This window comes from Atractosteus spatula, chromosome 4, assembly GCF_055471065.1.
Source record: "Atractosteus spatula isolate fAtrSpa1 chromosome 4, fAtrSpa1.hap1, whole genome shotgun sequence".
Classification (NCBI taxonomy): Eukaryota; Metazoa; Chordata; class Actinopteri; order Semionotiformes; family Lepisosteidae; genus Atractosteus; species Atractosteus spatula.
In genome coordinates this window covers 39,702,793-39,774,881 of record NC_142709.1, presented here as the reverse complement: position 1 = coordinate 39,774,881, position 72,089 = coordinate 39,702,793, and the positions used below count along the sequence as shown (strand labels likewise).

Genomic DNA, 72,089 nt, shown 5'->3' with positions numbered 1-72,089 from the left:
GCGGCCCTCACCAGACTCCCCATGCCGCCGTAACTCCCCGATTCCCTAGGTTTATAATAGAGCGCATTCAACCCCGCGGAAGACATGGTCCCCTTCCAAACCAATACGCGCTTTCACTCACATAAATCGAGGGATGCCACGACTGGGGCTTTTGGACCCTGAGGCTCCGGCCCGACCTGCAGGGGGAAGGCGGGAGTTCCGACCCTTAAAGACACACCATTGGCTCCTGAGGGGGCGGGACATGCACCCATAACAACCCACCATTGGCTGTCAAGGGGGCGTGGTACCTGTCAAAAACGTTTGATGACGTGTCGCTTTATACTAGTAATGCGAGTCCCTTGGTGAAAGAATAAAATTTAAATGTTGGAAAATTTCAAATGAATTTTCACTTTTTTTTTCTCATTTTAGTCCTTTTTATAATTTAATCTGTAAAAATTGTCTTCAATGATTTTGGTGCTTTAAAAAATAAATGTAAGACTTCTATCACTAAAAAGAACCATTGATCGTTGTTTTTATCTAGTTCTACTATTATTATATTCTACAGTATATTAAAATCTCCTATTTTCTGATTTTAATTACAAAGTTTATCCTAAGCATTTAGAATTAGCTCAAAGACCAGTAAACACCAATCGAAACTTACACAGAAAAATGTGGAATAGGAAATATTTTCCTGAGAGAAAGAGTTACACATGTATGTAAAGATCCAAAAGGATGAATTGTTTAATGATGTCTTTTAAGGAACAGCCTGAAGAGGTACTTGGATCAATAATATTTTTAAAACCTAACAAGCTAAATGCATCAAATGTCCTGCTTCCGTTTGTAACCGTTCTCTGGTACAATCTTTTCATTTGACAGATGGAGGAGTGAAAATGTAATTTAATACAGAACTGCATACATCATTTGAGAAGATGATTGCTAATAACAATGCTGCGCAACATCCTTTCCAGTAATTATGGGAAAAAAATAATTACAGTGTCATTTGGACCCAAGCAGAAATATAAACCCCACTATACTCCTGAGATACAGTAGCATGTTTTGGGAATTACAGTTGAAGTAAGAGACAAAATAATGTGCTAGTCTTGTATTTCAGTGAAAAGTTCATAATTGCACATTAAAAACTAAAATTGTCTGTAGGCTTCATTTTGTTAAATGTCAAAAAAACAATTTGAAGAAACATTCATTTAGCATGGAACTGCATTTAGTGTGTATAGGCAGAACTGTTTGTTAAGAAATAATGATTCATTATATTGAGGAAAGAGGCAGGAGGAAAAAGAAAGATTTTGTAGTTAAAGGTCAGGAAATGATGGAGTTAGTACCCATTTCCTTGTGTAATTAAATGCTTTGACCATTGGCAGTGTAACGTGATACCATATGAACTCCAATTCCTGGTCAGCAACCCCATTGCTGCTATCTATGAACAGTGACTAATCCTGTTTGTTTTGATGCTCCCTGGATCACAGGAACTGTGATCCTAGGAGTGGGAGGTCCATGATACCTCTACAGTGAAAATTAACTTACAGTGCCAGTTGGATATAGCTCTCTGTAGTACTATCCAACTCCATGCTTCAATGCTTCAACTCTTTATAAAAGGGTCCATTCTTTGGTATGTGATGTCATTGGTCCCTATTTATGTCATATACTGTATAATGATTTTCAAATTCATGTGTACTGTACATAACTATTTTGCACATAAACGTATAGTACTCTTGGGGCTAGCTAAATTAGGCAAAGCAAAGAATATGCAGTGCAATGACAATTGTAAGTTACATTTGAAACAATTAAAATAATCTGGTGTATAAGTAAAGACACTGTTTGTTGTTTGAACCCATCTGCGATAGTAAATAAAGTGCTGTTAATAAAACATAGCCCAATTTATAGCCCAGAAAAATTTATATCTGCAGTTTAATTTAAGAATATAAATACTAAGTAAGAATACAATAGAAACATTATTGCTCTTTTGATGTTCATTTTGGAACTATACATTAAAAATCACATTTCAACACAAAAACAATTTGAACTATGCTAATGAGTGTTTTCTTTATTTTCAGATGAATTACTATGCAATTGAAAACGTTTTTCTTCTCTTAAACTTTAAAGAACTTGTCGGTGAATCTTTATATACCCAAAACAATAAGTAAGCATATTCAAATTCCTTAGCCAAGGAACCACAGTACCATGTAACATCTTGTTCCTGAGTAATGTACACTAATATGATATTATTACAGAGATTATTTTAAAAATTCACCTATGGGATGAATTTAAAGGCATTTAATCTCAAAAAACACATACTGTATTGCTGAGATTGTCCAAATGCTGTGACAAAGATTGCTCTGTTGTGTGTCTTTAAGAAAAGCAGGCTCGGGAGATGGGTGATGACAGGAAGGTCGCCGATTTGATCTTTGAGCTATGACCTAAAACAACCAGCATCCAGCATTAAAATAAATTAAACTGTTCACCTTCAACATATGATAACAAATGTAAAAGAAGATTATGTCCTTCAAAGTATTAAAAAAATGTGCAGGCTCAGCAGGTACATTATATTAATCTAATAGGCAAATGTAACAAATGGAAAACTAACTAGAAAAGCATGTTGAAGTATGAGAAACTATTATTTACAGACTAAATATGTATCTAGAAGCTGAAAAATGCATTTTTAAACATGTACTATGTAATATACAGTATATATATATCTTTAGGATGGTCATATATTTTAAAGAGTCACTTTATTGATACAACATTGTTAAAATATACAACATTGTCACTTTTTCTTTTTAAAAATGCAAACAAAATCATAAACATTTTTAATGAGATTAAGCAATTATCTGCATAACTTAGAGCCTTTATTGTTCATTGTACAGAAGTAGACAAAGGCAGAAGTATTTTTGTGTACCCAGTAGACATTTATGTACATGATGTACAAGTAGTGTCTACATGATGTAGACATTATTTACAAGTATCAAAGAACTGCAGCCAGAACAAACAAACTCAATTTGGACTGCAAGTAGTTTAACAAGTAACCATTCGTGATGGAAAAAAAGAGAGCTGGCATTGCATCACAGAAGGTGATCTTGTCCTTAAGTGGGTGGAGGAGTGTGTCTTCACCCCCTGCTGTCCAAGTCATCCTGAGAGGCTCCCACACAAAATCTCTGACATCTGAAAGACAGGAAGGAATGGTAACAGGCTGTCAATCAGGATCTGAAAGAGAGGGAATAAAAAAGCGAGGGCTCCCCTTCCCATATGCTTCTCTGTTGTTTGGCTTTTCGAACAGGGGATGGCACCAATGAAGTGACACTACTTGATTTCCCTGTCCTTTACCTGTGGTTTTAATTAACCTCCTGAAGTTTCTTTGTAAGGGTAGATGATGCCAGCACTGATCCTTTAAAGGAAAGCAGTGAGTAACCCCCCCCTCTTTGTAAAGAGACTCCTTCATCAAACAAAGGCCTACAAAGCCTGGGATTCGCTTTCTTCATAATCTCTCCGTTTAACAGCATTACGTGGGAAACAATAGGCTGCTTCCCCAGACTCTCTCATACTGTTTCTGCTTGACACGTCCAGCCTTATTTTTCTTTTTGTCATGTTGAGTCCATCATGTAAGGCACTTTAGTCTGTTTCACATCAGATTATTTTTCCACAAGTGTCCTTCAGGTGTCCCAGAACACAAAAGAATGGAGGACAGAGACAACGAAAGCATGAGTTAGAAAAGAGAGAACAGATGGGCAGCAGAAAGACATTCTAAGGCATTATTTACAAGGTGAAGAAATAAAGTGATTCTGCTAATTAAAAGGTTAATTACCTAGTTCATGCCCATTCAATGTGGGAAAGACTGATAGTAATAATTTAACAAAGAGAAGCAGTACTCAATTCGAAGGATTTTGCTTGATGGAATAAGAAAAGTCTTGATTAGTGCCTGAAGGAAAAGTTCAGTTGTGGACATGTGATGTAGCCTGTTCTAACACTTTATCTTATATAAACCATTATGTTTATTGTCCACCAACTTCTCAACTCCTATATTTTTACTCACACAGAAGAAAGTTGACAGTTATAGATTTTTTTTTCACGAAAAAGCTTCAGGAATATTTATGAAAGAATTCTCAAAAAAGTAGGTCAATCATCTGCATGGATGGATCATAGATAACCCAAATAGCCTAAGTGGAGTTTATTTCTGACGGTAAACTAGGCTTTAGTCCAGTTCTTAGGATCTGACTTATCTTTGTGTTACTCAAACTGAACGGGGGCACTACATTATCTTTTAGAAAGTGCTGTTCACTTTGAAGGGGTGATCATAAAACATTAGCATAAACAAGTAAAAGTCCCTCAGGAAATGTAAATATTTCAAACTGAAATTATAGTTTCATTGCAAATAATGACATATAATTTTTCAGGAATCTAAGATGCAGTTCACATCACCTGCAGTCATGTTATCAGAAATATGGTATGCTCATACAGTACCTGTCATCAGATATTATTTTTACTGAAACTGGTGTAATCTTGGCACAATTCACTTTATAGAGCTTTCTGAAAAAACTATGGGCTTCAACCCCACAGACTAGGATTGCAGAACTCACTGTTTAGTTTCTCTGTATATTTACAGATTTGAACAGATTTTCAATGTCTTCAATGTATTGATTTAAAATTTACATTTACATTTTTAGATATGATTTTAATTAGTAGTATCATTTAATATATGTAAAAGTATTCATGTTTAAATTAAGAAGAAAAATTAAAAGGAAATTAATAATTCTTGGAATTTCTTTTTTTTCTTATGAAATGTATTTGTTCAAATTAACTCAAATCATTAGACTGGAGGTACAGTCAAGTGAGGAGAGTAAAATTGCCCATTCTAGTATTTGCTGTTTGGAACTAATCATTTTCTTCTTTTTGTAACAGAACATTGAGAGATGTAGAACTAGTAACTCACCATCAATCAGAAGCTTTAAAACAATGGACCCAAGTTCCAGACTTACAGATAATACAGCAGGGGTAAAAAACACACATCCTAGAAGTCCACAATTCAGCATGTCTCAAAGGTTGAGTCTGTGTCTCAACAACTAAGGGGAATGTGTCAATTAGTATGGTTATTCCAATAATTAGGTCAATAAGGAAGTTAAGAGGATGTACTGTAATCACAGCCTACACACACTATAGGTAGAGCTGTGGAGTTGTGCACCCCTATACGAAGGGATTTCTGGTCTCACTCTACAAGAACATCTACCTAAGAGAATACTGGTTTCATAACAGTCAGTAATCAGTATAATCCTGTTTAAAGATCTTAAGCAGTTAGCTCATTAAACACAACAATATAACTCAATGTGCTATTCCCCAGAAAACCAAAATGCTGCTTGTCATACTTTACAACCAGAAATGAGGAACACAGATTAAAATAATATTAATTGCATTGGTTGAGGCTGTAATTCGTAATTCTGTACTGAACCTAACCAAAGTTCTTTATTTTTTCATTCAGAATTGAATTTTACACAGAAAAAAAGGTCATTTAGTGCCACCTGCTGGTATTTTTAAGGACAGAAAATATTCAGGTTACTTGCAACATTTTGGATAATCTTTTTCAAATGGTTGATGTTTTCGAAAGGTAATATATACTGCACAACCTATTTTGTTCACAGCTGTAACTGCAACCTCAGATGGTTTTATTCCTTTGCTGTTATTGTGCAAAATGTGTGCTTATGGGAGAAAATACACTCAGATTTAATTTTGCTAGTGTATAAACTGAGAGAGAGTCTAGATGCTTCCTCTCATATTCAAAATGTGTCTAATTAGTTGCTGCCCCCACATTTCTGTAAATTTCCATTATAAGTCACAGGTAATTATTATATAAAACCAATGTTCAGGAACATGGCAGAAGCTCACCAAAGAGCATATACAATGCCTTGCAAAAGTATTCACCCCCCGTGGACTTTTTCACATTTTATTGTGCTACAGCATAGAACCATGATGTATTTAACAAATGAGACTTTTGCCACTTATCAACACAAAGTACTCTATAATGTCAATAGGGGTGTAACCCCGGCGTCCTGGCCAAATTTCCCATTGGTCCTTACCATCATGGCCTCCAATTAATCCCCATCTATAAATTGGCTACATCACTCTGTTCTCATCCCCACTAATAGCTGATGTGTGGTGAGCGCTCTGGCAAACTATGGGTGCCGTTGCACCATCCGGGTGGATGCTGCACATTGGTGGTGTAGTGTGCTCTCACGAGGCACCAGTTCTGTAGGGTTTGGGCATTTACTGGGACAATTATTAATTGTAGCAGTAAATCACGAAATTGATTCTTTTAATGGCCTTAGAATCCAACCATGCGATATAACTCAAACAACGCACACACACAGGTACTAATACACGAGGATACATTTATTAATACGTAGAATATGCATGTAAACCTAACAGATCTTATCGTGAGGGTTATCAGAATACAAAAGATATATATTCATTCAGTTACGAAGAGTTACATATATCAAGAGGACATGCGTTCAGTATATCATTCATTTAGACCGTTTCGTAAATGAACTTGGTTATAACTTCTACATTGGATACTCAAAACAAGTACATAACTCTTAGGAATTAAATTGATATCAACTGGTTGGGATAACAATTGAATTCTTGAGCTGTAATGCATTTAAGTTGAATACTCATCCAATCTCTGGGGATTCAGATCTCCTGCGGGCTCTCTGCGGGTTAGTGTTGGCTTTAACTAGCAAAGTTTGTGCGCAGGAGAAAAGATGACTGTGGGTCCCAGCAAGTCAGGAAGAGGACCGGTTCTTTCCTGATGAAGCACTAGTTCTGAATAGTGATTCAGCTGTCCACAGTTCCGACCTGTTCACGAGGCTTGCTGCTGATGCTAACCTCGGGTGGATCCTCTGGTTACTCTCTGGCAACCTCCGCTTTAGACTCTTAGAACAGAGGAAAGTTCTGGCACTCGGACACACTGGCCGTTCCGTGGTTGTCCGGGCTGAGTCTCAGGATGGTCAGGAGGCGCGCTGTGAGAATGTCCTGCCCTTGGGAGCCTTTCTGCTCCTGGGCCGTCCTGCCCTGGAATTGTCTCGCACCCCTGGAATTCTCCTTAGAATTCTACAGAATAGTCTCGGAGCTCTGTGTTGCCTGTTTTACCTGGACAAACTTCAGCTCGTTCATTGGCTGAAAGTTTCATGGGCATCAGAATTCCACGTGGGTTACTCGGCCCTACCAGTCCCTGATTGGTTGATCAAGGTGAGATATGAGTCACTTACTCCTGACACTTAGGAATGCAGTCCAGATGTCCATCTGGCACTCCCTAGACAGATAGACGCCAATGGATGACCATTGATCATGATAGCCAGGCTTAGCTAAGTGCATCCCCATTTGGGAGCTGTCCCTTATCAAAAGAAAACATCTTTAAATCAGCCTGCATGAATAGTTTCTCTGTGGCTGCACCACAGAGATGAAGAGAGAGATGGGGCCTCATTTAAGAAAGCACAGCAACACTTAATTCTGTCTTATTTTAGAAGCCTCACCGCTACAGTGGTGGTGGAGGGGAGTCCCCACTACCTGTAAAGCGGTTTGAGTGGAGTGTCCAGAAAAGCGCTATATAAGTGTAAGCAATTATTATTATTATAAAGTGAAAAAAATCCAGACATTTTAATAAATCAATTAAAAATAAAAAACAGAAAATAATTGAATGCATAAGTATTTTTGCATTTTGGCAAAATTGCTCAAGTTCCATCAAGATGGATGGGGACCGGTTGTGAAAAGCAATTTTTAAAAGTCAATCCACAGATGCTCAATTGGATTGAGGTCTGGGCTTTGACTGGGCCACTCCAGGACATTAACTTTTTGGGTTTTAAGCCACTCCAGTGTGCTTTTGCTGTATGTTTCAGGTCAGTGTCCTGTTGGAAGATGAATGGTCCTCCAAGTCCCAGTGATCTTGTGGATTGAAGCACATTTCCTCCAGGATTTGTCTGTACTCAGCTCCATCCATATTTCCTTTTATCTTTATGAGTTTTCCAGTCCCTGCCACAGAGAAGTACCCCCAAAGCACGATGTTGCCACCACCATGCTTCATTGTAGGGATAGTGTTCTCTGTGTGATGTGCTGTGTTGTGGTCTCATTAGACCATAGATTCTTCCTCCAAATTGCTGAGTCTCTCACATGCCTTTGGACAAACTGCAGCTGAGATGTGATATGAGTTTTTTTTCAACAAAGGCTTTCTTCTTGCCACACTTCTGTACAAGACAGATTTATGAAGTGTGCATGCCATTGTTGTCTCATGCACAGTTTCTCCCATCTCTGTCATAGAGGACAGTAACTCCTTTAGAGCTGCTGTAGGCCTCTTGGTGGCCTCCCTTGCTGCAGCTCTTCTTGCCCGGACACTCAGTTTTGAAGGATGTCCAGTTCTGGGCAGATTCACAGTTGTTCCATATTTTCTCACCTTTGAATGATGAACTTCATTGTGCTTGAAGGTATATTCAATGCCTTGGAAATTTTCTTATATCCTTGCCCTGGTATTTTTCAAGAACTTCAGATCTGCTTGGAATGTTCTTTGGTCTTCGTGGTGTGTTTCCTTGGAAATGCACTAACTAATTGGGGAAGCTCTCAGGAACAGGTGTATTTATTCTGAAACCACGTGAAACACCTCAGCTGCACACAGGTGGACTCCAGTCTAGTAATTATGTGACTTGGAGAATAGAGTTGGTTACTTCAGAGGTAATTTAGGTGTGTCAAAGCAAGGGGGTGAATACTTATGCATTAAATTATTTTCTGTTTTTTGTTTATAATTAATTTAGTAAAATGTCTGGATTTTTTTTTCAGTTTGACATTATAGAATACTTTGTGTTGATGAGTGGCAAAAAGTCTCAGTTACGTAAATACATCATGGTTCAATGCTGTAGCACAATAAAATGTGAAAAAGTCCTGTATAGTAGAAGATATAATAACTGATTTCACATTCAAAAGCAAAGACATTTAGAATTTGACACTGTAGACACAGCCCAGACACTGAATTCCAATGTGTGTTTTATCAGGATAAAACTATAATTGGCCTATTACTACTTTTATAATTCTTAGGGCAAATGGCATTGTTTTTTGTGTGTATTTCTAACATATATGTAAGTAGAGTATTTCATAATTTCTGTGAATAAAGCTGAAACAGGTAGCTATTAACCATCCATTTTTTAACCATTTTATTCACTTCATCATTCAGGGTCATGGTTGCTGGAGTGCTGGAACCTCAGCAAGCAATGGTTTTTCCTATATTTTCAGCACTGTATTTTCCTGTACTCACTTTTAGACCTTGAGTTTTAAAGAACAGACAATAATTAAGTGAACTAATTTTACTAAAACACAGTTTTACTCAAAATACGGGACACAGTAAATGTGCATAAATGCTCTGGGTATTTAGGATACACAGTTTAAGTAATGAAGTGAGAGAAAAGATAGTACTCAGAATGGCAAAGAGTGAGACCTGAAGAGAAATTAAGTGCTTAGACAATGAGAACATGAATGTGAAAGAAGATTTACAAAAGAGAGGCATTTTTAAAAATTGATCTCTTTCAGAAACCATCACACAAATTTGGGATAACCATATTCACAAAAGAATGCTCAGACTCAACAAAACTACAAAACATGATTTAATTTTATTGTCTTTTACCATAGTTCAACACAATTTTCTTAACTCGTTTCACAGCACAATACAAATGTCAAGCAATTTGATGTTTACCATAAGTCATTGCATGGCAATTTATTACCAGCATATTGTTGGGAGCCATACTGTTTAAATCACATTATCCTATCACCAAATTACATACACTACAACCAGGAATTTGGGTACTCAAGAGAAGTCTTTTGAGAACCTCCTGCCTCAATTTAGAATTGATTTGAATTTTACAGTTTATTCAGATGAGGAAAAAATCAGTGATGACAATGGAACAATATTTACCTAAAAGGATGTGTGACTTGTTCTGGAAAAATAAAAATCAAAACAATTCCGGAATACTGAGTCCCCCCAGACCAAAGGTTTACCAAAAAGTACCAAAAGTTTAGAAATTTGTTCAATACTAAAATAAAATGGTGCTTTTCCAAATATGCCTGTTTAATAATCTGTCTGTCAGCCCACTATGGAACATTTAAAAATATTTTCTAACCACTTTCCTGGATGTAGACCTGAGAATGTGCGCTTCTGTTATTTTTGTTAAGAATATTTTTTTGCTGCTGTACCTATTGTTTCACTACATTAAATGTAAAAAATGCATCAACATAAACACCAGTCTATTTCATGAAAGTCTATTTCATAAGTGCTCTCTTCCAGAAAGGCATTTCCCATTTTGTATTTATAGTTTATGTAATAGAGTTTTAGATGTCTTTGCCACCTGCATGTAATATTCTATACTTGTCTCCATTAATTGTTGTCTTAGTCTTGAATTTTAACTAAATCCTTATGAATTTAATATGTGGCATGTACAGTGTTTGCTAATCCTTCTACTTTCGTATTGTCTGCAAACTTGATGAGTTTCCTAACTGTCCTGTTTCCAAAACAGAAATTAGATAATTGATATAATTTAGAAAGAGCAATAGTTCTAGTACAGAACTCTGAGGTATTCCAATAATTACATCACCCCATTTAGAGAATTCACTCCCTTTTCTTTACTCAATCAATAACATTCAAACTATTGGCCCATTGGGGAAATATGTTTACAGCACACAAACATAACAACACAATGACAGACAAACACTGTATTTCAATGCATACTGCCTGTAATTTGAGAATTATTTTTGTTATTAACTTTATCAGAAGACTTCTGAAAAACTAAATATACAGGACCATAATGTACGCTTATGATTGTTCCATTACTCTTACTGCTTGTGCAAAGAACTCTAACAACATAGCTAACCAAGACTTAATCTCTCTCAATCGATTTGACTATCCCCAAAGATCTTATTTCCATACAGGGGAACCTCTTGTTATTAAGGAACAAGTAATAGGTTTATTCCATGCTGAAAAAAAGAAGAAAGAAAACACAACGTTTCAGCCGTGGAGCCTTCTTCAGGTCCCTCTTGTTATTAGCCTTACATGTAACAGAAGTCAGTCTTACTTATTGATCCAAAACCATTTGGGTAAGTTTTGTCATAGTCTTGAAGAAGCCCACCCCTTTTCTGTATTGGAAGAGTTGTGTCAAAGGTTTATTACAATACATTTCTTGTTTTTTTAACTACAATTGGTACTTACTGAGCCCTATAGATTTAAGGCTGGAGTACTTTTAGTACCATAAATACTGCTTTGTCTATGCTAGTATTATTTAATACAGACGGATATTCTCCATATCTGAGGAATATTTACTTCTTCTAGTGAGCATCTCATTTAATTTGTTTATGTTTTTTCTTCTAACTGAACTATGAATTATAGAATTCAATACCTGTATTGCAATGTGACGCCATATATAGTCCCTGCCTCCTATTAAATACACTGAGCTTAGTATTGTCATTACGTTCTTCTATCACCTTTAAGGGTTAAATAAGATGTTTACAATGTAAGTAGCCTGTATTTATACATCTAATGAAGTGTCTTGGCATCCCACAGACAATACCATATCTAAAGCCAGTCTAAGACAGAGAAAAATAATAATGTGTGTGTCTCAAGTAAAAAGTCTCATTTGCACACAAAAGCAAAAAGTCACCTCCCAAGGAACCACAGACACATAGAAAAAATATGTACAGGAAGTAGTTTTTCAACTGTTCTCTTAAATCTAGTCATGTGAACTTTAACTTAACTAGAGGTCTTAGTTCAAAAGAAACTTCCAGAATTAAACATATCCCCAGTAGGGCTTGAGTTACATGCAAAAGGTGAAGTATTGGTGCATTTTATTACTAATTATTATTCTAACTAGCGTTGAGCATATGGTGGCTATGAAAGAAAGATAATTAAAAGAAGTAATTTTATTACCTGTTGCAAGTTGTACATTTTTCAAAACAATTTGAAGACAGAATATGCAAATAGAATATGTATTGTGTTATGACATTTCACTGCTTTAAATTGTGAAGATGAGGGAAAGAGACCCAGGCTACCAAAACAGAGAACTTACTAAAACACAATTGAATCAGGAAGAGACCAATCTGCAAAGCTTATTTTACAATGTGCTGTAAGACCTGCCTCTCATAGTTCCATCAGGTAGAGGGTCCTCTCAGTGAGACAAAATAATACAGTAAGTTTTATACAAACACACCTTTCTAAAATAAATTGGCTTAGAGCTCATGCCTAATTCATTATTCAAAATAGGAACAATATTTAAACTAGAAACTAGACGAGCAAACCTAATATCATCGACTGATGCAACTTGTTTTCTCATCTCTGAGGAGGAGGTGCAGCTGTCTTCTTAAAGGTTGCTGGCCAGATAAGCTTCATCCTGCCTGGTTGTCTCGTAGCAACGTGAGAAGAGAAGAAAACAGGCACCACCCTTCACCCTAAGCAGGGCTGCATGAAATAATTAACAGAGATATTAGCGTAAGAAGGTGGAACTTTTTTGCCTTTCTAGCATGTGTCGGTAGCACACTGTCAGGTCCCAGGTGGATTAATTTGATATGAGGTCTCACTGGTGATAAGTGCATTTCATATCAAAAGGGACTTTCGCATTTCCGTACAATGTGAATCTGAAGACAATATTCCTGAAGACAAAAAAGAAGGGGGAAAATGCTGGCATCTTGTTCCTGTTAGCTGACACAAATCATATTGTACTGTACCTGACAAATTGAATGGTAACCATGGAAAAACCAGAATGCATAAATCAAAAAATGTAAGTTGAAAAAGTAAAAAAAAACAAGCTCCATACCAAGTTTAAGAGTATTTGCAATAAATTTTAAAAGCATCATTTTAAACTGATTTATTGTCCTGTTCTATTTGTTTTTTTGTTAAATGTAAGAACATGATATGAGCTGTTATGTCACTTAATATGTATTTTTAGTGATTCCATCGATGCCATTGAATTTTAGTCTTTCTTTGTGAATTTGTGTGTGCAAGTCTTTTATTTTTGCAAGTTACATTTTGTTTACTCATAACTCATGTTGTCTGTATATATATTAGCCAGGTTGTCATAGTATCCAGCTCAAATTTGTCTGTGAGATAATGCGAAGATAAGATCTTATGCTAGTTCTGCAAAACAACCTCACAGTTTGTAAATGTCCAAAAACTCACATAGTGGGCACTATTGCTCCACAAGAACTTGCTTGGGGGTGTCGCCATGTTTAGCTCTGGAGTTGGGTGTTCAATACAATACAATACAGTTCAATACAATACAATCTTAATCTGACAGTATTGTCCAAATGGCATTCTAATGATTGCATTTTTTAATTTCAAGCAATGGGAAATTATATACATAACACTTTCTTCAACAGGTATGAATTTCTGTTTTACAGATCCTAATATAATAGTTAATAGAATTATTATATTTATATAACACATTATATATTACAGCCCATGATTGGTAAAGGCCAAGAGGAAATTTGGCCAGGCCACTGGGGTCATCACCTGTACTTTTGTTGAGAAAAACCCTGGGATTTTAAATGAACCACAGAGGGTTAGGACCATGGTTTTCCATCTCATCCGAAGGACAGCGTCTTTTTTATAGTATTATGTCCCCATCACTACACTACGCATTAGAACTCATACAGGCCGCAGGGTGAGTGCTCCCTACTGGTCCCACTAACACCGCTTCAGTCTTAGCACTCTTCTATTTATTATCCATTGAAGTATTCTCCTATTACATTAATTATCAGGTGTTGTTTGTGTCCTGCTGTTAGACTTGCATCAATGGCTCTCATGAGTTGTGCATCACTCAGAAATAGACTGGAAAGACATATTACCACTATCTGCACACTGTATTGTTGTGCATTTGATAAATAAACTTTTATTTGATTTAAAAAAAATGCCAAACAATGTGGGTTTATTGCTACTGTATTTGAATGAATCCATAGTCATTTTAGAAAAATATCTTTTGAAAAAGATACTTTACATTTGTATTAAATACTTAAACAGAGTCCACAACACAACAAGTACAGACGATGGAATGGCAGAACTACAACGGGCCAATGCAAAGGATACATCAAACACAAATACTACTTTACTTTCTTAGAAAAAAATGGAAGAGGATTGAAAACCTCGTGGGACTTACAAAGGATAGGGTGAGTGTCATTTGGGAAACAAAATCAGATAAGATCACTTTATTGGCCATATGCAATTTCTTGTTTTAGGAATTTGTCTTTTCACATACCCAACTTGCTTTGCTTGAGACACAAACACAGGGAGAGAAGCTTGGGGTCAGGGTGCAGGGTCAGGCATTGTATACAAGCCCCTGGAGTAGTTGGGGTTAAGGGCCTTGATCAAGGGCCCAACAGAGTAGAATTCCTTTGCAGGTCAAGGGATACAAACCGGCAGCCTTCCAGCCACAAGAGGGGATCCTTAGCCACAGAGCCACCGCACTGCCGCTAAACGATTTCAAAATGGCACCAATATAGCCATCAGCCAGTGCAGTGTTTGCCACTTATAGCAATCTGGATTCCCCAATTTCTTTTTTAAATTAAAAGACATTTTGTAATATTCATCCAATTTTTGAATGATCTGTTGTGTTTTCATGTCTTAGCTCACAGCTACAAACTTTAACAGGAAATAGAACAGAGGAAAGTTTGATTCTTTTGAAGCATACTTTTATTTAATTTGCAATGGGATAATACTCATTATTCAAACGGCACATAATAATATTATAAAATAGCTATAATAGCCATTATTTTTGACTTTTTTATCCTCTACAGCAAATATAGAAATGACAATGCCAGTGAATACCATATAAAGAAAAATATTTGGTGAAAAATAATATAAAATTGTCACATTACAGTAGCATGGTCATTTTTAAACTTATTTCTGACTAAATCAAATCAGAGTTATCAGCTTAATCTTTAACAGTGGAATGATAATGGAAAAGAAAATCAGCAACAAAACATAACATTGTTATTTACCCACATATTTCCATTCAAAGTGGAAAATAATGTATGTAATGTATCCTTTTGTAGTAGGCTTCTTCAGCGTTAATTAGTGTAAACTACACATGTCTATTTTCTGGCATGATTAAATAAAACTATTAGGCCTATTTTCTAAAATGTCGCTTAGCCTTGAATATTTTGTTTGCAGGATCTTTAAGGAACAGCCACACAACCGTACACCTTAGAAGCTCACTTTTTGTGAGCCTGCAAGCTCACAAAAGCACAAGGAAGTGTAGACTCCTCCGACACCACTTTTGAGCCTCTCATCTTGCCACTAGTCTCAGGCAGCACAAATGTTCTTTAACTTATCTAGGCTAACTAGATAAAAATGCAATTAAATGCGTAGTAAAATATAACCGAAGTGAAAGAAAAAAACTGCTTAAAACAATAGTCCTTTGTCATCAAGAGAAAAATAAAATCAAGAAACTCTTTGTGTGCTGCGTAGTCCAGTATCTCAAGTCAGTTGCAACAGCCATGGTTTACTTTTTTTATTCTCCAGAGTTCACGGCTATCTGTTTTAATGAAGACTACAAGTACAAGGCAGAACTGCTAATGGCAAAATTCCCATCAGCGATGCCACACTCTTTTACCTAATGAGAGATTCCCAGGCTCCTCCCTCTCTGACCAGACAGGACCGGACTCGACCTTCGAAACACAATTATGTGTACCTTCTCTGGCTAACGTCTGGAAAAATCTGACTATCTCTATTCTATACCTCCTTAGTGATCGAGCACCTGTTGTCACGGGTGTCGGAAGGGGCATGCCGTAGAATGACTAGGTGAGCAGTAGAGACCCTATGTGTAGCAGTAAAAGGGGCAACACGGAGGTTAGCCCAGGCTCAGGGGGTCAGACGATGTCGCTGTAGTAACCTATGCCCTCAGGCCTCGGACGTGGGGCAACCTTGTAATAGGTGGGTCTCACGACATCCGTACCCTCAATGCTGAGCAAGGAGCAGAGCAGACACAGGAAGCAAATAGGCTACACAAGAAGACACACCGGAAAGACATGAATAATCACAGGGAACTAGGAACAGGACAGAAATAGAGCGCCCTCTAGGTGTACAGGGCGTGACACCTGTGTTCAATTCCATGTGAGCCACTTAAATTCAGTTCTCACTCGCAGCGACACTTAGTGCTCAGTGTTAGTTCTTAGTGCTTATAATGGTCCTCCTTTTCAGATGATGTTAATCACAGCAATTGGTGTCTCTACTGGGATGTTTTGCTACAATTAAGTACAGTATATGCATTTCACTGTCTCTAATAACTAATATATTGTAGTATTTTCGGGTTCAGAGAGGACGGACACAGTGACTCAGACACTCGTCGACTGAAAAACGGCGCTTTATTTTTCAGCACAGCCAGCACAGCACCCCCGCGCCCGCGTGCCAGCAGAGAGAGAGAGAAAGAGTGAGAGTGACAGAGAGAAACACACTGGGGTCTATTCGGGTAGTTACACAGGATAAGGGTGGCAATTGGGTACAAGTATAACAGGGGTGCGAAACCAGGGAACTAGAATCCGGGCGATTTCTCCAAACTGTACGCCCGTTTGGCAATGGGTCAGCTGCACTGGTCAGCGGCTTTCCTAGTCTTCGCCCTGACCACTACTTTTCCCATCCCGCCCCTTGCTGTGTACCCCAGCCGAATGCGCTACATATTGCAACGCTCCCGGGGTTCACCAATAGAAACAGGGCGGAGGCACAGGTTGGTAAGACATTTATTAAAGACGCTGAGGGGGGTTACACACACAGGGACAGGGGAGATACAGCCCTGCACCACACCTACACAGACACAAGAGGGAAGAGGGCATCTCCAGCCCTTGTTCCACTATATACGGGTGGCCACCCCTCAGCTGCCGTTCACAGCATGCCTTGCGTGTGCATGGCTATAGCGCCCCATGTGGGCGCTACAATATATATCAAATCCAGCTAAAACATGCAATTTCATTTTTGATCATTTTCTATACATTATGGAGTTTTTTGTTTTTGTCCCTCCAGTAACATGTCAAAGAAGGATTTGCAAAATATTTTTTTTTCACAATTAACGCAGTAATCATACTCGCTAACTTCGTTCCTGGGGAGTTATCTGTGTGGTTTGTATTTTCTCCCAAAGTTCACCAAGGTTTCCTTCCGGTGCTCTGGTTTCTGAGAAGTCCTTCAATCTGGTTTGAGTTTCGAGCAAAATTTAACCATGAAGACGAAATAGCTTAAAACATTAGATACATTCAAAGATCCCTGATTTTCCTTTGACCATGTGAAGTTAATCATTAAGAAGTAGAAGGCACTTAGACATTGCTTAGATCAATGCCCAATGTGAGTTACAGAGTTCAGTGCTGATGTGGGAGAAAATGTCCAGGGGTACACAATATACTAGTCACTCCACAAAGGAGACAGAAAATTGAAAATAACATCACAAAGTCTGCTCGCTTATGCTAGGAGCGAGTTTAGGAAATGTGCAGGGTCGCTACTTACAATTTAAAAGCCATGGTTAAATTAGCATAATTTTCACGTGACGCTTTCAGATGTAGCGACGAGGGTCACTTTAGGAGTTCCTGCAAGCTCACAGGAAAACTTTACTGCACTTTGTTTTACAATGGGCATGTTAATCATGAGAGGTATGACCAGGAGAGTGGAGAAAAAGAGAGACAAATTAACAAGAGGGTGTAATATTTGTGTGTGTCAGCAGTGAAACTGCATGTTGATTGGTGGAGGGCTGAGCGGGAATAACGGTTACTCAGGGTCACAGGTTATAGTGATTGTAGGAGCTAACGGGTTCGGAGTTACAGGTGAAATAAAGAGTTTGTTCGAGTGTCACATCGTCGTCCTGGGTTGTTAATTTCTACACTATACGTGTACGAGAAACAAGACAGAGGGTAAAGAAGCTGGGGGGTCTGTCACCCATTTTATAGAGTTAGGGGGGTGGGGGGCACCTAAGGAGAAAGGAGAAAAGACACTGGAGCTGGCAATTCCAGTGGAAGGGAACGCTTATTAATTTCCGGAATGAGGATAAATATAAATCATATATAAATATATTTTAAAAACATTTTCATGTATTTCCAGAGTCTGTGAATAAATAAAATATTAGTTTATTTATTATCAAATAACAATCATGTGTAATGGTTAGGTGTATAAGAAGAAATAGGTACTGTATACTCTTACATAAGTACATATCAGTCCAATTGTGATAATTCAATATTAGAAAAAGGGCGTTGTATGCTTTAATACATGTTCCATCTTCATAATATATTGTAACGCTACGGGTTCAGGTGGGCACCCTCGCCGCTGCCGCATCAGGTCGGCCCCCACCATCGGGGACTTGAAGCGGGGCCTCCGGTGTCACTCAACAGGGACCCAGCCCGTTGAGCTAAAGAAAGATCTCCCTTCAGCCCAGCGGCTGCAGCCCCTCCTATCCACAGGGGAGGGCGGTGACATCACCGCTCTGGTAAGCCGGCTCTTACACACTCAATGGTGGCCGTATGCGTTACACTCTCCCCTGCTTAACTCGCTGCCTTGATGAAGGGCTATCCCATCCCACTCTTACACCAATGTAACACTTCAGGGTTCAGGTGGGCACCCTTGCCGCTGCCGCATCAGGTCGGCCCCCCACCATCGGGGACTCGAACCCGAGCCTCCGGCGTCACTCAACAGGGACCCAGCCTCTTGAGCCAAAAAGAAATCTTTCTGCAGCCCCTATCCACAGGGGAGGGCGGTGACGTCACCGCTCTGGTAAGCCGGTTCTTACAGACTCAATGGTGGCCGTATGCGTTCCAATATACAATCTATACTATATGTATTCTGACTTTATGTCATAGAATAACGTTTGTCCGAACATACGTTTCGTTTCAAAGAAATTCTGTGCTCTGAGCTGTCCGCACAGGTACAGTAGTTTCTTTCGCGTGCATGGGAATTAAATTCAGAGCCTGTTGAACAGCCACTACCGCAGCTAACTACAGTAGTTTCACTTCTTACCTATTCGTACTTGAAAGCGCTCATTCGCGGAAACCACAACTAACACTTGAAATGTTAAGGTAGGTAAAATTAAAAACATTTTCTGATCTGGCCAGTTTTTTATTTAAACGGTGTTCATTACATTTTTATTATTCTGTACTTCTAATGTTATGAAATTTGTCTTGCGTCTCACTAAATCGAAGTAGATTTAAACATGACGTTTTAAAAATGGATCGGGCCAACTGGGCTGTTCTTTACGTTTTTTTAAAAAAGTCGTAATGGAACTACCACTTTCTTCACGATGCATTACGTCTATATTTAGGGGAATTACTTAAAAAATACTTAGTTTAAATACGTTGTCAGCGTTTTTCGAAAAAAAACTAATGGTATGCCGAAATGATGAACTTATAATACATTGTACTGCGTAGATAGTGATACATATTCGAAATTACTGCTTTGTGTTAATGCTAGACATTTTGGAAAACTTGTTTTATTAATCATCCTATGCCGTTTCCGATTACATAAATGAATAAGTCCTTTTTAGTAAAGAATGAATTTCAATACAGTTTTGCTAGAACCTCTCTACAGTGGTTGAAACTGTCCATTCATATCATTTCATTCTTATGATAAGCCTGGCGTCAACAAATCATTATGTGCATGACATAATAACAAGACTTAGAAACATGTTCGTGTTTTATTAAAAAAAATGAATTACTCACCTTCCACAGCAAGTTTGTGATATGAATATGAAGAATGACAGATACGAACTGATTAAGTAATATGGTAAATGTAGCAGTGTAATTGGCAATAAAGAAATGTAATACGACTTAAAAACTAAGCAAACATAAATTCATAGAATCAATCTTGATTCTGTTGTAGATGTAAAGCAGAGCAGTGCAGATGAAGAACTGTAGGCTTGAGGCTAGATAAGATGAAGGTGTAGTCTCAGGAGATGAGTTTTGAGAGGCCAAATCTAGTTGATATTGTGAGATGCTAAAGGAGAGAGAGGGCTGACACAAGAAATAAAAGATTGAAGAGAACGTATAGCATAGCGGAAGAGTGACAATCAGGAATCCCTTAAAGTGGAACTGCAGTCTCAATTTCTCAGACCGGTAATTAAATCTCAGTAGCAAAATACATTTATTGACATTATAGAACATTTTTACAAATTTCAAATTAGTCACAAAATTGTAAAATTTGCGAAAGTACAGTACGTCACCATGTTTTTGGAAACCCCTGGTCTTGCCACAGGCGAGAATAAGAGTTCCCATGAATTGTGACATGATGCAGCCCTTCCTGTACACTAGTCACTGTAATGACTAATGTAATGCGATATACGAGCGAATAAGTACAGGTTATGCAGCAGACATTTCACCACAGGAATGTTCCAACGTGATCTGCATGCACAGTTCACAAGTAAATGGTATTTGTCAGCAAAACTGTCTCAAAATCGAGAGCAATACTTCTATTGGATTAAAAGAAATGTTTTTACAAGCCTGATTGTTTACAATGTAATAAGGCTGCATCACGCCACTGGAAGTTTTGTTGCCTCGTTCTGAAATTTTCTGATGTAAATTTAAGGTTTTACAAGTTACTGTGTACATTTGACTTTTATTGTGGTTTGAAATGCACTCATCAATGCTGATTCTTTACAAACTCGAAATATAAAAACAGCATTGCAGGTCCCCTTTAAAATAAGTGTTTAAATTTAGAAAAGTTTCCATACATACTGTACAGCTTGATTTACACTCAGTATTTCACTAAATGTACTATATCCTGATAGTTATTAATCTGATTTACATTATACAAGTAATCACCTTTAATTTTGCATGTCCTAATATTTTACATGTTTAAGCAAGGACCCTTTTGATCTATGAAGGCAACAGTGCCCTTAGGGTTTTGCTTTACCATGAATACATAACTGTGTAATTAAATTTGTAGTTCATTTAATTAGTCATTATGACAGATTACTCGATTATCGCATCATTTTGAAGATTATAGATTAATTTGTCCTATGCAGTTTGCAGTAAATTAATTCATTTTGCTTTGATAATGTTCAGATAGAAAGAAAACTGTTGCACAAACAGCTGAACATACAGTACAGACTCCACACAAATAGCACCTGGTCCAGAATTGCAGCCAGGGCCCCAGTGCTGTAAGGCAGCAATGCTAATTACTGTTTTGCCCCCTTTTTGTCCAATTTTTAATTTAAATGTTACTATTGACCTATTATAAACAAAATAAAACTAAAAAATGTAAAAACATCTAGTTATGCTTAATTCTGTGAAAAAACAATCTCTGCAAATGAATGTAATCAAGTACAATTGAAAGATATCTCATTCTCTGCCCAGTCTTGCAAAATAAACTTTTTTGGCCATGAACAATCAGGGATTGGACTTATACTGTCCACCTGGACTGGCTATGGAGCAGGGCCCCTGGCTCATGCACTTACTACAGCTCTAGCACAGAACAATCTTGTAATATAAACTCTAGATAGGTACTACAGTATGTATACTCTGAGTGCATTGTGAGTGAAATAAACCCAATCACTGTTTTTATCTTTTTTTAAATGCAAAGCACCATAGTAAGATTAGTTCATTTTTTCCAAATAAAGTTAATTGGACGGTACCTGAATATATTAAATAAGATTACTGACTGCATCACCTAAGCAAAAACAGAGCTAGTAATATACTTGTTAAGCAGGACACTTGGTTGAGAAAGAAATGTATTATTAATGTAAACAGGATCAACCTTTAGCCAAAACAGCTGATTGTATTTATAGAAAAGTAGGATGAAACTGAAAATACCTAAAAAGTCCTTTAAGTAAGCTTTCAGTTTAGAAACTGTCCAATATGCAATATGATTTAGTACTGTAACATTTCTTTGTGAAAGATCTTCTAACCATACTGTTTTATATACTGTACATATTTATTAGATTAATATGAGTTTGTGTTTGCTAACATATATTCTTATAAATATTATTGACATATTTCTGATTTTTTAAGGCATTTGTCACAAAACATGAAGATAATATTCCAGATCTTGATTGTGCTGTTTGCAGCTTTTAAAGGTAACTAAATTCATTTATCTGGTTTGTCATAATTTTATTGTGTTTGAATGTGATTAGAAGGATCATTTTTGGGATGCAGCATCTGTTTTATTGGAGTATCCCAAGGTGACTTTCAGGAGTCTAATTGCCAATATCCCAAGCATTTTAAATTAGGTATATCAGCTATCCCATGGAATTAAATAATTTTTGTTCTTTTGTACTTTTATATTATGAAAATCAATTTTAGATTCCTCCTAAATGTGCAAGTTCACAAACTCCTCTTGGATGTATGCAGTTTTTTTTACTATACCTAACTCCTTCCCACTTACATAGCTCACAGTACTTTCCTTGATGTCCTTTTCACTTCCATGACTTGTCTGAGTATGTTTATAGCACAATGAAACAGTAAAGCAAGGAATGAAACCCTTGTTTACATTAGAAAAGGCTTCATACATACAGTACATTGGTGCAAAATTTCTGAGTTGCTATGTTTACCGAACATCAGACATGCAATGTTGGTAGACCACAGGCATGAAAGTTGTGGGGAGTAGCAGATCTGAAATAAAGAGATTACACTAGATAGATTGCACTATCACATGGCTTAGTTATTATTGCAGTGAAACCCCATTGAACTGTCCAGAATATTAAGAATTAACATCATTATCATTACTGTAGTTCAAGGGGGAAACAGCTTTATATTGGCACCCAGTCATTTGCTGAAGGTGATGTAGTTAGCTGTAGTTAGAAGCTAGTCTAAAGTATTTGTATTCCCACATGTACTGTACAGTTCCTGAAAAAACAGATATGTAAAATGTGTGCAGGAGCACAGAGGGATTGAATTTCCATTGTGGGGAAGCTACAGAGTGAGTTGTCACCAACAGTGGAAAATAAGAACTTAAATTTTAACAGGAGATTATGCCCCTGCATTTAAACTTAAAGATTCCACAACAGCTTGCAGCCTATATTAGCAGTTAATCATTTGATTTAATTTGCTGTTTCTTACAGAGAGAGTACACTGTTGTTCCCCCAGCTCCAAGAAGTGTGAAGTGTTTGCTCATGAAGGAGAGCTGGCTGTTCTGAAATGCACTTCCTCTGTGAAATGTGATGACAGTAGTTTGAGATCTGACTGGATTGTCAGCTCCTCAGGAGGCTTTATGAAGCTGACTTCAGGCGTCAGAGATTCATTAATTATTAAGGGGAAGTGGCTCATTATCTTGGGCGTCACATTAAATGACACTGGACTGTATCAATGCACCCAGCGGTATGTATGGTTTATCATTATTTAGTGATCATCAGTGTGTCAGTTTATTTATATATATATTTACATTCTCTGAATCTATATAGTATCAGGACCCTTGTTAGTGTTGTATCAGAGAACAGTTATTGAGGAATTCATTCTTAATCACATGGTTGCATAGAGAATATTAAATTCAGTAGTGACTCATTCATAGATTTAAGGACTGCCATCATCAATTTGTGAAATGTACTGAGTTTTATATACAATAGAAGAGCACATTGAAGTTGAATACATTCATTGTCCTTTAAGGCACAGGTAAAGGTTTATTCAATGCTGAAAAGAAAAGAGACAATGTTTTGGGGAGTCTTCAGGAGTGAGGGAGAGAGGAAAACGTCACTACTTGAGTGTTGATATTCATTCTCTCGTGCTCCCCCCTCCTCTCAACTGCTGTCTTTTGTTGTCACATGCTTTATCACCAGCCAGTTTTACTCTCTCCCTCACACCAGGAAGACAAGGATATCCTTTTACAGATAAGAAATTATACTTTTGAGAGCACCCACATTCTTCAACATAGTTAAATATACACCTGTGTGAATATACAATTCCTGAAATATTAAACCAAGACCAACAGTTTTAATCAGCTCGTGTGGAAACCTGTTTAGCCAACTAAAATCAAACTTGATTTTTATTATTTTGGGATTAATGCAATTAAAATATTGCAAAAATCATGTTCTTAATGTAAACCAAGATGGCTTCTGCATTGCAACCTTATTCTGAAAATGCAGCATGCCTTTTTAAAAACAGTGTACTGTAGTTAGTAATCTCAAAATTTCATAGGCATCAATAGGCAAATTAGGGTTCACTTTTGCAAACTATCTGTTCCTGCATAATACCTGACTGCATTCAAATTGATTCAAATATGATATAAACTTGAAACTGCTGCTGCTGAAAAACTATTTAGTCACCTCCACATTTGGTAGATATAATCACAAGACAGTACATTTAAAAATGTACAGATGATGTTTTTATAGCAAATATCATAATGTTTACTTAGTGTTATATTGTTTACTATCTCTTGTTCCCAGCATCACCTGGTTATCAGAAAGTTTTGGTTTGCAGTTTTCTCCATAAAGTTAATAGTTTTACCACAAAGTGTTAGATTAAACTCATATGTGTAAACCTTAACCAACTCAGAATTACAACTCTGGGGTCATGTCCCCGTGCTCTGCTGTGAAGCAGCAGCACCACATCTCTTCTTTGAGAAACTGAACACATGTGCCATAAGGTAACACAGTAGTTCAGTTTTGCAAAGGGGTATTTTTATGGAAGGGGGGGGGGGAGCTGTGGAATCCCAAGTTCACTTCTGTGCTCATGGGCTCTGCCTGTCTGCAAGGAGTGGGATTGTTATTTACATTCCTACAAGGGTTTTCTGCCCTATGCCAAAAACATGACTACTAGGTTACTGGTCATTAGTTAATGGGAGAGCATGAGCTTATTTGAAAGCCATGACAAAATTACAATCCCTTTAATATAACCAAGTGTACTAATTTCACCCAGTAGCAAATTAAATATTTGCTTATGCATCAGTTGAATGCAGAGACAGTAAATGACCTTACTGTTGTCCACTCAAATTTGAAAGCAGAGCTGCAATTTTTTATTTTTGTAAAAATTATAATGGCTTTGCCCGCAAGTATATACTGCCACTCAATTGTCTCATGCACACTCAAAATTCACAGTGCACTTGAAGTCGGGCTGTCCAACATATTTTGTAGTGGTTGTCTTTCTCTAATTAAGGTTTGTGTGGGCACCTCCTACCCAAGCATAGCTCCTGACCTTCCCCTAGTTGAACATGGTGCAATGCAAAGTATGGGTGCACTGGCTTTGGTGGAGTCCAAATGCATAAAGGAGCAGATAAATCTTCAGTTTTATACCTTACAAAAAATTACAATTTTAAACATGTCTTCTGCTGCACAATGGAAATAGTGTTGTCTCATTTAATCAGTATATTAGGGATATGAACAGAATTATTTCCATGTGTCTTTATTGCCCTCTTGTGGTTTTTTATTATTATTCATTTGAAATCAAATAGGTATTTACACTCTTACATTATGACTAACATTCATAACAATCTTACCTCATCACTGCTTTACGGTTCATATTTCATTACATCAGAACTTGCTGTAAAGCTGCCAAATGTACTAGTAGCTCATTTACGTACTGTATAACTTTTGAACATACTGTTGTAGTATCTTCTCACGAGGCACCAGTAATGTAGGGGTTGTGCATTTACTGGGACAATTCTTAATTGTAGCAGTAAGTCACAAAATGATTCTTTTGATGGTATTAGAATCCAACCTTGTGGGATAACTCAAACAACACACACACACGGGTACTAATACAAGATAATACATCTATTAATACATAAAATGTGCATATAAATATAACAGATCTTATCGTGAGGGTTAGCAGAATACAACAGTCAATCATGAAGAGTTACAAATACCAACAGGGACATACACTCAGTATATCATTCATTTAGACCGTTTCGTAAATGAATTTGGTTACAACTTCTACACTAGATACTCAAACAAGTACATCACTCATAGGAATTAAATTGAGATAACAATTGGTTGAGATAACAATTGAATTCTCGAGCAGTAATGCAGAATGTTGAATAATCCAATCTGTGTGGATTCAGATCTCCTGCAGACACAAAGAAGCAGTGGCAGGCTTGTTGCTGTGTCTAATTGGCGCTCTCTGGCTCGGTGCCAAGCAGTGGTGCTGCTTGCAACGTGGTGAGAGAGATTCCTGCGATGCGGTGCTGATGCTCTCTGAAAACCAGCTAGTTAGTTCTGGCTTACTAGCAGTTTGTGCACTGAAGAAAAGTGACTGCGGGTCCCAGCAGGTCAGGAAAAAGACCGGTTCGTTCCTGATGAAGCGCTAGTTCTGAATAGTGATTCAGCTGTCCACAGTTCCGACCTGTTCACGAGGCTTGCTGCTGATGCTAACCTCGGGTGGATTCTTTGGTTACGCGCTGGCAACCTCCGTCCTCGACTCTTAGAACAAAGGAAAGTTCTGGCACTCGGACACACTAGCCGTTACGTGGTGGCCCGGGCTGAGTCTGTGGATGCTCTGGAGGAGCCCTGAGGCTGAATGTCCAGCAGGCACGCTGCGGGAATGTCCTGCGTTTGGGAACTGTGTTCCCTTGGGAACTGTTCTGCGCTTCCCAACTGTTCTGCCCCGTGAACCGTTTTGCTCTTGGGAACCGTCCTGTGTTGCCTGTTTTTACCTGGAGGACATGCAGGTCATTCATTGGTTCAAAGTTTCATGGGCATCAGAGACCCACGTGGGGTTAACCTGCCCTACCAGTTCCTGATTGGCTGATGATGAGTAACCATGCACTCTGACCTTAGGGTCGTAAACCAACTTTGAATAAGACTCTCCCTTGGAATCTCAGACTTTAAGGCGCCAGATAACCATTTGTTAAGGTTGCTGGAGAATCTCAGCACTGGGGAGCTGTTCCTTATCAGGACACTCTATCAGCTAGAAAAACACCTTAATTGTGAACCAAATGGAGTGGCCTCTCTCAGTATCAAGCACCACTGAGATGTAAGAGAGAGGGACTGGCAAGGGAGCAGAAAACTTAATTCCTGTATTTTAATAAGCCTCGCCACTACACTGTATAAACAATAAGGGATGCTACAAATTAGAAAATTAAGCATTATCACTCAATATAATGGAATACTCAAGAGAGTACTTTCCCTTAAGCTTAGCATAAAATCAGTTTCCTGTAAAAACCTAAGCCTTATCCAGCAGCCATATCACCCTGCAACTCACAACTGGCAACCCACTGAAGCTAAGCCGGTGTGAGCCTGGTTAATACCTCTCAACCTCCTGGAAAAAACTAAGGTTGCTGCTGGAAGAGGTGTTAGTGGGGTCAGCAGGGGGCCCTCAACCTGTGGTCTATGTAGGTCCTAATGCCCCAGTATAATGACGGAGACATTATACCGTAAGAAGGCACCGTCCTTCGGATGAGACGTAAAACCGAGGTCCTGACTCTCTGTCATCATTAAAAATCCCAGGGCATTTCTCAAAAACAGTAGGGATGTAACCCCGGCGTCCTGGCCAAATTTTCCATTGGCCTTTACCAATCGTGGACTCCTAATAATTCCCATCTATGAATTGGCTTCATGACTCTGTTCCCCTCCCCACTGATAGCTGATGTGTGGTGAGCGTTCTGGCGCACTATGGCTGTTGTCACATCATCCAGGTGGATGCTGCAAATTGGTCGTGGTGGAGGGGATCCCCATTACCTGTAAAACGCTTTGAGTGGAGTGTCCAGAAAAGTGCTATATAAGTGTAAGCAATTTTTTATTATTAAACACTGAAATTGTGTGCTTATGCATGTACTGTGCTATAATTCACTTTGATAGTAATGGCCTCCAATGTTGTTTATTTTTTAAAAAGCTCTAAACGTTTGAACTGCTTTCATTATACAATAAGAAGGGAAACTAAACCAAAGACTCCCACCTCTGTTTTGACTGATTTATGTATATATTGGACATGTGACAAGAGTAACAGAGACCTTAATCTTAATCTGGGTCTTTAAGAATGTGATACAACTGGACATATCAAGATGCAAGTGTTTGTTTTTCTCAACATTAGTGTTTTTTTTAGTCTCAATAACAACAGAAAGATATAACAAATTGATAATTATTAATTAACTTAAGCCATTTTCTTTTCCTGTCTTTTTCAAAATCAGTCTGCACCTGAATGCAATTTTTCACATGTAAAACATGGTATAATATGTGCTTTCTGCTGCAGCAATGGAACTGATATTATCTCATCCAATCAGTATAACCTCACAGTGTATGGTGGAAAATGCTTCACAGAGGAAGACCTATATCGAATAAATAAAAATACTGGAAACTCTTTTACACTGTCCAGTGAAGATAAGGACATTCCTCTCTCAATATCTCATATTACATGGCTGAAGGTATTCTAAGTGCTACTGTTCTAATATTTTGCTATTATTATAATATTATGATTTTGTTTTTTTATTAAAATATTTTATTTGTATTTTTGTTTCCCTGACAATTTTAAGATTAAAAGCTGAAAAGAAACAGATAAAGGTTCATTACATGCTGAAAGGAAAAGAAACACTACATTACTACTAATACTTGAAGAAGGTTCCACATTAATATTGTAGAGTTTCTTTTCTTTACCTTAGAGGATGGAATGAACCTTTGTCTGTTTCTTTGCATCCTGCACATTCTTGTTTGACAGTATGGTAACCGCATAATGCAGTAGTATTGTAAAATATGCTGTTTTCCCAAAATTGTAAATCATAATAACAGAGGAGATATAATTAACTGATATAGGAATGAGTAATGGTTAATTCTACACAGAAAAGTTAAAAAGAAATGTAACTCTTACCCCTATCCTTCAGTAATCAACTAATTTATTTCTAAATCTCTTGATTTATTTATATTGTAACGCATACGGCCACCATTGTGGGTTGTTAGAGCCGGCTTACCAGAGCGGTGATGTCACTGCCCTTCCCTGTGAATAGCAGGGACCGCAGCCGCCAGGCTGATGGGAGACTTCCCTTTACCTCAAGTGGCTGGGTCCCTGTTGAGTGATGCTGGAGGCCTGGGTTCGAGTCCCTGACGGTGGGGGGGTTGACCTGAGGTGGCAGTGGCGAGGGTGCTTACCCACATGAACCCTTTAGTGTTACAATATATTTCTGTTTTCCAAGTGTCCCCTGGAGTTCATCTATAGATTTCTTATCCCCCCCCCCCCCATTCTCATAATGTTTTTCTTTTGGTCTTTGGTCTTTTACCTTTAAATTCTGCATTTACCATCATTCCTCTACATACAGTGCCCAAGGAGAGCTTCACAGCTGAAATGTATTTTTTTCTTTTTAGTCTTCCCCAAATGTACTTGCTCATACATTTATTACATTGTTCATACTCTAATTTAAATATGCACAGTAAATTTATTTACACAAAAAAGCAAGTAAATACTTACTCTGTACACTTCATCGTGTGTGAACATTTTTGGCAGCTGAAGATATATTTAATTTCTTTTTGTTTTTAATTTTCTTCTAGGACTGTAACCAAGTATGTAGCTCTGAACCAGAGATGCATATTGCCAGTCTTATGAAAAGCCATGCTGGAAAATATACCATTATATATTCATATACATATGGCAATAGACATTACAATTTGTCAGAAACAACAGAGTTGGTTGTAAAAGGTAATGTGCTTTTATTTTACTTTTGAATGGAGAATGCTAGTCTAAGGCATGTACAGTGGACTCCAGAATTATTGGTACCCCTTGATAAATATGAAGAAAAAAATCATAATGAAATAAACCACATAGATAATAACAGATATTTAATGTTCCTATGTTAGGGGAATACTCGACCCTTTTATCTAAAACATTTTTTTTCATTTTAAGGTTCAATTGTAAACAAGTAATGCTGTTTTACCTGAAAAATATAGGTGCCAAAATTATGGGCACCCTTCAAGATCCCAGTCAAACATCTGAAAAAATAATATATTTATACTTGTTTGACAATTTTGTCTTAAGGAACTAATGTGTGTACTTTAGTGACTTCCTCTTTCCCTAGGGTATAAAATGACAAAACGTACACAGAAAAACCTTTTCTCATCCATTAGCATGGGGAAGGTCAAATAACTAACAACAGAAATGAGGCAAACCATTGTTGATCTTCACAAAGCAAATAATGGGTACAAAAAATATTTAAAACCTTAAAAATACCAATATCAACTCTCAGAGCAATAATTTAAAAATTCAACACCACTGGGACAGTAGTTAATTTGCTAGGAAGAGGATGTAAGCTTATCTTGTCCTTACGCACAGTGAGAAGGATGGTGAGGGTGGCAAAGAAAAATCCCAAGGTATCAGTTAAAGGCATACAAGGATTGGTTGCATCTTAGGGTCATCCCGTCTCAGAAATGACTATTAGACAACACCTCTATGCCAACAAGCTATTTGGAAGGGTTGCCAAAAGAAAGGCCCGACTGTTGCGGAGGAACAAATTGAAGTGCCTGGAGTTTGCCAAACGCTATTGGCACTTTGACTGGGAGAGTCTTCACAGGTATGTCTGGCATAAGAAGTGGGATACATATACAAAAAAGAGTACCATACCTACTGTAAAATATGGTGGAGGATCTTTGGTGCTCTGGGGCTGCTTTTCTGCCAGTGGTCCTGGGGCCCTTGTTTAGATCAGTTCTCAAAAGTACCGGGATATTGTGGCCAAAAACCTGGATGCCTCTGCCAGGAGGCTGTGACTTAGCCGAAGATAGATCAACATGACAATTATCCAAAACGCACTTCAGAATCAACAAAGAAATGGTTGACAGAAAATAAAATGTTGTCAGGTCAGCATTTTGTCATGGCCATTTCAGTCCCCTGACTTGAACCCTATTGAAAACCTGTGGTTTGAGCTGAAGAGGGCTATCCATAAGCGCACACCTACAAATCCCAAGGATCTGGAAAAGTTCGGCATGGAGGAATGGTCTATAATCCCTCTCAACGTGTTCACCAACTTGATAAAGCATTATAGGAAAAGACTTACTGCCATTATCTTACCAAGGGAGGCTCCACCAAGTACCAAAAAATAGGGGTGCCAATAACTGTTTCTTTTATTTTGGGGAAAATAATGTATAATGTAATATTTTGTTTTGTCTTGGCTGATTCCATTGAATCATTAATTCAGGATAATTGATTCCTTATGTTGGAAATATACAGTATTTCAGTGCTTAATGAACTCATTATTTGTTTTATACTTCTTTTTCCTTCATATTTATCAAGGGGTGCCAATACTTCCGGATTCCACTTTACATATGACATAGTGCAGTGATGGTAATACAAATTTTACAAATTTTATACTATTTGCATATCATATAACCCTTTTTCTTAATCGAGTTAATCAAATTATAAAAACTGTTGTTTATGAAATGCACCTTTGAGTGGTCAGTTAGCATGCAAATGTCTCAGCTGTTACCCCATAAAGCAGTCATACCAATTGGCCAGGGTCTCTGATCTCAAACATCTCTTTAAAATAAATTAATGTTTGGTTTATGACAAGTCTTCCTTCAACAGCAACAATAATGATAGCGCTTTGATAGATAGTTTAAAATATAAATGTCTAATATATACATAAAAGAAGAATACACGTCTTAATTCCAGCCAGTTTCCTTTATTTGATATCTATTTGCCTGCAAGGTTACATTGTAAGAAATGCAAATGCCTTACAAAATCACCCTGGCAGTCAGGATCCATGACATCAACCAGTCAGTGCTATCATGTAATATTGTAGTGTAGCAGTAATGACAGGAATTAGCGAAATTGTAAATTATAATTGTATACCAAAATGTACATTTTTCAATCTATTGCAATTTCAGTTACAAACAAGAAACAGCTCTTTTAATTTTAGATTCTTCAGACTGTCTAGATCCCAAGATAATTCACCCTGCAGAAAATGAGACAATAGAAGTTGAAATAGGTAAGTGTCAATAACTTGAATAAATCTGTAATACACAAGACTGTACACATGTGAATTTTGTTGAAACTGCTTAACTGGAATTGTAGAAATTCTGTCAGTTGTCCCAGACTGATCCATTTTTACACCAAAACACAAAAATATAAAATAACATAACTGAAATGCCTTCTGTTGGTAAAATATGAAAGGTTATGTTATATACATGTTAATGCTTTAAAACCACTCATAAGCCCATAATTAAAATGTTTCATTATTATTAGGAGAAGTAATAATAGGTGAAGTGTTGCTTAAGTACTGTATAACTTTTGTTGTTGAATCCAGTGCTTTGTTCTTATATAAACTCACAAAAAAAGCAACAAGCATGAACAAAATGACTCCCTAATCATATTCACTTCTAAGAAGATTGACAAAATCTGATTTGAGTGAAGTGATCTGACAGAGAGAACAATACAGTAACAGTAAAAGATGGTCATAAAATGAATAACATTATAAGAATTTTGATTTGAGACTGGGTAAGGTGACACAGAGGGGGCATGAACAGCAGACAGGCACTGATATACAGTGCCTTGCGAAAGTATTCGGCCCCCTTGAACTTTTCAACCTTTTGCCACATTTCAGGCTTCAAACATAAAGATATAAATTTTTTATTTTATGTGAAGAATCACCAACAAGTGGGACACAATTGTGAAGTGGAACGAAATCTATTGGATTTTTGAAACTTTTTTAACTAATAAAAAAATGAAAAGTGGGGCGTGCAAAATTATTCGGCCCCCTTGCGTTAATACTTTGTAGAGCCACCTTTTGCTGCGATTACAGCTGCAAGTCGCTTGGGGTATGTCTCTATCAGTTTTGCACATCGAGAGACTGAAATTCTTGCCCATTCTTCCTTGCAAAATAGCTCGAGCTCAGTGAGGTTGGATTGAGAGCGTTTGTGAACAGCAGTTTTCAGCTCTTTCCACAGATTCTCGATTGGATTCAGGTCTGGACTTTGACTTGGCCATTCAAACACCTGGATACGTTTATTTGTGAACCATTCCTTTGTAGATTTTGCTGTATGTTTGGGATCATTGTCTTGTTGGAAGATAAATCTCCGTCCCAGTCTCAGGTCTTTTGCAGACTCCAACAGGTTTTCATCCAGAATGGTCCTGTATTTGGCTGCATCCATCTTCCCCTCAATTTTAACCATCTTCCCTGTCCCTGCTGAAGAAAAGCAGGCCCAAACCATGATGCTGCCACCACCATGTTTGACAGTGGGGATGGTGTGTTGAGGGTGATGAGCTGTGTTGCTTTTACGCCAAACATATCGTTTTGCATTGTGGCCAAAAAGTTCGATTTTGGTTTCATCTGACCAGAGCACCTTCTTCCACATGTTTGGGGTGTCTCCCAGGTGGCTTGTGGCAAACTTTAGACGAGACTTTTTATGGATATCTTTGAGAAATGGCTTTCTTCTTGCCACTCTTCCATAAAGGCCAGATTTGTGCAGTGTAAGACTGTTTGTTGTCCTATGGACAGACTCTCCCACCTCAGCTGTAGTTCTCTGCAGTTCATCCAGAGTGATCATGGGCCTCTTGGCTGCATCTCTGATCAGTCTTCTCCTTGTCTGAGCTGAAAGTTTAGAGGGACGGCCAGGTCTTGGTAGATTTGCAGTGGTCTGATACTCCTTCCATTTCAAGATGATCGCTTGCACAGTGCTCCTTGGGATGTTTGAAGCTTGGGAAATCTTTTTGTATCCAAATCCGGCTTTAAACTTCTCCACAACAGTATTACGGACCTGCCTGGTGTGTTCCTTGGTCTTCATGATGCTCTCTGCGCTTTCAACAGAACCTTGAGACTATCACAGAGCAGGTGCATTTATACAGAGACTTGATTACACACAGGTGGATTCTATTTATCACCATCAGTCATTTAGGACAACATTGGATCATTCAGAGATCCTCGCTGAACTTCTAGAGTGAGTTTGCTGCACTGAAAGTAAAGGGGCTGAATAATTTTGCACGCCCCACTTTTCATTTTTTTATTAGTTAAAAAAGTTTAAAAAATCCAATAGATTTCGTTCCACTTCACAATTGTGTCCCACTTGTTGGTGATTCTTCACATAAAATAAAAAATTTATATCTTTATGTTTGAAGCCTGAAATGTGGCAAAAGGTTGAAAAGTTCAAGGGGGCCGAATACTTTCGCAAGGCACTGTAGGTGGGACCTGATCTGCAGATCCACCTGGAGACAGTCAATCAATTTAATTGAGTTTATTTCTTTATGTTAATGAAAAACAAAAGTTTGAGCACCTGGCTGAGTTATCTATTGCACTGGGCAGCTACTCTTTGAAAAAGTAAAAACAAATCTCAAACAAAAAGTGAAACTTCTCCAGACTCACAAGCTTTATGTCCTTGCCAGGTTTGTGTTCCATTCTGCATCCTTCTCTGGTCCTCTAACTTAATCCAGTCCATATTCAGTTTTGCAGTTTAAGGTTCCTTTTTTCACGGTGTGGATTCCTTATTTAAATTCTTCAATTCTACTGTTTTAAACCTTCCTCTTATATTGTTCTCTTCCATGCCTTGCGTCTAGCCAAAGATGATATCATTCACATTCAGCCTCAGGTCTTACTATGTTTGTTTTCTTCTGTTTCCAGTCTGTCTTACTTACTGATAATTAACATATTCAGATTGTGTGTCAAAATTAATTTCCGCCATGCCGGATATTGTTCAAAGAATCTTCACTGGCCACAAATTATTGATAGGTGGCACTTGTTGTGTGTTAGATGTTAGTGAAAATATTAGCTTCATTTAATCTGTTGTCCTAATAAATCCACTTAATATGTAATATTAATATGGAATCATGTAACTAAAAGGAAATTTTGTATTGAATTTTGCAAGCATGAATATATATTTGTAGATTTGCACAATTTAGCTTTAACAATGTTTAACCAAGATTGATAGCTCTGTATGGCAGCGTACATCTTTAATCTTCACAGCTCTAACATGTTCTCTGAAGCCGTTTCCTAGTCTCCTTCCAGTTTCCCCAACGTAGGGAGGATGGATGAGAGTTGGTGAATTGATGGAGGAAGTGCTCTAGCTGGTCATTAGAGCATGTAGCAGCACCAACACAGTCACCAATGTATTACGTAGAGGTCAGGGACAAAGCCAGTATAAGAAGCAAAGAAGCATTCTTCTACCCAGCCGACAAAAATATTGGCATAACTAGGTCCCATCCTGGTGTCCATGACGACTCCACTAAACTGCTGATAAAAAAGGTTTATAAATGAGAATGCATTGAGTGTGAGAACCAATTCCACAAGACGCACTAGAGTGTGGGTGGGTGGATCAAGCACTGTGCGTTTGTCTAGCATGTGCTTGAGGGCTGTAAGACTGTCATTGTGGGGAATGATGGTGTAGAGAGACATGATACCCATGGTAAAAATGTAGCATTCTGGACCCTGAAATTGGAAATTATTGAAAAGTTGGAGGGCATGGTTAGTATCCTTGATATATGAGGGAAGCATTTCAACCAGCGGTCTTATAAGGCTGTCAAAAAAAGCAGAGATATATATGTTATAATATATATTAATTATAATGTATTAATATGTATTATAATATTTATTTGTTATAAATTATTTATATATATTATATATTAATTAGTAACCTATTTATTTAAAGCAATGAATTTTAAACTTTTTTAAGAAAAGTTAATTCTCACATGATTACCCAAAATGAAAGGTGCTATATCTCAAGACAACAACACAAACTGGAACAAACCTGGCACTAACAAATGAGACTGGTTCAGTTCTAATACACTTCAAACTAATTGCTTGGAAAAACACTGTACAGTATGATACAGTACAATGATACTTTATTATCTGACATCTCAGAATTTTTTTCTTGCATAAAAGCAGCTATATTTTGCACACATAGAAACTTACAAAGCAATACAAGTGGAAATGATATTACATAACATGCATTTACCCGTAGTGTACAGATTCATTTTACATTACTTCTATAGGAATTTACACATCTACACCAGAACCCTGTAAATTTACTCCCCCCACAACTACACTAAGCCCATATAATTATACATTACCACTTCACTGTTGCATATCATCCACTGATTGCATATGCCCATAAACCATTACTATGATTTACACATGCCTAATCTAAAACACACTAAATACTAGCAGAAGCAGATTTTACTTAAATATGATATTCTGAACAAATTGTTATTCTCATTCAGTCACATTTGGAAGTGACCATAAAGTTTATTTTGACACCATTGTGCTCTGGAAATTGTTGTTCTTAATAAGTTAAGAAAAGGAACTTTTTAAAACCAATTGTACTACAGTCTTTTGCAGTAGCTATTGTAGTGTAATACTCTAACACTTAGAAAATAGTGACTTACTGTAAAAAACATTGTCCATTGATTTTGATATTGAGATCCAGTGCTGGTTGAGATATTGAGATCCAGAATCAAGTGCTAAAAAAGGCTAAATTTACTTTAAGAAAGCAATGTTTTAATAAGTCTCACTTGCCTTTTTTTAGGGAAAGAGATTGTAATAAATTGCACGGCTGTCATTTATAGAAAACCTAAGTTCGAAAAGCTGTACTGGCTGAAAAATAAAGAGTTTGTTGAAGTCTGTGATGGCAACAAAAGTGTCTGCTGCAATAAGTCAAGGTAAGAAGGATTTCTAGGTTTCTAATTTAATATATTTTGATTATAACTCCTATCCCTTCTATGTACTGAATATAAAGGTTGAATATTTAGTAATGACCTTAGTAAGATGCATCAGTATAATTTTATATTCAGAATGATATCATTTCAACATTAATTTCTCAACTGAGAATTATTAATATTTTAGTATTTAAAACTGTGAATAATTTTCTTCCTCTGATATTCTATTTGCAGGGAACCTAAACCTGATAATAAATATCACATGGTCTCCTTTCTGGTATTTAAAAGTGTTACCAAAGAATGTCTAAATATTACATACACATGTAAATTAGATAGTGCACAAAAAAATAGAAAAGCCTTTATAACATTGAAACTAAAAGGTAAGTGTCATAATACATTTTCTTCTTTTGATTACTAATGCATTAAATAAATAAATTAAAGACACACAGTTTCTGAAGAAATCTTAAGAGTTCTTTATCCATATGTAGTATGTGAGACTGGATTCATCTCAGGTGCATCACCGATCACCCAAGATACAACATACTTAATGTATTACATTTAAGTAACTTCTTGAGACCAGAACATTTGCAGTTAGTGAAAAAGACTGAAAAAGCAGATACAGATGCAGCCATTCAGATTGTGTGTTCAACTGCCAAAATAATCTTAACTGGCCACATGGCCAGAGAAGAACTCATCGTTCATTAATGAAAACATTAGCTTCATTAAATCCATTGTCCTGCTTCTTTAAATCCACTTAACATGAAATATCAATATGGAATCATGTAACTAAAGTGAAATGTTGGTATCTCAAAATAAAAATTTTACACTTAACACTATAAATTTAAGAATAAAAATAGGATATATTTACTGTATATACTGTAGCTTGTAGAGGTAGCTGAAAAAATAAGATACACAACGTTAAAATTCTCTCAGACAAGTATTGTACTGTAGTTGTTTTGGAAAAGTTTTGACATGATGGTTTTAGCTACATTTTGCTGTCGTTGTTGTAATGGAAAATGAAATGCTTGTGGTTTTTAATTTAGCTTGTCCAAGTAGAGTGATGCTTTGGTTGAGTAGTATAATTCGCACCTATCACGTGAATGGCCTGGGTTTGATTCCGGGCCAATGTAGAAGGTTTACTTTTAACAAATAAAGACTCTTTGTTTAAGAATAAAATATAGTAAGTTAAGTTAAGGTAGTTAAGTTAAATCTCTGAAGCTGTTTTGCTCAAATTTGTAAAAATCTTTTGTTGGGTAGTATATAGTAACAATGTAATAAATAAAAATACATATACAATTTATTATATAAATGATAATGAATCCCATCATTTCCTTGTTCCCCCTGCTTATGTAGCCAGAAGTGTCTTTATCATGGAAATCAATCCAGAAACAGGTTATGCTAATGGCCCATTTTCTTTACATCTTTAGAAATATTAATGGCCGTCTGGATTCTCATATTATAGTATCTGCTATCAGGTGGGAATTTATCAAGATTCATAATCAAAAATCAAGTTCTCAATCAAAAACCACAGCCAATGAATGCATTACAACCATTTTCTTTGTGGGTTTGTACAGGAACAAATATAATGAAACAAAACCTAAATCAATACAGCACTTGCTTATTTTTTATTGGGAAAATTCTAATGTGTTTAGTAATTTAGTAAAAATGTTTATATTTAGGAATAGTCAGATTCAACAGACTTTGCTAAAATTTGTATCCTTAGTATTTGAACATTAAAGCGAGATTTTATTTTTTAAAGTAGGCCTCATCATAAATCTAGAGATCACTATCCAATACATATATACATTTTACATACTTTAAATCTTACTGTAGCATAGCACTTTATAATTAATACATTTCAAGGATTGTAAAATTATTTATAAATTAAATCTCTCACATAAACTTTTAAAACGTCACTTTTCAATAATTATAAGAATATTGTTTTTTTTAGAAGACTAAGCATTGATCTGCCTTGTCACCCTCAGGAACCTTTATTAATTTCTGACATTTTAGAAGAATGGCTTTGACCAGTATTTTCTTTGTCACACATTGACTCAAGTTCTGAAGGGAATCGTTCCACAGAAACATTTTTTTTAATAAAGGCACACACCAATCATTTGGTACTGTATGTTTCATTTATCTTTTATCACATATACAAATTTTTCTTTTTTTACCTGTCTGCACTGATCGACATCTGCTTGAGGCATTATTCTACACCTAACAGCAGTGCACTGCACTTTTATCATGGTTCTCCTTCTCCTCTCCCCTTTTGCTAATTTTTTGGAAAGTGCTAATGCAGCCCCAAATTGTTTGAGGGCTGATATCATTGCAGAGTCATTGTTCAGATTTTTTAACTGCACAATAAGTGCTTTATAATCTGTGACACATATTCAATAATGTAACCCTCCAGGAACCAATACATGGAAATTATCCCTTCAGTTAAGTTATTTGTGACAGACTGAGAAAGCAAACTGCAGGCATTGTAATTCATTAACAGAGTGTGTTACTAATATTAAAGAACAAAAGGTCAGTCTCAGAAAGAAATGTGTGTAAATATTTTACTTTATAATTATGAAAAGTATATTACATATATTAATAATATTAATAGTATAAAGTAATATAAATGTAAGTGTATTAAATAATGTTGTATTATTAGAGACAGATTATCCCCAATGGGCCCGCACTGAACCCAGGTATTTCATGTGGAAGCAAGAATTTCTTCAATTGGATCACTAATGCTTCACATTGAAGTGGTAACAGTATACAATCATAAATCATTTAAAACTACTGACCTCTTATTTTACCTCTTTAATTAATTTAACAGAATGTATTTTCTAATTACTATTTATATACAAATACTAATAATTCTGTATACTGTATGCAGTTAAAAAATGAAAACATCTGTTAGTGTTACAGTGTATAGTATGGTTAGTGCAGGAAAGCATTAATGCATTAATAAACATTTCATTTTTATAATTAAAATAAGAATTGCGTGACAGTCACACGCCCTTGCAGTATATTAAGGATTTATTACACCACTGGGCAGTTTTATAGAGTAGTGCAGTCCTGCATCACATTATTTGAAAAAAAACAAAAAGCTGTTTCGTGGTACTGTTCACCATCCCACAGCAGTTTTTGTGCTATATGACACCTTGTGCACTTTAAATGGCTGCATCTGTATATCATGTAACACTAAACACTCTCCTTTTCCTTCTCACAGCAATTTGCTTGAAAATTCCACAGCCATTCTTGACAGAAAAAATATTGTGTTTTTACTTTCTGTACAAACTTGAGGGGATTGATGTCCATAAAATTCCTACAACTGTTAAATCCATAAGTACAGACCTTGTATTACACAATCTTAGAACAAGCAAAACAAAAAAAACATCAACAGTGATGCCCGTACAGCTGGCTCATTTCTAAATTTTCATTCTTACAATGAGTAATAAAATTTGAATTTTCTTGAATTTAACAGTTTGCACTGAGTAAATTGTAGACATTATTTAACGTGTTTCAATTTATTCATGTTTCCCCTCTTTGTTGTTATTATTTGGTGTTAGGTTATATCACCCAGAATAATTTTGTAAAGTTGTTAGATTGTACTTAATGCCTTGAACATTTTTGTAATACATATTTTTCAGAGACTAATCAACAAGGTGTCAGCACATTTTTTCTCTGGCTTGGAATATTAGGTTGTTTTGCCCTTTCTGCTAGCATTTTCACAGCTATCTCTATACAGTTTAAAATTGAAATTGCCCTGCTCTATAGAAATATTACAGGCAAAGATGACACTGTTGGAGGTAAGAGTTTTTAAATTTATATTGTGTTTCCCACTGATTTCTTCACATTATACTGTCCACTTTTAGAGCAGGACTCTAAACATGTCTGAGCTTGGTGCATAAAATGTCTTAATGTCCCTTCATCTCACTAGACTGTTTCCACTTGATTACCAACATAATGTCTTCTGTCCTAAACCCTGTCTGTAGTTTGCTATCACTTGTTGTTTGGATCATCTGTTGCAGCTGTTGAAATCCTTTTTGGTATTTCTTACCCTGCTTATAGTTATATTTTAGGGAGTTAGGGAATTGAGGCTACACAGTCATCTCTGCATGTCAGTGTTTATATTATAAATGCAGCAAAGTAATATTTGTGCATATTATAAAAAATAGTAGTTTCTGGATCCTCAAACAAAATTAAATAATTTTAAGTAATTAAGTAAATTCTTTTTTTTCATATATAAAAAGGTAGAGAGCTTTGAGTACTTGAGAGCTGCATACTTGTTTGTGGATCATCAGTACAGCATGGCCATTACATTACAGTTGCCTGTTACTAAACAATGTACAGTAACTAGTTACTGTACAATTATATATGCATTTGAAAACAATGTAATTCATTACATTAAGGGCTAACCAATAATATTTATAATCCTGTTCTAAATCCTGCTAAGATCTTTTATGTGTGAAAAACAAATTGTTAAACTTGTTAAATGCAATCATTTAAAATGCTTTTCCAACCATTTGTTGCAGCCATTTTCACTTCTTGCCTATTATTGGGGAGTTCTGACTTTATTAATGGGAAAAAAAAAACTGGATATTAACTTGGCCATCTGTTTTCTTGAATGAACTCCTTGGGTGCTATGGCCATTATCGTGCTGCATATTGAAGCACTGTATAGAAGTATAGAATTATTTCCGTTTACATAAGGAGAGGAAAAGAGGAAATGTTTTTGTTAACCATAGAATTCACTCTATTGCTGCCATTATTAGTTACAAAATCAATAAAAATGAATAAGCCAGGTAAATTAAAGCAAATATTACAATACTTTCTTTTTTGAGGAAAAATAATTTAAAGTGTTCACTATTATAACTATAGCTCAAGATCCATGGCACATTAATTGTTTATTAATGCTTTGGATATGATGAATGGATACCTTTCAGATGGTAAAACATATGATGCCTATGTCACCTACTACAAGATCAAAAGTTCAAAATCATTTTTTGAAAAAGAAAGGAAGTCCTTATTAGAGGTTCTGGAGGAACACTATGGTTACCAGCTTTGCATATATGAACGTGATGTCCTTCCTGGAGGGGGTAAGTCCCTATATTATGCAACTTTATAAATTAGGTTGTATCATTTTAAATATTAGGCTTGATTTTAACTGTGTGGAAGCTGAAGAAATCAGGAGCTTACATTTAAAATACTATATTGTACTCTGACAGTGCTATCAAAGCACAAGTAACCTGTCCAAAACATCCATTAAGCAGCTGAAGAAGGAATTTTCTATTTCTATTTTATAAATAAAAATGATTTTATTTATTTATTATTTATTTATTAAATTGATTTAACAGTTGAGTATGGTTTGAGAATTAAACAACTACAGCAGTTTAAACTGCAATAAAAATATAAAGATGTTTTGAAATCCTGTGTACAAACATCTTCCATTTGTTTTTCAGTCATTTATTTTTTCGCACAAGTTCAGCCTACTCTAAAAACTGTTCAAATAATCTACATTTTAACTCTTCCACTATGCCTTCAAGGATGTAATTTTGGATTTTCCAGCTTTTGCAGACACATTTCTGGAATACATTGACAATGACATTGAGACATTGAAATTTCCTTAGTCTAAAGAAGTGCCTCTTGCTCTTAGTTTTAAATGCACAAATGCATTTGGGAATTACACACCAGTAAATATTCTTACTATTTAGAGAACATGGTCCAAATGCTAACTTTTTATCACAATTTCACATCCTGGTTTTTCAGCTTTTGCGGACACCATTCTGGAATACATTGACAAGAGCAGAAGATTGATAATGATACCAAGTACAGATGTCCCTGCACATGAAAGTCAATATGAGTTAGTAACTGGTCTGCATAATGCTCTGGTTGATAAGAAAATACAGCTCATCTTAATTCAGTGTGAACCAAAAGCAGACTTGGACTCCTTGGCAGAGCCTCTCAGGCTTCTTGTGAAGCCTAACAGCACAGTTAGATGGAAAGGCAGGAAGTCGAAAGAGCTGGACTCAGTGTTCTGGAGGAAACTGCGGTACATGATGCCAGCAAAGAAGCAGGCTGTGCCCTGTCCAGAACAAATCAAAATGCTGTGAATAAATAGTATTGTACACTGCTAAATGTATGAATGTCAAAATGAAAAATCAGTGTTTTAACATTGAAAAATACCTGTGTGCAAATGCTGTGTTTTTGTTTTTTGTTCTTTGGGACATTTCAAACAGCCAGCAATGAAATGTGCACAGACACACAATTCAGAATTATTAATATTCATTAAAACAGTTTAATAGCAAATGAAGATTGCCAAATTCTGGTCCCATATGTTTGCAGGACTCTCCCAGATTTTAGAACTGAAAATACCATACTGTAGATCCTTTTTCTTTACAATGGAAAAAAATTAAAGTCTAACTGAAGTGAAAAATAAATTCATATTAATATCATGGATAATTCCTTATACTCAATTACAGCAAGCTTAGTTATAAAGTTTAAAGACATTTTGCAGCTAGAAAAGTTCACAGCTAGACTTAATCTTAGATTGTTCTACAACATTATGCATTATGTCTCGAATACAGCCACCATCTGAAATATTTATTCGACTAGATCCACATCATCTCTGCCCACAAGACCTCTATCATTTTTATGCATTTGGGCTCTGATATACTGGACAACTCCTTTCTTGCTTGTTATTCTACTTCTCCGTGATCCTTTACTGTTTGTCAGCATTCATACAACATTTCTCCAAGCAGCAAAGTATCATCAATTGATCTAAATAAAGGAAACACAAACTCTACATTTTCTGCTAATACAATTGCTTTAGATTTATTCTAAGTTTTGGAAATTCAGTAAAATGGGCATAATACATATGTCATTTATTTTTAAAGTTCAACTCATTTTTTAGATGTATAGTAGCTAGTTCTTATGAAAATTAAGGGTTTTGATGTTTAGGTTGTGTCCCTTCGACAGCAGGCAGAGCGACGCGACGGTTAGAGTATTCTCGGTCGCATTTAATGGCAACGTCAGCTCAAAGATTTGGTTCAAACCACCAAATGGAGACGGGCGTGCCGACAAGCGGACCCTGCTGATGCGGGATTAATGCTAGGATGAGAGAGATGTTTAGGTTGTGTTTTTATGAGGTTATCACAAACTCAAAATTGTTGCTTGTTTTTACAATATATTGTAACGCAACGGGGGTTCAGGCGGGCGCTCTTGCCACATTAGGTCGGCCCCGTACCGTCGGGGGCTCGAACCCAGGACTCCCGCGTCACTCAACAGGGACCCAGCCCGGTGAGCTAAAGAGAGATTTCTCTACAGCCCAGTAGCTGTAGTCCTGTGATCACAGGGAAGGGCGGTGACATCACCTGCTCTGGTAAGCCGGCTCTTACACAGTACCTGTCGGCCGTAAGCGTTACAATATTATTATTGTTATTATTATTATTAATTGTTGTTGTTGTTATTATTATTATTTATTGTTGTTGTTGTTTGTTTGTTTTTGTTTTACTATCTTATCATCATTGTAAGAATAATTTTTGGAATGAAATTAAAATTTAACTCATTTCTAATGAAGACAGAGGCCCAAGCCAGTACCAGTAAAACTTTCTAAATTAAACTTTTTAATTATACTAAAAGAAAGTTTAATTACTGCAAACTATGAAGTTTCATACGACACAGAATGTGCTAAAAAAACATTTAGCATCTTTTTTAGCAAAGATTCCAACAGCTTCACCATGAATTCTGATACAAATCTTTCATGTTTAATTATGTACTTATGTTCACAATTACTGGAACTGGTGTTAGGATGTCTTTTGGAAATATTGTTTTCTTGAAGTTGATGAAGTCTAAGTCTGTTCCTTGGTCCTGGTGGAGTCAACGGATATTCAAATTAGTTGGACAAGGTAATGGGATGTGCCGCTATAGGCTTTATACAGTTTTGATGTGTGCAATTTTCTATTTTTATACTTCCAGTTTTTCCAACAGTAATAACCTCAATCATTTAAGCAAATGTTAGCAATATTGACAAAGTTGCCACTATGAGAAGCATTCTGTGTATTTATAGGATGAGACAAATATAAGTCAAATATAATCACTGTTTCAAATGGTTTAACCAATTGCTTACAAGTAGTATCAGGAACAGGTGTACCACAGATTTTTCCAAACATGCACTAGAAACCTGCTAATGTACACATGCTTTCACAACAACCAGTCAGGATGAAAGTTTCTCCAGGATACCTACATGTCACTTCTGCATGGTCAGCATCAATAGGGAACCATGTTAAGAGTAGAACTTATAATAAAGGTATTCAAGGTGATTTCTGATTACCTAAAGAACAAGAGTAGTAACAGTTACTTAACAGTTTTTGTTTCAATTGTATGGAACCATCTATGTACAGTATAGTTTTTCCTTACTCTTGAATTTTAACTTTGTTAATTCCAGTATTCACTTTATCAATAATGGGGAAGCGACTTTGCTAGTTTGTCTGTAGTTAATGTTCCTGTTTGCTGTTCCTTTTCCCTAATGTCAGTATTAAAATAATGTTTTAATCTGTCCATGTTTGTGTCCTGTTTAGCTACAAAGCATTGCATTTGATTAACATCATTCCTAAAAAAGACTGTGATGTCCCCAGGGAGGAAATGTTAGGATAATGCGTTGTTCTGGATAATGCCATGCAAAGTGCTGTCTAGTTGCATAATTTGTACATTTGTCAGCCTAAGAATTTTCCGAATGGCATCCAGAATGGGTTCGTGGCTGGAAGTGGAAGGGGAATAGTTTTTACCTTAGATTTGACAAGTATAACTTCTGTGGAGAAATTAGGTGGCTTAGAAAGAAGGATTAATTTGGTACACATTGCATTTCTAGAAAACAAAAGTCAAGGACCTGATAACATCATTAGGCATTTATAGAGTTCATGTGCTTAGCACCTCAGTACTACAGTATATTTAACTATTTTGATACTGAAATCTCTGCAGAAAGTGCCCAAAATTTGAAAACATATGATAACCGTACCAGTTGCAAAACAAAATGTCAAAAAAATACATTAAATGATCTCAGAACAGTGGTATTGACCTCTTTAGAAATTATGTAATTTGAGAAAATTGTTAAAAGGGATATGCTTTACCAGGTAGAGCACCTACTAGATCTAATGCAATTTGCCTATAGGGCTAAAAGAGGAGTCGAGGATGATACCCTCACATTATTGAATTTCTTATATACATAACTAGATAGTCCCAAGAAACATACCAGGCTTTTATTTTTAGATGACTCTATAAATAAATCAGCTTTTAACATCATTCAACCACACCACGTGGAGAGAGTTCTCTCAAATTTTAATCTAGTTTTACTGTAGGCTAGATTTATTGTTGGGAAAACGGCTATTATTTCATTTAGAATTAATTGTTACTTTCTAATAATCTTCATGTGTCTGGACCAAGCACAGGAATGTAGTCAAAGAGGCCCCTCTCTGTGAACTCAGCCACAGGATGACCAAGTGGTTTTTGCATGTGAGCAAGGAAAGGATATGAGCTTATTTTTTGAATAATTGCCTTTCCAGTGTTAATACTCTTTTAAGATGGATGTCCATTGCTGGTGCCTGGATGTCTAGCAGAGGCACAGCTGGAAATAATTCTAACACAGGTCATGGTCAAACATCCAACAATATGACCAAACAATCAGGGATCTGCAGGGTGTGGGAACCCACTCCACCTGGTGACTTTTTTGATCAATCACCAATCGTATTTTCCCCAGTTAAAAAAACATTGTGTTTCATTTGTAACTGGCCCTCTCTCCACCGAATCAACAGATTTATGTGCAATAGAAAGTATTCTTTGTTCCCACAGAATATTAACCTGCTTGGTATGTTTTACTTTATTCATCATGCATGTACTGTATCTTATGTATCTACAGTATCTCACATATGGATGACCCAATTTATTTATTTATCTTTCTCAATTATAAATATTTCTAAATCTTAATATATCATAATAACGAGATAATTGGATATCTCGTTATTACAAGATAACATTATCTTGTATTTATGAGATTATTTGATTTCTTAGAATTACAAGATATTAATTACGAGCACATTCTCACATACTGTACAGTATGTGATCACGTGATAGCACAATTGTCATATAATTCCTACATTATGATTATCTGACTTTCAGTTTTAAGCAGTAGAATCAATTTCAGGACACACTTGTTCTTGTTTGAGAATATGTCCTCACGGTTAAAACTGTGTTTATATGAGGTACACACTGTAACATTTCATTACGAATAAACCCAAGGGGAAAGTCAGTCTGTACGCATTTTGCAGCGTTGCACATGGTTAGGAACACTAAACCCACAGTGTCAGAAAACCTATCAATAGGTTGTAGGTACTGTCATTGCAAATGTAACGGGTTGTTCATACACTGATGTTGTGTCATACAAATTACAAAGTTCAGGTGTCTGTGAAGCAGAAGTCTCTTTATTTCATATGCATATGGAAGTCTGGCTTGCAACCAAAAGACTTAAAAAATAAGTAGCTGAAGATGGTCCTTTATACCTTAAAACAAAAAGAGTAACTATGACACATTCTAAACAAATGATAAGACAGCAACACATGCCAATTAATTATATCTAAGTTGCAGACTGGACAACAGTTAGTTCTTTTCATGTTCTGGGTATACAGCCAGCTTACCAAATACATGCCCTTTATCTTACTGACAAAGGACATGCAGCATCTTTATACATTTGAGCGCAAAGTCAACCTCAAACCACTAGGCTGCATAGTTTGCAAAAATGCAAAACAAGAAATTATATTATTAATTCAATTCAATTCAAGGTGCTTTATTAGTTATTATTATCTCACTTCCCAGGTGGCTCTCTTATCTCTTCACTGATATGGTTGATGCTACATTTAATTACAAGATAATCTGTTATCTCGTAATTACTAGATAATGTGGTATCCCGTAATTACAAGATACATAACTCAGGATTTTTTTTCCTTGGAGGCATCAATGAGCAACAACCTGATTGTTGTCTGAAATTAGTACCTTATTCAACTGGGGGCTGTGAAAATTAAAATGTAGTTATAATTCAGACAACAATCAGGTTCTGATACCAGTTTCCTATTCAGGTAAATTGTAATGAATAATGTTCGACCCGCCAAATTTAGGGGCTACTAAATGCTATACAGCTAATGGGTCTGTTTCTTTTGGCTCATATTGCTAATAGAGAATAAACAAACCCAAACTAAGAGAAATACAGTATATATTTGTTAACATTAAATAGCACAATGATACAACACTCAGCACTACACAACATACAATGGTTACCTTGGGCGGAGCGATGGCTCTGTGGCTAAAGAGCTGCACCTGTGGCTGGCTCCTGAGCAAGGCCCTTAACCCCAACTGCTCCAGGGGTGCTGTACAATGGCTGACCCTGCGCTCTGACTCCAAGCTTCTCATTGTCTATGTGTCTCATGTATGCAAAAAGACAACTTCCTAATGCAAGAAATTGTATATGGCTAATTAAGTGATCTTATTTTATCTTATCTTATGAAAGGATATGAAAAGTTCACTGTGTTTTAGAGCCCCCACCTTTTTTAGACGTAGAAAACAAAGAAATCTATCTAGAAACTTTAAAACAACAAATTTTAGGACAATGGATGATGAGGAATACATCTGTTCTTTGTTCTTCCTTCTCCTGCTGTGCTTTTTTCCTTTCTCTCTATTGCCAGATGTACAGTATAATATGGTCCATTCCTATGTAGGCTATACTAATAACCTCCCTAGGAATGTCAAAGTGATTGTTGACTATTTATGTTTTAATATGTCTGATATAATGATTTAGCAGTGAATGACTTTAAGCTGAGTGATTTATTAGGACTTTTTTATCTCCCTGCATGTTTACTTGCCTCATGTCTCAAGAACAGCTACATAAAAACAGCAACACAACACCATTGTTTTTAACTTTCAGAGTAAGACAATCAGTCAGAAAAGTGTTAAACATTGATTATGCTAATAAAAAAGAACTTTGATTTGATCATTTACAGGATGAAACAAAAACAAACAACAGATTTGAGGTACTTACCCTAATTTAGTATCCTGTTTGTGATGCCAATGTAAAACAATGAATAACACTTCTTGAAAATTTAAAATGGATTGAAGATGTAAAAAACATGATCTTTCTATAATATTTTTTGTGAATTTCTGTAATATCATCATAAGCATATGCTATTCACACAATATCCTTATAAAATGTGATAGCTATCATAGTCTTTTAAGAACTTTTATTACATACCCACCCAGTTTCAAACTATCTACTGCTTTAAAACTTGTTTCTCTGGCAATGACTTCTGACCTTGTTTGGGAGAGAATAAGAAATGTGGACATGCACACCTATAGAGCCATTTAACATGTTTAAAGCTCCACAACACCAGACAGGAGAATAAATATACTGTAGAATTGTGGTGTCTCACTGTCTAAAAGCTTTCAAGCACCTAGAAAGTCACAGGTGTGGCTGTATGATAGAGAGATTAGAGAGTCCTGCCTGACTAATACCAAGCTTACTTTGCCAGCGCTCTGCCAATTTTGGGCCATTGCCTGGGAGAAGCTAGGCAACGTCAGCTAGGCACATGACCAAGAGTAGGCAATAGAGATCAACCAATCAAGCACCTTTGTTGGTTAAGCCACCCAGGAATCCCAATGAATCCTTCTCAGTATGTTAAATCAAAATTTATTGGTTATGGTAGAAGAGGTGCTAATGGTGAATACCTGAGCCACATTAGAATTCAGAAAATTCCCCAGATGTAGAGCTTATACAAAAGCATCCTGTTCCCAGTACTTTGAATAGTATTTGTTTTCTTTCTGCCAGTGTGTTTAGTCAACCTGTGAGTGTACATTACAATTGCATTGCCAAAAGGTGGGTAATTGTATTTAATCAATGCTTGTAAAGTATTTGCCTTTGTAAAGTGTAAAAAAATGGTATTGCATCATCCTATCATAAAACTTCCTAATTTCAGGTACTGGTCAGCACAAAACGGAAATGTTCTATGTGTCCAATGTGCTGAGCTAGGAGAAAAAGATTAAAAAAATATTTTGGTATAACATCCTTACTAATCAAAATGCCTTACAAAGCCATCTCATCATAAGGATGTGAGATCAAGAGACCGTTGCGTAACCTTTAGCTTCTTCTGACACATGTCCTAAAATAAGAGGAAGTATGAATTGAATTTAAGAAAACAAAATTCTACATGAATTTGGAAATTCATTAGAACCCACACATTCAATACTTTTAGATCTGAATCTTAAATCAAAGCACTCTCAATAACAAATTACAGTTGAATTTTATTAATGATTTTGTTAAATTGATTTACAGTATATGGCACGAAAAAATGTTTTTCCACAGAAAGCAAAATGAGGAGGAATCTTTAAAAGTTTCAGTTGTCATTTTCACAAAAATAGACAAAATCATAAATTTGCACGGCACATTTTAATCTAAGTGTGATGTATCTGGAAATAACAAGATTATAACTTCAAACACCAGTCTTTAAAAAAGTATTGTTTAATATGGGTGACACTGGATTACTGTACTGTTTCTGATATGGCATGGTAGTGTGCTCACAGTGTATGTGTCCTGTGGGTGGCTGTCAATGCATTCTTACTGGACAATGAAGTTTCTGGTGTCTTACAGGCTTTCTTAAATTCCATTATCAGTAAATTCAGGTTCTGGAGCACAGTGGGTTTCATTTGGTGTAGCAGGATATGGAAGTCTTCTGTAGCATCTGAAAAAGGGCAGGACCAAACAGTGCCAGATTTCCCATTAAGCACTCTAGGCACAGTGCCTAGGGCCTACGAAGTTTTTACGGCCTACGAAGGAGGAAAACCCTAGTGACTAACGAAAAACGAGCTGAAACAACATGCTTCCAATCGACTCTAGGTGCTCCAAATCAATAATCATACGTTACTTAGCAGCTGTTCTAGAAACTAGAAGTAGTGAAGTGATGGTCACTTGACTCGCTCCATCAATCACATGGTTTAGCATTAGAATAGTTTAAAGTGCATCATGTCAATCGACGTAACTCAGTTGGCGTTTACCCCTCTTTTTGTACATTTCAGTGCCTAGGGCCTACGGACACCAAAATCCAGCACTGGGACCAAACCGCTTCACAAGTACTGTACATTGGCCTCTGCTCTCTAGGTACTGTAGATTTTAACTTGGGGTACCACCTTACCATTCAAATTACTGAGATGTTATAGTCCCAGTGAAGCTGGTGTGAAGCCATAAGTGAGAGCACAAAAACAACTGAAGGAAGCAAGCCTATGTAATGAGGCAATGGATTTGTTCAGACCAAAAGGATAGCAGAACCATAGCACAAGATCATTACCTGCATCCCCAATAAAATGCCATATCACAGTGTTCAGGAGACTCTAGATCAGTGGTTCTCAAACTTTTTGGACCAAGTACCACCCCTAATCCAACCAAAGCATCCAAGTACCACCTAAAAGTCATCATCTCATAGGAACCCCAGAAATTCTCAATGACCAACATGAGCGTGCGTGTGCGCACACACTCACACACACACATATAATAAATATTATAATAATAAACTTTATTTGATATAGCGCCTTTAAAGGTGGCTTCTCAAAGTGTTTTACAGGAAAAAAACATTAACAACAACTAATAAAAAAGCACCATTTCAGTGAGAGGGGTGAGTCTGTTTAGTTGAGCAAAGCAGAGGTGAATTAATTTTTCGAGCCTTGATACAATTTTTCGAGTCTAACAGATATTAAATCGTCAGGCATTTTCTTGACGGCAAAGGTCTCGCGGTGGATGTTGTAATGCGTACATTAATTTCTGGAGCAACCTCTCTAATTCGTGCAACTACACCGTTATGTCGGCTTGTCATTGCTCTAGCACCATCTGTACAAACTCAGACGCATTTTATCCAGTCGAGGCCATTCTCTTCGATAAATTTATTCAGAAGCTGAAATATGTGCTCTCCTGTAGTTCCTGTTGGTAGCGGTTTAAAGAACAGAAAGTCTTCATGGGACGTACCCTCAAACTTGTATCTAACGTAAACGAGCAAATTGACCAAATCGACTACAGACTCATCTAATTGCAGTGAAAAACATCTGCTCATCTTAACGCGCTCTATCAGTGTACGTTTGATATAATCCTTCATTTCAATAATTCTATGAATGACTGTGTCTTTCACGGGGAGGGGGGCAGCAAGTCGAGCTGTTTAGCAGCTTTTTCTCCACACTTAATACGTGTCAGCTCTTTTGCCAACGGTAAATACGGTTCTTCAAAATAGTGTAGCTTACCTGCTTTAGCAATCCGCAAGCTTGCATTTTTCCGCGTTTCCGTTTTTATTTCCGTATTTATTTAAAGTTTTTATTTCATGCGCATGGGAGCGAAACACAGAGACGCTCGGTGTATTTTTCTCAAATTAGAACAGTTATTAAATATTTTTCTGGTATCACGCTTTCGTGTGCTCACAAGATTACCTGCGTTCGTAGCACGTATTTCTATGCATTCCTGTGTTTACAACGTTGGCATTGTTCCACATTCTCCTTTCTCCCTATTTGCTGGACATACAGTAGCTTTTTTTAAATACAATTGGTCACTTGCATCCGTAGCACGCATTCCTATAGAGTCGTATAGAATTACAGAGTATCTCTTGTGTCCACTTAAGTATTAGCACGCAATGTATCGTAGTACATAGGCTGCGTATTCGACACGTATTAAAATACAAAATATGAAAACCCGTCCCGATTTTTCAGCGCACACAACACAGTTCCAGGGTCATTTGGCGTACCACAGGGCGGCACGCCACGTACCACTGCCGGTACGCGTACCACAGTTTGAGAACCACTGCTCTAGATCACTAGTCTACTTCCACCTTAGCAAATGTGATTCTTGGTTCTGTAGTTACTGTAGCTAAGTCATTATTCATATATGAGATGCATGAAACGTGACTTTGCACATCCATTTGCATGGATTCCTGTATTTTCTGTAAGTGGTGATTGGGTGTGTTGGGGTGATCTTGATTTGGGGGTTATTGTTAGAAGGTGAAAATGAATTGAAATTAGTACTTACAAAAGTGTTACAGTAAATGTTTTATTATGTGATTTGGTATGGTAAAAAAGCACTTTTCCAGAAAAAGGGTTTATTTTTTAACGCAGTGCTGTTGAAGATGTGTAAAAACATTTTTCTGTGAGCCTGTATTCAACGCCTTTTTTTCTCATGCATGTGCACTAATAGCACGCATGAGCAATTCACAAAGAACACTGTAATTCCACTTCCCCAAGTTCCCACTGCTGAATTTGTGAGTGGGTGTCCAAATCGCACTAAAATTTAAGAGCCATGCAGAAGATTTTTTAATAATACAGAATTCTTATTCCCTGATTTTACTTTGAACCACGTTAGCAGTGACTTCATTTTTTTAATTTCCAAAAATATTTGAAGACCACACAAAGAAAACGAAACGGTGGTTTCCCCTTTTTGTTTTCATTTTTTAATGTTTGTTCTCCACGATTAGAAACTTCAGACGAATTCAGATCAGAACAAGTTCTGAGAACAGAAACGCCAGTTTCACTTGGTACAAGAAAGATATCACTCCGGCATTTGAATTGCCAGCGTATTCTTCTGAGAGTGAAGCGGCGGTGTGGAGGTACAATATGAATTTAGGACTCTTTATCGAATTTGTTCAGTGTGCTTTTCCTGCCATGTGAAGTCACGGAACCACACATGGTTTGTTCTTTCGTTAATTTTACATGAAATGTTTTTGGTTGTCAGTGTGAGAACAGGTTACACATTCTTTCACTTTATGTTGGTATTTTTGTACATAATACAGAAAGTTTTGGTTTTTTTTTTAATTCGCGGCAGTGCAGTAGTAAATCTAACTTTGAAATTTACCCTTTTTCTTTTCGGTCCTACTCTTGTAACTAGAAAGGCTCGAGCAAGGTTCACAGAAACGCTACTAATTAAAATAAATATTTTAAATGTTATGAGAGAGGCAGGATTGTGCCAATTTAAAGTAAACTGAATGTGTAAATTACTAATCAGATAATCCTTACCCGGGACCCTGAACATAAAATAATTCTAAACTTTGTGTGCGTCTTAAGGTTCTTAATTTAGACAGAGCTAGAAACATCATAGGCAGAGCAGTGAAACTTAAGGGAAGATTTTCAATTAAGGTGTTTTTAGGTTTTTTAAAACTTAAAGTTTTTTCCAGCTGGAATTTATAAAAATAATAATTCTAACATTATACAATTATTTTCTAAAGCCCCTTTTGTAAAACAAACAAAAAAAAATGAACCCAAGCAGTGTAAACCAAAGGGAAAAACTTGGAAAATCTTACAAAATGTGTTAATATACAATATTCATAAGGAATATATACTGTATATAGCGTATATCTTGAATCTGTTAGTATATTTATAGGAATGACTTTGAAAAGATTCTGAATTCCCAGTTTAATATTTTTGATGTTTTAGTTATTACTGATTGTTTATTGTAATTCATGTTTTTAATTTGACCTGAAATTTAATTTGCAGAATATACTGTAGAAAGAAAATGTCCAATATAGTCAGATTGATGTGATGTGATGCTTCAAATACAGTCCAGATGTTTCACATTTTTGGCTGATAGCCTCATCACTATTACCGTTCAGTTTCATTCTAGGAGCAGCTGCAGAAATTTGTGAGAAATTAGATATGGATGCATGGGCAGATGTCCAGGATATTGTATCTTTCTCACCCAGTGGCAAAATGGAAAGGAGGTGTAACTAAATAAGCCACTACAATTAAAAAATGTTCAGACACGCAGTATTTTACATTTTTCTTTATTCAGCCAAACAGTGAACGGCTGCAAGCGCTTTAATTAAAGTATGTTCTCAGAGCTCCCTGGGACTCAGGTCTCCTCTCAGAACTGACCATAAATTCAGGTGGGCTACTTCACATGAAGTGACCTTCTAATATGAACCTAATGACACTTTTGATTGATTTTTCTCTTCCAAGGCATTGACTGCTGAACATGCAGACAAAGGTCCTGTTGACAATGTTGCTGTTGGCAGTATTGAAAGGTAAAAAATGTATTTTGCTAATCACTAAGTAATGTATTAGCCTGCAATTTATAATTTTATAAAATGAGATCATTATGTTCACCTGACAGCACCAATGGACTTTGTAACTATGGCTAAATTGTGACTGAACTGAAATGTTTAGTTAGTTTACAAGCCATTATTTAAACATTTTATATACAGTATATGCCTGTTTTCTATTCTTTTCACCAAACTACTGTACAGTAAAAGGCTGGTAAGAAAAGCAAATGCCATTTAAAGAACATAATTAATTCATGTCAGCTGACAATTATTAATTTAAGATTTTGTTTCCATCTGTTTATTCTCTTTAAAGTGAATATTCCTGGTAAGGACAAAATAAAGTATCCTGGAAATACAGGGTCCAAGCCAGGACTGTGTACAGAACTGAAGTTCTCCTTCACACAGAGAAAATCTAGAGATACCAATTAACCCATCAGACAGGACTTCTTGCGTTGGATCAGTCCATCTTGCCACTTTCGCATTCTCCCTTGTCCGCAGTCATGGTGTTCGTAGCTATGAGCCAAAACTTGATAAATACACAAATGGCTATTCTAAATTGTGTGGCTAGAACTAAATGAATTAGTAATTCTCAATTGAAAAAAAATGAAAACACTTTTTACTATATATTATGTTTTTTTTCAGAGAATGTGTGTAGCTACTCTCCCTGTTCCATAAAGAATATGTTTGTTCCTGAAGGTGAACTTGCAATTCTGACATGCAGTTTTACTGTGAAATGGAATGGTAATAGCTTTAAACAAGACTGGAGTCTCAGCTCCTCAAGTGGTTTTATGGAGCTGAGACCAGAGAAGAGGGAATCAATGATCTTTTCTGGGACAAATCTCATATTGTTGGGTGTCATGTTAAACAACAGCGGGATCTACCAATGTACCCTGCGGTATGTAATAAATGGTGATGTTAACAATATCTTGTTCATAATCAGTATTAACCCATTTGTATTCACATATTTCACCAAAGCCTTTACCCAAGATTAACCATAGTAAATAATATAATTACATTTTACAGATTTATTTCTTAGCATTCTGTCTTTGATGTTAATTTTAATTGTCATTTGCCAAATTAATTTATGTTTCATGAGCTCAGAAGAGGTATTGCTGAAATATAAGTTTAACAAAAAACATTTATAATTCTTAATAAATAATTTTGTGCTTCAGTCAGTGTGTGTTGGGAGTGGGGTGGATAATACTTACTTTATGTCTGCAAGTATCTATAATGGAATGAATGATATCAAATTCTAGATAAGTATAAAATGTTAAGCAATGTAATTATAAGTTTAAAATGTTATCAATACAATGATAAGTAGAACAGTCTAATAAACTGTGTATAGTGTATAAACATACACATAGTGAAGCAGAAATTACAATTCCAGATGCTTTAAGTAGAAGCAGAATTAGTTTGTAGTAGAATAATAACTTTGACAAGAGATGCTTATCATTTTGTGTGGTTAAGTTAGACAACAAGTACCATTCTGAGCCAGAGAGATGGATGATTGTATTTGTGGTTACAGTCTGACTAGACTCAAGAGAAGCAAAACACATTGTTGTAGATAAAGCATAGGGTTACATATCTATACATAAATTATTATCTCAGGAATTCAAACAGACTAATATTTTTCCAGTTTCAAAGTTCATAACAACAAAATGTCATGTCGAGTATTAAAACAATTACTGAGTATACTCAAAATATAGAGTATTGAACTTAAAATAGCTACCATGACACTAGTCACAAAGTGTTTTATGTTCATCCTATATTCAATTGCATTGTAATCTAAAAATAAAAGAATCAAATGAAGATTGTATGTCAAAATCTAGAAATGGGTGCTGGCTAAAAGAACAGGTGAAGTTTTAAAAGAATTAAGATCCAAATTTGTTCCTGCAAGATCTCAATGCAATAATATTGGTATATAGGCAGCTTTCACATGTTTCTTCATGTTCCTTTTTAATTGTATATGTACAGTATGTGAAAGTATGTTCTCATGTGTGTTTAACACTGCAGAAATGAAACCAGTGTCATCGCATCCAATCAGTATAATCTAACAGTATACAGAGGAAAGTGCTTCATGGAGGAGTACTTAAATCCAGTAAATGGCTTAGTTGAGAATTCAGTCACTCTGCCATGTAAAAAGAAGAAGGATATTGCTCTCCCTAACCCACGGATTACATGGCTGAAGGTATTTTAACTGCCACAGGATTCAAATCTCTAGCAAAAGCTTCTGCAATGAAAACTGGTAAAGATCTGTAGAATTAGTTGTGGAAGTAATTTAATTACAGAATAAAATGTTTTTAGCAAGTTATCAGTCATTTCACAGTGTAACTAAAACCTAAAGTTTAATAATATTCCATAGTATTTTCAGACTGGCTTATGAAAACAAATAAAAGGAGCAGCTTCTGCGGTTCCTTCTGCTTGCATAGAAGGCTTGCAATGTGTCAGAGGGCCTGTTGCATGAGCATGTCTACTTGTCCTGTTCTCTCCTGAGCACTACAGGAGTACTTATATATTTCTTACTAATAGTAAAAAAACATCAAATTTTGTACATTAGTATATAAATGAATATGAATGTTGTGTATTAGTACAATTTATCTTATTTTCAAATATACAATATACATATGTTGCTGAGAAGTGTGAAGTAGAAGCCAAATGAATAATTAAGAATCAATTAATGTGGAATAAGTGAACCCCTAGTTTACTCAGCACAATTAAGGTGGTACTTTGAACCAGATGATTAAATAATTGGATAACAGTAAATAAGGGCTGAGTTTTTCCAACATTTTGAGTTTCGTATTCACTATACAGGTTAGTGGAAACAAGCCATACCACAATCACATGAGCTTTCAAAGATTTCCTCTGTAAAAGAGTAGTTGAGAGTTCATTGTCAAACAGTCTACAAATGGAAAAGACCATAGTGACTCTACATAGTCATCCTGCCATCCTGCCCAGATTTCTTAAAGAGCAAACCTGAAAAATATTCCTGTTCATACCTCAACCATCAGTAAGAGACAGAAAGGAACTGGTTTTCATTGGAAGATAGAGAGAAATCATTTTGTTCTAAAAAAACATTGTCACATGTCTGAAGTTTGCCAAAGAGTACTCTTAACTAATGGAAGAGTGTTCTCTGGTCAAATGAGTCAAAAGCTGAACTTGAACCATGAATCTAGCATTATATCAGCAAATTCTGGAGGAGAAGTTCCAGAATGGCTTGAGAGTAAGAAGTTTGGGTTGTTCATGCAATGAAACCCTCAAATGTCACTAACTTGAAGCAATTCTATAAGGAATAGTTCCTAAAAAAATGGAAATTCCTAAAAGCCAATTTAAGAGAATAATAAACAGTTACAGGAAACTTCTAAGGGAAGTCATTCTTGCTCAATCAGATGCCATCAGTTGCTGAATGTGAGGTTTCACATACTTATTCACACAAGAATATTTACTGTTGGGTCATTTTGATAATTAAATAGTCCAAATGTACAGTATATCTTTGTGTTACATTTTAATGGCCTTTTATACATACTTTCATTATGATCGATGCTTAAAGTCTTAAAACTTCTTCTCGGTTCAGTATGCATTCTCTGTAGTTTATTTTCTCCTTCAATTATGTATCAAAACATTACTTAATTTAGCACATTATTACATTTATACAACTATTTTATTGTTCTTTTCTTCTTTCTTAGGATTGTGAGAAGAAAATTATCTCTTCAAATGAGATACATTTTTCCAGTCTAACACAAAGTGATGCAGGAATATACACCTGCATACAAACTTATGAGTATGGGGGCAAACAATACAATTTCTCAGAATTCACAAAGCTGATTGTAAATGGTAATGTACATTTTAGTATTTGATTTATTTTAGCACTACAGTTCTGTTCTGTAAGTATGGATTTAAACTGTATTATAATGTGAGCAATATCTATGAGGAACTACAAATCTGTCTTTGTATAAACAATGAATCTTCAAACTACTGTACACTTGAAAGAGCAAACATGGTAATTCAACAGTCACTATTACCAATATAACCAATTTGTGATTAATGGGATTTCGGTGCACAATAGAACTAATAGCAATGCTAAAATCAATAATAACCATACGCGGACCCATCAGTCTGAAGCCTTATTCTGATTTATACTGTATATGAATATTCATACTGTATATTAAGCAAATTGAGAGTGTGTGATTCCCCCAGATAAAATGCTAATCAATCACAGGGTTACTACCAGTATAGCTGCTGCACATCTATAAACAGTAGCTGTCAAGACTAGAACAGTCTACTTTATGGTGCAACTGCTAAACAAGACAAAACTAATTCTGAACTGTCTGTATTCCTCCAGTACTCACATGACAACCAAGACCTAGCCTGCAATCAGGCACTACATTGCATAGAAATTGTATTTTTTTAATTCAGCAAAGGTGTAATTCAAATCATAGTGTTTAATTATTTTTAAAAAATAATTCTAATTGGTATCATTTTAATTTAGAGATTTCTGACACTCTGGAACCCCAGATTATTTACCCCAGAGAAAATGATGCAATTGAAGTCGAATTGGGTAAGTTGCTAGCAATCAATGTAATTCACACACATATTCAAAATGATATGATAAATTAATTTTTTGGTTTTGGTTGTGCCATAATTTAATGACTTCTGAGCAAGATTCACATGGGAATTTCATGATTTAAAGTCATGTGTGGTGTTGATCACATACAGTACAACACCTGCTACTGGTGTGTACACCATTATCTTATACTCCAGCATACAAATGTCTGGGCACAAGTTGGCAGACATATTCCTTATGGTGCACAAACATGTTATTTTATTTAATCTTTAAGCAACCCCAAGATTAATAATGTTTTTAGTTGTGTGTGATGTTAACTAGTACAATATGCATCTACCACACCTGTAAAAATGTTGGTCCCTTAAACAACAGAAAATGTTTCAGCATTTCTCCTGAATTCAATATTCAGCCAAGAAGGCTGAATATTCTAAACTGCTGTAATTCATGTAAGCACAAAATCCTTTCTGAGACTTGGAAGTGTCATCAAAGTGACCTTCTTATCCACACGAAAAAAAACTGCAGCTTTTTTAAAGCTAGCTCACAGCTCAGGGACTTATTATATGGTGGGATGGTGATGCAGTGCTTAGCATTGCTGCCTCTCAGTATTGGGGCCCTGGGTACAAGTCCAGACCTGTGGTGCTGTCTCTGTGGAATTTCTATGTTCTCCCCGTGTTTGCATGAGATTTGCCAAGTGCTCCAGTTTCCTTCCACAGTCCAAAGACATACTGGGAGGTAAATTGGCTTCTAGGGAAATTGGCCCTGATGTGTGTGTCTTTGATTGTGTCTGTGTACAGTATATGCTTTATGCTGGTTGCTTGCCAGGAGAGGCTCTGACTCCCCTGCGACCTCCAAGTGGATGAAACAGTTAGAAAATGGGTGGATTATATTGAACACCAAGGGGAAGAAAAACAGGAACAATAAAACAAATGGAACAAGACCTAAGAAACAGGAGGTGTTTCATAATGCTTCATAAGCAATAACAACTCAGCAAGTCTTGGGAGTTGTAATAAGTTGTGCAAAGTGCAAAGGAGGGCTTAACCACCAAAATCAGGCATGTTAAGCGGCTGTGCTCTTAGCTGTGTGGGAAAGAGTGAGAGTGTGGTAAGGGATGTTATCATTCTTAGCTGTAAAAAGTATCCATAAAGCTGTTAAATTAAGTGAAGTAATGTGATAGGCCAGTTAGAACTTAGCAACTGATTGATAGTGAAGACCTGGTAATACAGCATTTATTTTTCTAAATTATATGGGTAAGATAGGATCTACAGTATATGTTATAATATACTTGCAGTATATGCAACAAAGTGCTTCTTACATGACTAATGATGTACTGTACACTCAAACCAAAAATGTATCACCTGGCTCCAGTTTATTTAAAACTACCTTCACAGAGTAGACCTGATCAGCATACTGTGGTGTATGGCAAATACTGGAGAGAGACCATGTTATTTAAAGGCCACCAGGTATCAAGACTATGTATTAAGATGCTTCTGAATATCTGTGCCTGATGTTCCATAGTGTCATGGACAGAAATTCAAGCATTATTTTATATTAAAATTAATGCATGATGAAGATAACAAACTACCAAATTCACCTAAAATGGCAATCCTTATTTTAGAAGATAATAAATTTAATGAAAACCATAGCCTGAGAGAATTTAAAAATCAAATACTCAAATGGTGTATATTATGGTATACAGTAGAAATTGATTTAAAATAGAAGATGAGGTCATACAACTCAATAAAATCACCTCCATCACCAATTTCCATGGCCAGTGGGGCAATAGATCTTAACCAAAACCCAGGTGGTACAATCTAATTAAATAGTAGACCGTCATTTTGTGATACATTTAAGCTAAATTTCAGTTCAAAACATTGGCTATTTTCTATCACTGACAAAGTATTTGGGGAGTATTAAACAAGGACAGTTGTTATTTATTCTATTAGGCTTTTTCTAAGCCCCTTGCATTCTTTTTATTTTCGCGGGGGAAGCGGTGAATCATATATATACTTGCTTTCCAGGAGACATGCTTTCCAGTTGGCCAGTGGATGTTTCTAAGCAAATGCGACCCTAACAAACCTAGGCCTGTATGGAGTTGCATCCACCATACACAACCTGAAGCCAGCCCTGTGGGCATGCAGTACATCACAGTTTATTCAATGAACTAAAAACACTGAAATTATATAAATTTCAGTTTCCAAGTCAGTCTCCAAAAACACAATAAAAACATTTTTTTTGTCTTTAATATATTGACAATTGATTTCATTTTATTTTTAGGTATATCACAAGTAATCACCTGCAAAGCAGTTTATAAAGATAATGATTTTATCGTTTTGTACTGGTTAAATGACACAGATCCTGTAGAACAGTGCAATAATGGAGTACGTGTCTGTACTAATGGCTCCAGGTAAGAACTTACTCTTTATGTTTTAGTTTCTAAAATCTACAGTCCCCCTTCACTTGAGATTTGATAATGTGCATACAGTTTTATTTAAATTTTCATAGACTGGTTTTCTAATAAGAATGTTAAATGTCTGTTATTGGTTACTATGTGAAACATGTATGGAAAACAGTGAAACTGTATACTAGAAACAAGTATGAAAATCGAATACATTGAATTGCTATTCATTATTGATGTTTCATTTTGTAATTTCTTCCATATTATTAAAGTAAGGATTTTGTACTTTATTATTATTATTATTATTATTATTATTATTATTATTATTATTATTACAACTAATTAATTTAGGGATAAACTTTTTTCCAAACCAACTTAAGCTTAAACCCATTCCTACAGCTTTGTATATTACCAAAGTAATGTCAAGAGATCTTGCTTAAAGACACTGGGGATTTGAATCCACTATATCATACCACTGCCTGTTGTTTACTGGTAGCAGTAATGGCTCACCCCATTACTTAAAACACATCCAGGAAGCAAAAGGCTTTAAAAATAACAGGTCGTAAATTAAATAAACCGACCAGTTACAGCAAGAGACAAGCAATATCAGGGAATGAAAGATGAAAGAATTTAAGATTATGCATCACAAAAGAGATGGGTGTCATTGATTTTTTATGAAGAGCAAACAATTCTCTCCCCTTCACTTTTTTATATACACACTAGGATTTATACTAAATCTAAATTTATACTAAGCTAAACTTGGAGAAAATGTAAAAAATCATAAGACATGGTTCTAGTACTGCACAAGAAGAATGAGGACCTGTGTACGTACAGTACTCATGTGTCATAAGCATCTGTCATATGTCATACTTGAGATGGGGTGGCAAATGGTGAAGCTGTGTGTAGTAGAGAGAACCAGCTGTTTGAGCATCTCTCCTTGGGTGTTGGCTAATGATATAGGCCAAAGCTGAACTCCAGTCTAAGCAAAGGCCTTTTCTTGTTTACTTGTTGAGTCTCACACTGCTGTTACTGCTGTAACATATTCATTCTCTGTGCTGGGTGCCACATGAACCTGCCAACTTGAGAGCTCAAGTCTCAGTGCTGCTAATGGCTTGCATCCTGGCCATTTTGCAGAGAACTAACTTAATACTTAAGAAAAATGTAGAGTTAACACAAAGATAACTAAATTCAAAGGTTCCTGATGTTTCCAGACAAGTTAGAATTATAAAAAAAATACACACAAGTACACAGAACCCTAGAGAACGAAGTTCATATCAGGAGGATATGAGAGGTAGAAAAGTGACAATTGATTTAATAAAGATAAAAGACAATCCAGATTGAATAGAAATGTTTAAGTTTGGATTTGATAAAGTTGTGGAGGAGGGGCTTACTCAGCTGGTGCTACATGCATATTCACATTAAAAACAACATACCTGTTTTATATTGGCTATTTTAAAGTACTGAATGCTCTGGTACTGTTTGCAGCGAACACATAATTGATGGGAAAACTCAACTGATTTCATCTTTAGTGATTAAATATTTTACTGAAGAGGACCTGATGAATAAATATGTCTGCAAACTAGATGGTGGATTAAAAAACAAAAATGAATCAATAACCTTCAAACTAAAAGGTAAGACTTGAATTGTAAACATTTTTTTCTTTAAGTACAGGTTGGGATGTAACATTAAGTTTATGTATAAAATACAGAAGTGGGTTATGGGAGTATGGATTGCACTATAGGAGTATGTAATAAGCTGTGCATCCATGTAATTGAAGTTGATACCCTGGCTTCTTTCAATAAACAGCTGGATGAGATCCTTAAATCAACTAGCTACTATTAAATGGACTAGATGGGCCCATTATTATTACTTTATTAGCTTTTCTGTTATATATGGCACTTTAAACTTGTCATACCAATGTCATTATACCTGCCAACAATTCCAAGAGTATATTTTTTGGGAGCCATTGTAAATCAGGTATTATAAAATTATTATTAAAACGTTTATGTGGTGTTTTTATCATAAAGGTAACTGAAAAATAAGGAGGTAAATGGACAAAAAGATACCTATTTACATTGTACTTTAAGATCTTTAAATTATTGTTTATAACAGTTAATAATTGCTTGCATTTATATAAAACTTTTCATCCTTAGGAATCCTAAATCATGTCACATGTAGGAGTGTACTTTTATGTAACTCTGAAGTGCATCTACCTGTAACCTTTAGCAGCCTCTATAACCTAGAAACCTGAATAAATGACAATTTAGGTGGAGAAATAAGAATATAAGGGTGAAATTTAGCGAGAAAAAAGTGTTGGCCCATGGTGGACTTTAGGTAAATACTGGAATTAACACCTCTGCACTTATGAACAGTGCCATGGGCTCTTAATGACAAATCAGTGAACACTTGGTGTGAGCATCTTTGATGTCCTGCTCTACAATGCGCCCTGATCACCAAACTGAAGACTTGGTTTGGGCATTTTAGTCCAGAGGGAAGAGTGCCACCTACTAGTCTACTAATTTTGCTTACAGCAGTGACCTTTAGAGGTAGAGCTACTGTTATTTCTATGAGGGGTACTGAAGCAGCAGTCCTCTGTTTAGCAAAGGTGTATTGCTTAGAATTTTGAAGTTATTCACAAACCCATGCTGCATATGGAGTTATCACCCTACCGTTAGTACCTCAAGACAAGTAATAGTCTTAAACAGTCAAATAATCTTTCTTTGTGCTCGTAGTACTTAGTTTATGATTTTGTTACAGTCCTCCCCAAAGGCAGTCCTCAGTAAATAAAACCACTTTGAAAGTTACAACTGAAGAATGTAGGAAATGTTACAAACAAAAGGAAACCCATTTAAGCCACCTTCCTTAATTCACTGTAACATATTCATAAACAGTCACTTCTTCAACAGGGACAACTACTAGGCAGGTTATTTGTTGTATACCCCAGCAATTCAATGTTTGAAGAAGTGCCTCCTGTTTTTCTCCTTCTTAATTTTATTTTACTTGCCTTTGTTTCTCTGCTGAATTTCAAGTAATCCCTTGTGTTATCTTTGCCAGTAACTTTGAGGATTTTGAATGCACTTACCCTTACTGTCTAATTTGTTGAAGACTTAGGATTCAGTTCCTTTTTTCATCCACCAATCCTTATCTTACGAGGCCTGGTCATACAAACAGGACACTTCAGAAAAGCCCCAATTTTATTCTTACTGATGTTTTTTTTTGTGGAAGAGATTTGTTAAGCAAGATAAATAGTTGGGCACAGGAATAAAACAGATTTCTTATGAATGTATTGGCTGTTATTGATTATCATAACTGTTGATTACCATTAAATATAATCTAGTTTATTATTTTGTCACATTATAGACATCTAAAACAAATTAATGTTTTTATATGTTGTTGTCATTCATGTTTTCTAGAGAGTAATCTTCAAGGAACACAATCTATTTTTCTGTGGTCTGGAGTATTGGGAGTGTTTTCAGTTACAATAGTTACTGTTACAGTTCTGTATGTCAAGCTAAAGATCTACATTGCCCTGGTCTTCAGAGATTTTACTGGTAAAGATGACACACTTGGAGGTAAGACAGTTCTGTGTTATTTTTTTTATTTTCAGTTATGTTTCTTCACATTTTCTGTTCTTCTTTTGTTCTGTTCTGTTTTTCTAGAACTACTGTATGACAGCTGATAATGTAGCCAAATGGAATAAAAATATGATTTTACAGTAAAGCTCCCATACTGATCCATTTATACTTTATACCCCTTTATACATTTAGGATGTTTTTTAATTACATTTCACATTATTTTAAAAATATTGTTTGGTGTTTTTACCAGATGGAACTAGGACCTCTAATTGGCAATTATTGTCTACTATTTTAATTTTTCCAGCATCACTGACGCCCTTGTTGCATATGTAGGCTTCCATACATGCATATGTATATCCATTCACTTAGTTCAGGGAAGCCTTTGTCTTTGGCTTTTGATCTAGCTGAGGATTCTTGTATGTTGATGTCTCTGATGCATTGCATTCTCTCAAAATAGTTTCTTGTATCCTGGTTAATGTGTAGTCATCTCAATAATTTAACAATAAGCTGTTGATTTGCCTTCCATAGGTTGGGCACAAGTTCAGTCTGATATGATAGAAAAATATAGGTTTATGAAAGTTTCTGGTTTTCTGAAATCTTCTTCTGTTTCAGATGGCAAGGAATATGATGCCTATATCACATACTATAAGACCAGTAGTTTAAAATCATTTATTCAGAAAGAAAGAAATCATTTATTAGAGATTCTGGAGCATCACTTTGGCTACCGGCTTTGCATTTATGAACGTGATGTTATTCCTGGAGGAGGTAAGACCCTTTGTAAAACAACTAAATCAGGTAATTTAACATTGTAATGACTAGGCCTGACTTTTCTTATGGGTAAAAGTTGGTGAATTGCTCATCTGTATCATCTACTGTGGAGTGTCCACAGGGAAAACAAAGACCTTGCTATTCCACACAGAACATTCTAACAAGAATATATATTAAGCTTATACTGTATGTGATTACACTGATTTTTAAGGCACATTTTGTATGGAGTTTATGTGGCCTTGCACATGGATTTTCTACAGTTGTTTCGGTTTACACCACACTTTTCAAAGATATGCTGGCTAAGTTCTATTGACCATACTAAGTTATCCTATTCCCCATGGCTGTGTGATGTACTGGCGTTCCAACCAGGGTGAGGTGTGATGTTTGTTCTCAGTCCAACCATGTGTCCTACAGGTACTATAAAATAAACTAATCAAATACATGGCTTGCTTGTTAACATTTACCACACCTTATCTGCAAAGGGTGTGGTATCATTTTATTTATGTTAGCTTCATAGAAGTCTTAAAAACATTTACAATATAACGATGTCATATTGTAACATCCATATTATTAATATTTTATTGAATCTCACCCTGTTGTTACCTATAGCATTATTTACTGATCTAGGGATCTCATCTAGCTGTTTCTTGAAAGAAGCCAGGGTATAGCTTGTTAGAAATTCCCTTAGTCTAAAGAAATGCCTCTTGCTCTTAGTTTTAAATGCACAAATGCATTTGGGAATTGCACACCAGTATATCTTCTTACTATTTAGAGAACATGGTCCAAATACTAACTTTTTATCACAATTTCACATCCTGATTTTTCAGCTTTTGCGGACACCATTCTGGAATACATTGACAAGAGCAGAAGGTTGATAATGATACCGAGTGCAGATGACCAAGCACATGAAAGTCAATATGAGTTAGTAACTGGTCTGCATAATGCTCTGGTTGATAAGAAAATACAGATCATCATAATTCAGTGTGAACCAAAGGCAGACTTGGACTCTTTGCCGGAGCCTTTCAGGCTTCTCGTGAAGTCTAATGGAACAGTTAGATGGAAAGACAGGAAGTCGAAAGAGCTGGAATCAGTGTTTTGGAAGAAATTGCGGTACTTGATGCCAGCTAAGAAGCGGACTGTGTCCAGTCCAGAAGAAGTAAATATGGTGTGAGCAAAGCAGGAAAATATAGAACGGTTTGAAAACATTTATTCCCCCCTGGAATTATTGCTCAAATACCATTATGAACTGTACTGTCTTGTAGTCTGTGAGGTTTATTAATATGCACATTATTATAACACACTTCTGGCTGTATCTTTAAATTTGCTTCAAGTTTAAAGTACTGGAAATAATTATGGAAACAGGGAAACATGTATTTATAATAAAATCTACACAATATAAAATTATAGCTTTAATGTGAAAAAAAAATGTTACCTCATTATGTGTTAAAATTACATGCTACAATGTCATTGGATGTCAGACCACCTATCAGAAAGTGTCACATCTCTTCAAGGCCAATATACTGTATATATTAGGCAATATATAGGCAATGATATAGCAGCAGCCAGCAGCCATATCACCCTGCAACTCACAACTGGCAACCCACTGAAGCTAAGCAGGTGTGACCCTGGTCAGTACTTGGATGGGAGACCTCCTTGGAAAAACTAAGGCTGCTGCTGGAAGAGGTGTTAGTGGGTCCAGCAGGGGGTGCTCACCCTGCGGTCTGTGTGGGTCCTAATGCCCCAGTATAGTGACGGGGACACTATACTGTAAACAGGCGCCGTCCTTAGGATGAGACGTAAAACCGAGGTCTTGACTCTCTGTGGTCATTAAAAATCCCAGTGCGCTTCTCAAAAAGAGTATGGGTGTAACCCTGGAGTCCTGGCCAAATTTCCCATTGGCCCTTACCAATCATGGCCTCCTAATAATTCCCATCTATGAATTGGCTTCATTACTCTGCTCTCCTCCCCACTGATGTGTGTGGTGAGTGTTCTGGCACACTATGGCTGCCGTCGCATCATCCAGGTGGATGCTGCACATTGGTGGTGGTGGAGGGGATTAAGACTCAGAGGGCTTGTTAAGAATCTGGTACTTAACAACACAATAGAAATCTTGGAAATAACCCCTGCTGCAAGAATGTGTATTAAAATTCATATTTGCATAAGATGTTCTCAGCGGGTGTGTTGTTCAGAAACGTTCCTCATCCTGTTTTTGTTATTTCCTGTTCTCAACAAATTACACATACTGTATACCATCCAGGACCACCAAAATAACAAATTAGCCACATTAACTCTACAGGTTTTAGTTAGACTTTAGTACTTCATGTTTTCGTACTCTCATAGTTCCTAGGTTTATTTTTAGTCCACAGTTTTCACATCTTGCTGTGTTTCACTGAACATCTACCATAGTGCTATTATCCATGCACTGAATTACTGCACCATTATTTTCCCAACATTTCTGATAGTGTTTGGAAATAACACTCGACTTTCCGTATCAGATTTTAAGGATTCTGATTGTTTTATGCAGAATATGTTCAGGGCATTTGAAGGACTTTGATGATAAATTGCATTTGTTTGACAGTGATTAATTTGTGAGATAACCCAGCCTAAACCATAAATTTCATATTATTTTTCACTGCTATGTGCAAGAGGATGGGCTCAATCCAATTAGGATTAAGTCATATTACTTCTTGGGGACCAAATCTGTGTACACCAATATATCCAGTAGAATTGTTCTGCAGTAGATTAAAGGATGGGTTGTGTCATGTGATCTGTTGTAGTATGTGATGCAGAAATCTGTGATCTGAAAATTAGACCTTTGTAGCAGTTCTTTATATTGTGGCACCAGTTACAATTTTAACACATTGACATGACATGAAAAAGATACATTTTATGACATGTTTGACATGGATTATGATCAATTTAATTTTTCATTTCATAGGTAGGTACTTTTATTAAAAGCTGCTTATTGAAAATTTGTAGCTTTATTTTTACTGCTCAAAATGTTAGTGAGTCTGACTTTGTGTTAAGTACTGTTTCACACATATCCTGAAATCTAAAACTGTTTAAGAGATGAAAGAGTGCTAAGAGGTATGATAGTTTACATTTCTAGATTCATGAAAAGTTTAGTAAAGTAGATGGGAGCTCTTCTGGCTTTAGTTCCTCCAGGTGAAGCCACTGTGAATATGAGAACAAATTGAATTACTGTATACCTGTTAAGAAAAGATACAGAAGTTAATAAGGAAATGTCTCTTCCTAAAACAGGATCATAAGAAACAACCAAGTAGAACCAATGTTAAATACACATAACAATTACCAGAATTTAAAAGGTATGCTCATAGATACAGGAATTTAAAAAACATATACAGTATAAACTCAATGTGTAAACATTTACTTTTATATGAATATTAACTGTTTTGGGCAAAGCTTTGTAAAAAATGTTAAAGAAATGCTTTACAAAGAGAAGTCATCAAAAATATTGTATTACAATAAGTATAATATGTCAGAATTAAAAGCATAGAAAAAGTCTCAATCTAAAAACTGAGATTTTGAGCAAGTTAAGGGGTGGGATGATGTTGACCAGTTAGGCACATACAGTATGTATTACAAGAATGAATCTTCGATTTATGCAATTAGAGACAGAGAAAAGACTATTCATGAGAGAATAGCATCTGCTGTGTTCCTTGCATTTTATTATTAAGTTTTATTTCATCTACTTTGTATACCTTACAGTACTGTATTTGCTGTATTACTGTTTTCATAACTTTAAACTACATACATGCACATACTGTACTAATACACTTACAATTTATTTTAGTTGTATAAGGGGTTTGAATAGGATGGTCTAAGACTATACACACTATGTCAGGAACCTAACTACCATGTAAATCGGGAGTCTACTGTTAATTAACATTCTACTGTTGTTTAATATTCATTGGAGCAGTACTTACACTATATATGAGTTATGAGCTGAGCAGCAGCAGAGCTCAAGGATCCTATCCTGTTACTTTCATATGCTGTACAAATCCATCATGTTAACCTGCTGCTTCGGTAGGCTGGATATTTACTTCACTTGGAATAGATTGGGTTCTTAGAACAATGCCTGGGACAGTCTGAAAAAATTGTACCTGTATTTATTTAACATGATTTTTATTGTATGCAATTATCTTTAGTGAGAGTTTTGTCTAATACGAATTTTTTTCAATAATTTGAATTTGTTTTGATATATTTTATATATGCTTGATACAGTCCTTTGCAAAAGTATTCATCCCCCTTGGATTTTTTCACATTTTATTGTGTTACAGTATGGAACCATGATGTAGTTCACTGAGAATTTTTGCCACTCATCAACACAAAGTACTCTATAATGTCAAGATAAAAAAGAAAGCCAGATATTTGTCTAAATTAATTAAAAATAAAAAACAGAAAATTGAATGTATAAGTATTCACCCCCTTGCTTTGACACACCTAAGTTACCTCTGAAGTAACAAACTCTCTTCTCCAAGTCACATAATTACTAGACTGGAATCCACCTGTATGCAGTTGAGGTGTTTCACATCGTTTGAGAATAAATACACCTGAGGCTGGGAGCTTCCCCACTTAGTGTATTTCCAAGGAAACTCTACACCATGAAGACCAAGGAACATTCCAAGCAGATCCGAGACAAGGTTCTTACCAGTCAGGGCAAGGAAATAAGAAAAATTCCAATGCATTGAATACATCTCAAAGGACAGTGAAGTTTATCATTAAAAAGAAGAGAAAACAAAACTTAGTATCCTGGCAAGAAGAGCCAAAGGCTTACAGCAACTCTAAAGGAGTTACAGTCCTCCATGACAGAGATGGGAGAAACTGCCATGATTGTAGTCCCTCCCCCTTAAGAGCGCTCCGACTCTTTCACTTCTGAGTTGATTTTGTGCATCTGCCCCCAGTTCCATCCTCCTATTCAGCCCACCTTAAAAGCCAGACGCTCACTCTTTTCTGGGTTCTGCATTGGTTCCCATGCCAGGCGAGTCCGGGACCGGTAGCGTCTGGTCCCGTTCCCCCCTTGTTCCCCCCCGACCCTCCACCGGATCCCGCTCCGGTTTTTAATCCTGTTTGTCTTCGTCTCGGATGGACTGCCGGCTTTGGACTTTTGCCTCATCTTGGATTTCCCTTTGGACTCTGTTTTGGATTGTTTGACCCGGACTCACCCCCCTGAACACCTGAGCACTATGGACACGCCCCCTGTTTTCATTCCCGGCTCCTGCATGCTTTTTTCCCCATGTTTTCCTCACTCTACCCCTGATTGTGTCGTCTGCATAGGGTCCAAAAAGAACACCTTTGTTACAGAAACTGCATGAGACAATAGCACACAAACTTCATAAATCTGGCTTGTACAGAAGGGTGGCAAGAAAAAAGCCTTTGTTGAAAAAAACTCAAATCAAATTTGGGAGTTTGCCCAAAGGCATGTGAGAGGCTCAACAATTTGGATGAAGATTCTTTGGTATGATGAGACCAAAATTTAACTTTATGTTTGGCTCAAACCTAACACAGCACATCACACTGAGAACACCATCCCTACAGTGAAACATAGTGGTGGCAGCATCATGCTGTGGGGATGTTTCTTTGCAGCAGGGATTGGAAAACTCAAAGATTGAAGGAAAAATGGATTAAACTAAGTACAGAAAAATCCTGGAGGAAAAAATGCTGCATCCGCAAGAGCACTGGGACTTGGAAGACGATTCATCTTCCAACAGGATAATGACCAAAACGTACAGCAAAAACCACACTGGAGTGGCTTAAAATCAAAAAGGTTAATGTTCTGGAGTGGCCCATTCAAAGCCATTCAAATATGACTGCTAAATGTTTAAAATAAACAAATGCAAATTAGTTTGGGAAAAAAAAATCTGTAATAAATCAGCAATGTAAATTGAAATAAACAGATTTGTTGGGTGGTGTGCACCTTTTATTAAGTGTGATTTTAATTTTTTTTTATCTGTCCAACCATTTTGTTACTGCTTTATCCAATACAGGGCTGTGGGGGAGTCAGGGCCTATCCCACAAAGCAACAGATGCAAGGTAGGGTACACAGAGACCCAAACTCACACAAGAGCCAACATTTTTGTCAGAAGGCAATTATCCTACCAATATCTCTTTGAACCGTGGGAGGAAACCAGAACATACAAGAAAATGATACACCACGGACAGGTGGAAAAAAGCCCCACTTGAGTAATGAAGGGATCCATATTCGTAGTACAGGCTGTTTTTTTGAAAAGATGCAATAATACAAGGAGA

General features: G+C 36.3%; 2 protein-coding genes across 7 annotated transcripts; both read left to right on the top strand.

Moving 5' to 3' along the window:
- Positions 1–18,755: 18,755 nt before the first annotated feature.
- Positions 18,756–44,978, top strand: LOC148836329 (interleukin-18 receptor 1-like). 2 transcript variants are annotated; one of them, XM_088914689.1, is made up of 11 exons: positions 18,756–19,038; positions 21,964–22,028; positions 23,013–23,268; positions 28,069–28,240; positions 29,355–29,502; positions 31,712–31,780; positions 36,306–36,438; positions 36,670–36,815; positions 40,077–40,235; positions 41,372–41,524; positions 42,195–44,978. In XM_088914689.1, the coding sequence occupies exons 1-11, from the start codon at positions 19,031–19,033 to the stop codon at positions 42,536–42,538; spliced, it is 1,653 nt and encodes a 550-aa protein (XP_088770815.1). In that variant the 5' UTR covers positions 18,756–19,030; the 3' UTR covers positions 42,539–44,978. The 2 variants fall into 2 exon arrangements, with proteins under 2 accessions (XP_088770815.1, XP_088770814.1); XM_088914688.1 differs by having other exon boundaries at positions 31,697–31,780.
- A 6,581-nt stretch (positions 44,979–51,559) lies between these two features.
- Positions 51,560–71,685, top strand: LOC148836328 (interleukin-18 receptor 1-like). Of its 5 annotated transcripts, none has more exons than XM_088914997.1 (11): positions 51,560–51,578; positions 54,438–54,502; positions 55,217–55,415; positions 56,534–56,708; positions 58,204–58,351; positions 59,007–59,075; positions 61,356–61,485; positions 62,962–63,107; positions 64,890–65,048; positions 65,664–65,816; positions 66,647–71,685. In XM_088914997.1, the coding sequence occupies exons 2-11, from the start codon at positions 54,454–54,456 to the stop codon at positions 66,988–66,990; spliced, it is 1,572 nt and encodes a 523-aa protein (XP_088771123.1). In that variant the 5' UTR covers positions 51,560–51,578; positions 54,438–54,453; the 3' UTR covers positions 66,991–71,685. The 5 variants fall into 5 exon arrangements, with proteins under 5 accessions (XP_088771123.1, XP_088771119.1, XP_088771118.1 ...); XM_088914993.1 differs by lacking the exon at positions 51,560–51,578 and adding an exon at positions 52,398–52,434 and having other exon boundaries at positions 55,163–55,415; XM_088914992.1 differs by lacking the exon at positions 51,560–51,578 and adding an exon at positions 52,709–53,092 and having other exon boundaries at positions 55,163–55,415.
- Positions 71,686–72,089: the final 404 nt, after the last annotated feature.

What these genes read in the sequence shown, in the direction of transcription:
- LOC148836329 (XM_088914688.1), top strand. An exon ending in CTGTATCAATGCACCCAGCG is followed by an intron (nt 23,269 to 28,068) that starts GTATGTATGGTT and finishes TTTCTGCTGCAG; the next exon opens with CAATGGAACTGATATTATCT. An exon ending in TATAACATTGAAACTAAAAG is followed by an intron (nt 36,816 to 40,076) that starts GTAAGTGTCATA and finishes CATATTTTTCAG; the next exon opens with AGACTAATCAACAAGGTGTC.
- LOC148836328 (XM_088914993.1), top strand. Translation starts at nt 54,454, where the DNA reads ATGCAGACAAAGGTCCTGTTGACAATGTTGCTGTTGGCAGTATTGAAA. An exon ending in ATCTACCAATGTACCCTGCG is followed by an intron (nt 55,416 to 56,533) that starts GTATGTAATAAA and finishes TTAACACTGCAG; the next exon opens with AAATGAAACCAGTGTCATCG. An exon ending in AATAACCTTCAAACTAAAAG is followed by an intron (nt 63,108 to 64,889) that starts GTAAGACTTGAA and finishes CATGTTTTCTAG; the next exon opens with AGAGTAATCTTCAAGGAACA.